General features: G+C 40.4%; 2 protein-coding genes across 2 annotated transcripts in view; both read left to right on the top strand.

Moving 5' to 3' along the window:
* The first annotated feature begins 553 nt into the window (after positions 1–553).
* PCBD2 (pterin-4 alpha-carbinolamine dehydratase 2) lies at positions 554–43401 on the top strand. Its single transcript, XM_052643565.1, has 4 exons — positions 554–710; positions 3499–3630; positions 41680–41760; positions 43152–43401. Exons 1-4 carry the CDS (start codon positions 627–629, stop codon positions 43245–43247), a joined length of 393 nt encoding a protein of 130 aa, XP_052499525.1. The 5' UTR covers positions 554–626; the 3' UTR covers positions 43248–43401.
* Positions 43402–48565: 5164 nt separating this feature from the next.
* CATSPER3 (cation channel sperm associated 3) overlaps positions 48566–72089 on the top strand; it is a 29668-nt gene continuing 6144 nt past the window's right edge. Inside the window, exons 1-2 of the mRNA XM_052643564.1 lie at positions 48566–48666; positions 50624–50777. Of these exons, the coding sequence (XP_052499524.1) occupies positions 48566–48666; positions 50624–50777 (255 nt within the window). The remainder of the gene's footprint in view (positions 48667–50623; positions 50778–72089) is intronic.

A 72089-nucleotide genomic window follows, 5' to 3' on the forward strand; every position in this document is an offset into this window, starting at 1 on the left:
AGAGCTTAGACTCAACCGGTGGCTCCCCTACTTAGAAGGCCCTGTTTGCATCGCTGTAGTTCACTGTCCCACAACCGCTAGTAGAGCGCAGTGGTCTCCAGTCACCCCCGACCCCCCTGCAGCTCATTTCTTCCTGTCGCCGTCCGCGACATCCTCCAGCCCACAGGGGCTGTTTGCCCCAACGAGGTCAGACAGTGGGCGAGGCAGCGACAACCCGAGGGTCGGACACCGAAAAGCGAACTGCAGGTCCATCCTCAGAGCCGCGCCAGCCCCCCTACCCGCCCCGCACCAGGCGGGAAACCTGGCACCCGAGCGGCGATGACGATGACGCCGAAGGCCCTTCAAGCCTGGGCTGACAGCGCCGGGGGCCTGCGGGGGCCTGCGGGGGCCTGCGGGGGCCTGCGGGGGCCTGCGGGGGCCTGCGGGGGCCTGCGGGGGCCTGCGGGGGCGCCCGCCATCGAAGCTCCTGGAGACCTTCCGGGGCCGGTGCGCGTCTGGGCCTGCGCGGCGGGGCAGGGCGTTGCGGGACGGTCTGGGCTGCAGCTGGGAGCTTCCCGCACGGCCCCTGACTCCGGGGCGGCGGGCGGCGGGCAGGCAGCGCTCCGGGCAGCCCTGGGCGCGAGGCTATGGCGGCGGCGCTGGGGACGCGGGGGGCGACGCGGCGCTGGTTCGCGGCGCTGAGAGGCAGGAGCCAGAGCCTCGCAGCCATGGTGAGTGCCGAGGGCCCGCGGTGCGGCAGGAGGGCGAGGCCCAGCCATGCCGGCCGAGGGGTGAAGGGACCGCGGCAGGCCCCGAAGTGGGCCCGGCCTTCGGGTAGCCACGTTTGGGCACCCGGCACCTGCCGACGCGCTGGTCTGAGACAGGGGTGGCCGTAGCATCTTCCAGTTTTTTCTTGGTTTAGAATTTCGTCGTAGTCTCCGAAATTGCCAACCGGAAAACAAACCACCACGACTGAGGTGTTAAAAAAAAAAAAAAGTATGCAAAGCAGTTGTGAAAATTCTTCACTCGTGATGTGACTAAAGCTGCTTGTCGGCTCGTTTAGATTGTCCGGTCGGTGAGAGCAGGCACCGTCTCTCCCTCTCTGTAAACGGGGCCCTGAGTGTTGAATTAACTCCTTTTCTTGGTGTTAATTTTTTGGAGTATTTGCTAATTAATTATCTTTTGAGTTGCACACTGATTTTTTTTTTTTTTTTAATACCTAGAGGCGCCGGGTGCGTTTCCCCGTTTTATAAATTAACATATTGGGGGTAAATTGACTTGAAAGTTTTAACATGCAGCACCACCTAGTGGGAATATGTTGTATTAAACTCACCGTTTCGTTTTCTTAAATTGCTCGCTGGAGCCCATTTGGCAGTTTGAATTTTTTTTCAATAGAAAAAAAATGTGACTCGATGATGGAGAAGAGAAGCATTCTGCTTCATGGCCTTTAAGGTGAGAACACAAGTTGAGTGCTTACTGTCACTTAGGCGTGTCCTAAGGCATACTTCTATCTGGGGCGCTGGTGATCGAGTACAGTTGTGGCATTGGGGAGGAGTGAATAAACAGGTGCGTTTGGAGTGGCTGCCACGTGCCAGGCTCTATGCTGGGTTCCTCCACACTTAAGATCTCTTTAAGCCTTGTAAAAATCTTGGCAGGTGTATGTTGTAACATCCGCACTCTAAAACATTGCAACTCAGAGAGGCTAAGATTTACTCAGCATCCACAGCTGAAAGTAACAAAGCTAGGCTTGGATTGAAGATTGCTCTCCAAATCCTGTGCTTTCCCTGTCTCTCTGCATAGCTCCCACAGAAAGAAAATTAAGTCCACCACAAAGGGTTCTGTGGAGTGTGTGTCCTTAAGGGGACTGTTTATGTTATACGGGTGAAGTGACTCCATTTTACAGTTCTGAACTTGGTTCCTGTTCCTAGGTAGGCACCAGTAGTGAGCACAGTTCATGGACCTCACTGGAGATGTGGAGGTTTAGGGAGGAGGAAAACAGCTCAGAGTGCCCTCCGCAGACTCCCAGTGACTGCTGCATAACCCACAGCATAGTTAATAGTTTTCTTTGCAGCTATTCAATGATAATTCTGTTTCCTTGGGAAAATAGCCTTAGTTGAATTAAAATATTTAAATGTTTAAAAATTTTAGGTAATTTCCTGTAATAGGTCTTCTGTGAACTTTTTCATAGCTGTCATGAAAAAAGCTAATGAAAGTATGTGGTTTTTGATAACAAGCCTTTAAACGTTTTTATTTAATTAAGAGGCATTCTCATTATCTCCTGTTAATTGTAGGGAAGGGTAGCTGACTAAGCAAGGAAGAGAAACTAGAAGGTTGGCTCCTTAGCATCCTTTTTCCCTTTTGGCAAATTTTCTATAAGTTTACTTACTTTGCCTTCTTCATTACACTGATAAAGGGTTTTAGGATTTCTGAAGTGGGAACGAGTTGAAGTTTCACGGCAGCGTATCCAGCTCAGCCTCTGGTTGCCCTTTGATAAGGAACCCTTAAGTTAGTTCATTCTTTCTGGGGCCAGTCCCTCCCTCACCTGAGCAGGTAGTAGCCCAGCGTACGGGTAAGACAGGAGGTACTGGTGGGCAGTTATGCCAGAATGAGAACATACCTCTTCTGACTTCTCCTAGGGTGCTCTTTTCTTCTGTCTGTCATGTTGCTTGGAGTTCTTTCAGTTAAAAAATGAGCAGCACGGCAGGTGTGGGCCTGTCAGCTAACAGAACTCTGGGTTTGGGAGTGTCCTCAGCAGGATGAATAGGAACAGGGTGGACAGCTGTGCACAAGTGCTTCCAAGTGGGCAGTGCTGTGGCCAGATGGTTGAGGGAGTTTGTCTTACTGACGCTTCTGAGAAAACTCACTCCACTAAAGCAAGGGCTTTTTAACCTATAGCCCAGAGGGTGTATGAGCGCCCAGAAGTTATTTTACAAAATCCCCTGTAAATGTGCATTTGTTTTTTCCTCTCTGAGGATTGATCGGTCTTAATTAGAATTGAAAGGGGATGATGAACTCAGATAGTTGAGACCCATGTGAGTAAGGACTGAAGGCTGCTGAGGTGATATGGGGCCATCCAAAGAGAGCGGCCCAGGAGTTGAGAGTCCTGAGTTCTAATCCTGGTTCTGCTGCTGGACTTGCAGTGTTTCCTTGGGTGAGTGTGTTACCTCAGTTTCCTGAGTCCTGGAATGTTGGCCATTGGTTATGATCTTTGGTAAGATGTCCAAATGGTCAATCTCAACTTTATCTGTAAGAAACCAGGAAAGCTGAATTGTAAAGTTAGAGGCGTTTGTAAGGGGTGATAAGCCCACATACCGTGGAGGCAACTTATTTTGTACAGAGCTAGTCTTGTTTTTATCTCTTTTGAGAACTTTGTATTTTGAGAACAAAAGAATCGGAAATGGTTAGAAATCGTTGTCCTTAACACTTTTTTCTGTATCTCTACATAAGTAAAGAGCTGAACATGTATTTGAATTTAACCAAACCTCTATATTTCAGGTATTAAATATGTTCTTTTCATAGTCAGCAGGTACCCACCAGTTGACTGCAGAGGAGAGGAGCCAGATGATACTTGACCTTAAAGCAGCAGGATGGTTGGAATTAAGTGAGAGAGATGCCATCTACAAAGAGTTCTCTTTCAAAAATTTTAATCAGGTAATTAGTACACATTTTTGCTTGTGCCATGTTTTTTTTTTGGTCACCTTAGGCTGTAACTTTATTTAGTACTGGTGTCTGGTGCCCTGTGGATCCAGGATCTAAATCTTTTCTTCCTAAATAATTCATTGATAAGTACTCTTTCCTTGTTGACAGTTACTGCCACCCAACTGGGTGATTCTCAGCTTTAGGGGAAGGGGATGATTTGTGTGATTTGGAAAAGTCAAATTCTGAAACTACTGTTGCTCTGATTTGGTGTTGGTTAGGATATTTAATTCCTTTTCAAATTTTAAATAACATTAATGGGGTGTCAGCTTTTTATATTTATCACAAGGGGGCATGAGGAAAATGGTTGAAAAACATACCCCTGCTTGACTGATTTCCCCGAGTTTTCTTGTTTGGTTGTCAGGTTTTCTTTCTCCTGATAGTTGCATTTCTGTCTCTAAATCATTCCCCAGGCTGCACCCTCTTCTCTGATTGGTTCATTTTCTCCAAGTCCAATAGCCAGCCCTTGTAACTTTTCTTGAAAGCCGGCCCCCACCTTGAAGATTGAGCCTTAACAGGGGAACTGTTCCATAGGGCTCCACCCTGTTTAGAGAGTCATCTCCCATGACTTACCCTTCAGTTCTTACTCCACTGCATTTATATAAGGTCCATGCTTTAGACTGTTCCATGTTTGTTCAGTTAGTTTGATAATCCTCTGGACAGATTTATTGTTTTTATTTATATTAGGTGTCAGCATCTAGAAGGCAGAGACCATGTTGGCTCAAATAACTGTCTATTGTACCTAACACAGTTCTGGGTACAAACAAGCATTGGATAAATGCAGACATTGATTACAGTGTTTGCTAGTTTCTGGAAGGGTGTGTGAGGACCAGATTTCCACCAAAGAAACTTTCGACATGTTTTCCTAGTAAATGCCGTTGGCTCCACCGTGCTGCATGCCCATTCTGCTCTCCATCCATCTGGCTGCCAGCCTGCTGCTGTGTCTCCCACTCCTGAGGAAGCCTGGACCAAGCTGGCTCCTTGTCCCTGCTGCCCCACGTGCTCGACGGCTCTTGTCAGGGGCTTAGCACTCTGTGGCTGGTGGCAGGGAATCCCATTGGTACAGTAAGCTTGTAGCATTTTCCAAGCTTATTAAAATTCTTACATGTGTACAGCCTGACTTCTTTAAGCCTGGGCTAATTTATTGGGCTTGAACATGTGGCTTAAAGTACTTGAGTAGTGTTGCCTAAGGCTCTGCCCATGAGTCAGTCATCCAGCCCCACTCTTAACCTTGTGCTCAGGGTACCTTTGGAAGCTGTGCAGGGCATCCTTGATTAACAGTAATATTATTCACCAGGACATTTAATTAACTTGACTCTCTTTTTTACCCTACCTTCACTCACCTTTCAGGAGAAAGAGGCAGGTGTTAAGAAGATCAGCTGATATCAGGGCACATACTCAGAGAACCAGCCCTGAGATTATGTCCTGGGGTCAGTTTTCCAGCCAGGCTTCTGTGACTTCAGCAGTAAGGCCTGTAATGGCAACCGATGTCATGACAAGTGCCAGCAGCCCACTACCCAGAGCCCACCGGGAACATGGCCATAGCTGAACGAGTTGGGCTGTTGCTTGTTGCGGTGAGGGAGAGCACTTACCCTCTACGGGGTGCTGTGGGGCATCTCAGGAGGATGGTGTAGGGAAAAATTTATCACAGAGTTTGGGCTGGTGCTTGTGATTTTGGAGTCTTTAAGGATCAGGGCTCAGATCTGGGTTGGATGCTGTCAGAAAATGGGTTCTTCTATGACTCACTATTTTAATAAGTGTTATCTGTAGGGAGAATGGCCTATAGTGGGACCAAAGCTGAAACTGGTAAAGAAGCAGCAGCCTCTCATTAGCCTGGGGGGGCGGGTGGGTGTGTGGTATTTTGTGATTTGGACAGTGTTTATATTTTGTCTGTGTTGAGATACTGCGGCGTGGTGTCCGTGATTCTCTGTATTACACTCTGTTATTGTCACGATTACAGTCACTGTTACAGGAATGGTTTTATTTTTGTTCTCATCTTTCATGGTCACAGGGCAACCCTGTCTGGATGTTGATTTTCAACACCATGGCCTAGATGTGAGTGCCAGGAAGGCTTCTAGCAACTTAGAGGCTTAGGCGATCATAGTCCAGGCAGCTGCCAGGCTGATTTTGTCTTTTTCACAACTAATGTTTAGGGTGGTGACCCTCTGGCCCTGTTAGATCCTCACTTATCTTTCACTTATTTTTCAATACAGAAAAGGTACATTTTAAACTATAAAGCAATGCTATAAAACATTAGGGTTGTATAAATAAAAAAATTTCCCATTGCAACTATTTCCATCTTTTTTTCTATCCTCTTGTAGTCTTTCTCCACATGTGTAGTTTATTCATAATGTGACAATTGTACATGCATTTAAATTTCTAAAAAGTAGTTTAATTTTTATTGTAAAGGTAATACTCATTAACAGATATTTATTAAGCACCTCCCCTGTGCCAGACACTATTCTAAGTGCATGTAGCTCCCATTCTAGTGGAGAAGTTAGGCAATAAACAAATGAATAGATAGTGTAATTTTAGGTAGTGATAAGTCAAGAGGGAGAGTAAAGCAGGATATTGGGATGGAGAGGGGTGAAGAGGTGAGCTCACTGTTTATGATGGAGGGGCCTGGGGAGGGGACTCTGAGGCCTGAGTAATACAAGGGAGTTCAGCACGTGAGGAGCTGGAGAACGGCGCTGCGGGTAAAGAGACAGCAGGGACCAGATTCCTAGAGCACCAGGGATCTTGGCATGATCGTGGAAGAGCCAGGAGGCCAGCGTTCTGGAGGGGACAGAAGGGAGAAGGGGTTAAAGAGAGGGAGGGGCCAAGCACAGGGACTTTGTGATCTTCACAAGGAGTTTGAGTTTAACCCTGTGAAAGACAGCTCCTGGAGAATTGCAGGCAGAGAAGTGCCATGGTTTGGGCTATGTTCTAAAGAGCTCACCCTGGCTGTTCCACTGTGAGCAGATGGTGGAAGGGTAAGACTGGCAGCAGGCAGAGTGTGGAGGTTGCTGTGTAATAGGCTAGGCAAGAGAAGATGCGGGACCATGGCAGTGGCAGTGGAAGGTGGAGAGAAATGAAGGATTTCTCATTTATTTTGAAGGTAGGACAATCCAGACTATCAGATTGGATGTGGGGAGAAGGAGAGGGTCAAGGATGATCCCAAGGCTCTGTCTCTAGCTGTAGGGTAAAGGGTGGTGTCATTTTCTTGGCTGAGGAAAGTGGGGCAGAGATCAGGATAGGGAATTAAGAATCCCTGTGTTGGACATGTCAGGTTTGAGATACTAGTCACCTAAGTGGCGATGTCAATCAGCAGCTGGAGATATGAGATCAGAGTTCAGGCTGGAGATAACAGGGAGCCTCCAGAAAGGGTAATTATGAACGCACCATCGTGGCTGGGATGGGCTGGCACGAGCAGGTGGAGGTGCAGGTGCGCGTGTCCATTGTGATAGGAAGGAATGCTGAGTGTACGTGTACAGGTGCAGGTAGGTTGCTACGTTTGTCCTGGGAAGAAGAGGTGGTTTTCTCTTTTGATGGCTTCTGTTTTTTTAAAGTGAAGTCATCAACTGAGAATGAGTCAGGGTGGGAGGGAGGGGTGAGATCTGGGGAAATAGGAAAATAGGCAAGAAACAGTCCTCTTAGAGACTAAGACAGTGAAGGAACTAGTGAAATGTGGTTGGTTGCTGAGCAGTCTCAGTGTCACTGGAGATTTATGGGCAAACATTTAAGGTGAAGATCCTGTGTGTTTTTTCACAGGCTTGGAGAAGGTGCTGGGTTGGGCTTAATGAAGGCTGAAGTTTTTTTTTTTTAAATTAATTTCTTTTATTGAAGTACAGTTGATTTACAATGTTGTATTAATTCTTACTGTTCTGTGATTCAGTTTTATTTGTCTATATACACATTATTTTTCATATTCTTTTCTATTATGGTTTATCATGGTATAATTTCTTGTGCTGTATAGTAGGACCTTGTTGTTTATCCAGCCTCTATATAATAGTTTGTGCCTACTAATTTCAAACTCCTAGTCCATCCCTACCCATCAGCAAATCTGTTCTTTGTGTCTGTGAGTCTGTTTCTGTTTTGTGGGTAGATTTGTGTCGTATTTTAGATCCCACATATAAGGACAGCATGTGATATTTCTCTCTCTCTTCCTGATGTACTTCCCTTAGTATGATCTCTAGGTCCATCCATGTTGCTGCACATGGTGTTATTCCATCCTTTCTATGGCTGAGCAGTATTCCGTTTTTATACACACTGCGTCTTCCTATTCCTGCATCTGTTGATGGGCATTTAGGTCATGCCCGTGTCTTGGCTATTGTGAATAGTGCTGCCGTGAAAGTAGGGTGCGTGTATCTTTTTGTCCAGATATATGCTCTTAAGCAGGGCGATTGTCGGATCGTATGGCAACTCTGTTTTTAGTTTTTTTAAGGGACCTCCAAACTGTTTTTCACAGTGGCTTTGCCAGTTTACATCCCCCTGCAGGGCTCCCGTTTCTGCACACCCTCTGCGTTTCTTTGTGGCTGTTCTCGCGGCAGCCATGCTGGCTGCTGTGAGGCGGCACTTCATCGTAGTTTGCGTTCGCATTTCTCCAGTGATCAGTGATGCTGTGCATCTTTTCCTGTGCCTCTTGGCCACCTGTATGTCTTTTTTGGAGAAATGTCTATTTGGATCTTCTGCCCATGTTTTGAATGGGTTGTTTGTTTTTTGTCGTTGGGTTGCATGAACTTCTAACAAGCACTGAACTTTTGCTAGAAGAGTGCGGTGGCGGAACAGGGGGCAAGGAAACTAAGGACATGTGCAGATAAGGGGTCAAAATATTGGACCTTGGAGTCTAAGCTGGTGAGGAGGGAAGTGCAGCTGTGATGTGAGAGATGGAGAGTGAAGAGATCGGAGTGTCAACTAATGCATCCTCTTTGCAGGGCAGTTAAGTGATGTTTATCAGCTTTTAAAATACACTTACCCGTTGTCTGAGTCTACACATTTATCTTCTAGGTACAGCTCCCCGTGTATGCCAGATGGATATGACGAGATGTCCACTCTAGCCCCGTGGGCTTGTAATTTCTTTATTGTGAGCAGGCATTTCCACACGCATGTGTGCCCCTTGCTAAGCCCATGTCTCCCTCACTGCAGCCCTGCCCTTGGCAGAGTTATGGGAGGCCCGCTGTGCCCCATGTGACAGCACCTCCCAGGCCTTGACTTTATACCCTGGAGGGACTTGTGGGGCAGAGCTGACGACCTGCGTCTCCCTTAAAAGGCTTCACTCCACACTGGGTATTAGCATATATATATATTTGGTCTTTGCTGAATATATAGGTAAAAAATGTTCTGTTTTGTTCGCTAAGTAGGGTGTGAACATTTTTCAGTTCTTTACATAGTCTTGTCATTTTACTTATAATAAATCTTTCAGAAGTGAGATTACCTTTGTTGGGTGTTACAGTTTTTAAATGCTTTGTTTATGTGGTGGGTATACATGAAATGGTATCCTAAGTTTGCTTTAGAATTCATTTATTTTATTCCTGTAGAATTTGAACCACACATTTTAGAAAGATTTTCATTTACCCTGGATGAAAAACCTACTTCTCAATGCTTTGGGTTATACTAGGTTTTACTATAAAGAAGATTTTTTTTTTTCCTTTCAGACATTTTATTCCAAGATATGGTTAGTTCCAAATAGTTCACGTGCATTTGGTAGCTCAGATCAGTGCAGATACTTAGTGATTATACGTGTGAAAATTCCCGAGGGATCCTCATGGCATAGGTGGAGGAAGTGGCTGTGGGTTTCAGTTGCCGTCAGCCCACTATCTTTCCTCAGTGGTGATGCAAAGGCAATGGTGAGACTCCATGAGTTTTCTGAGCACAGCAGTGCCAAGGCTGAGGCAGGAAGTTTCGACATTCGGAGTGCTTAGACTCAGGGTGGGGTCAGCATTTGTAAAGGAGTTTTGCTTTTCTTTCTCTTCGTGTAGACATAAGGAGGGAGAGGTCTCTAAGTGGCATGTAAAGGTATTCTGAGGTGTTTGGCAACTGCAGGGTGACTGCATTGAAAGAACAAAATGTCAGTTAGAAATGTGGGTGTGAGCCTTCCATAAAGATACATTTTATTAGGCACTGTCATGTGGGGACAAGTGGGAAGCTTACAAAATCAGAGGAGGAAATTTAATGCTTTGGAAGCAGGTGCTGAAGGTGAAGCTTTGGAACCCAGGCACCGGCTACCCAAGATGCCAGCAGGTGGAGCCCTCCAGGGCAGGAGCCAGGTGGTTCCGGCAGCATCAGAGGCCTCCCCCGCCATGGGGGAAGGCTATCCGATTTCTCACTCTTGGATACTGGACCGCTGTTGTCCAGCGCAGAAGCAAACTTGTATCAGGAATAGATAAAGAGTGGGGGTGGGGCAGCTGACCCAGTTTGGTGCCTTTTGAGGGAATGAAGAGTTCTGGGTGCAGGAGATACAGAGTTTCCACTTGGTGATGGAGCGCACTTTTGGTTCATGAGCTTTGTGAGAAAGACCTGTAGTTCTCTGCATTCCTGGAGGAGCTCCCATACCTTGTCTAGGCTTTATTAGGTGGGCCTGCCTGCAGGGCGTTCGATTTTGTTAGAGGGACTCTTAGGAACTGGCTGATGCGCAGCCAGGTTTAACCTACAAGAATGGCTCTTTTGTTAGTTAGTACATGGTTCAGTCTAATAGCTGGTCCAAGTAGAGTGTCTCTCGCAGGGCAGGGTCCAAGCTCTACTCCTGCTGTATCTTGTCCGTCACATTTTGGTTAATGTAACTGTTGCCATTAGAAGATTTCAGGCACTGGGGTGGTGAGAGGCCTTCAGAATGGCCGCGGCTGTGGCAGCTGCGCCAGTGGGGGGAGGTTTCTGTGTGTCTAGCTGCAGTAGCACCATATGTGAGTTTGGGGTTTGTAAAATGGTTTCTGTTCCTGTGCTGGGAGCTCCTGCTGTAAAACAGTTGAAAGTTACTGTCGCTGACTTACTTTGTAAAGATGTTTTATTGAGGAATTTGATAATAGGCTTATGGTTAACATTTTGAAACAGTTAGTGAAGTCAAAGGCTTGTTGATACCAGAAGACAGACAACTGTTAATGAAAATCTTAACGGTCCTCAAAGGACGTGGGTGGAGGTCTCAGGCGCTGTCCTTGTGAAATAATTAGTTCAGGTTTTATTGTTCATTGTTGTGTACTACATCTTGGTGCGCATCAAAGCTATGAGTCAGTAATGCTGTAATATAAACGTCACATCTGAGCACTCTGGAAAGTGGTTGTTCACTGCCTGGAGAAGGCAGAGAAACACTTCAGTGAGAATGTTCCTGAGGCTTCAGCACCATGGAGGTTAGAAGGTATCATTTTGCTTTTAAAGTTTAGACTAGTATCTGTGTGTCCAGGAGCCAGGTAAAGTGAAAACTTGTCCGAGTATCACACCAGTAGCTTGCTCATAACATGTGCCCACAGATGGGCTTTGTTAGCCAGCTAGAACCCTGAGAAAGTGTTCATAGTTATCACTGGAGTAGAGAGTAGAGATGCACACATTTATGTAACCTTTTTTGGTAAGCATTTTTGTAAACTTACCTAAAATTTAAGAAGCTCATAAGAATATCTGTATGGTGCATTCATGTTGGTTTTCACTTTGAAGTTGTTCCTGGAGCCCTGGGGAGTCCTGGGAAGGACATGCTGATGTTGTTGGGTGGTGGCTGGGATGTTGGTTTGATGTCCATCAAGATAGGGAAATTAGAGCCTAAAATGTCATTCAGAGTCTTGCTTCTGCTGTTTATGCCATAGAATAGGTTCAGGCCTGATGTATATTTGTGAAAACACATGTGATAGATAGACGAGGGGAAATGTAAAACAGGTGTAAAAAATGCAAATATGACACCACACTGCAATGTGAAAATGCTGTGGTCATTACACCGTCCTTTAATAAAAATGGACTTTTAACTGCATCGTTTTTTCTTAGTCGTATAGTAAATCTTCTGTTTACACAACTTTGCCTGAGTATTTTGTAGAAGTCAAACAGCCAAGAAATATAATTTCCTCAAAAGTCTTTGTCTTGCCCTTTTACAGATGGCGTAAAATCAGGTGTGTAAAAAATAAAAAGCAGTCTGAGCTGACGTGAAAGGCATTTCAGATTTATGCTTTGCAGATGATATTGGTATGATTAATGCATTCATTGCTTTTTTATTGCTTTTCACAGATAATGTACATGATGCATGGAGAATGTTGTGGGTTTAAATCTTTGCCAGGTTTAGACTGTGAATATCAACAGATGTTATCATATAAGTACTATAATTATTATAAAATAAAAAATTTGTCATGAAATGCATTGACATAAATTTCATTTATGTAAATTGCTTTCATTAGTATAAAACCTTAGTGTAGCTGTTAGGGTTTGAGAAGCACTTTAGATGAGATTAACTTGGTATAATGTGGTCACAAATGGGCTGCTTTAAATTTAACTGACAAGAAAATAACACTCGAAAGTTAGGAAAATTACCGAGGCATTTGATTTTAGCCTGCGTTGCTGGTACCGCTTAAATAGGCTGTATATGAATTAATAACAATGGACTGCTGGCTCGATAATTACGGAAAATAATTTAAAGGAGATCTTAAGTAATCACTTACAAATATTTTGGTCTTATTCTTTTCTGTTTTTCTTCGGTATGCCAGCCCATTGCTTCAGTGCAGCCATTATCGATAGTGTTCAGGTTTGCACAGCAAGAGTTTGGTCGGTAGAGTTTTGGTGCATTAGAGCCATGACACAGAAACTCGTCTCCAGCTGTTCTGAAATACGGACCTTGGGTGCCTGATGCAGTTCCGCACTCAGGTTTCTGTGGCCAGGTGCTGTCCAGCGCTACTCCGGCCTCAGGAGGCACGTGGCTCCCCTGAGCTCACCCTGGCTCTGAGCTCTCTGTGTTGTGCTCTTTTCTGTTTAACCTTTATAAAACAAAGTAATACACCCTCTCCCCTGTCTCGCAGGTAATTTATTGCTATCACACTGCCCTTCTGATCCAGGCTGGATTGAGCTATTCTGACTAACTCACTAGAATTAGTCTCCTGAATTTTACAGGACACTGACCCAGACTGAGATCGTGGCCTGGCCATGGTCACTTAGGGTTGCGTCACAGTTACTAGGGACTCATCTCTGGTTCCCTTAGCAATGTTTTTAGATCCTACTCTGGTACAGAAAGGTGTTTTGTTTTTATTTTTTTATTTCTTCTGTGTTTTCCTTGTTTTCCAAGGATTGCCTGTTGGATTACTTTTCTGCCTAAAATGGGTTTGACAGTACTTCCCTGAGAAAGGGACTGTTCACCAGCTAGAACAAACAAAGCTGTACTTGTGTGGGAGCAACCCAGATATCACTGTTGAGCAATCGGAGGTTATGGAAAATGATTTAAAGGAGACCTTTACATTTATTTGCATAGTTTAATTGTATTGTTAAAATCAGTTTTATCAAAATAGCAAATGCTGCTAATGAATCACTTTGCTCCTGTGCTCTCAGCTAGTAGGGCAGAATTGTGGCCTTCTGCTATATCATGCATCAAACTGGCTTGAAATGCCTTGTCTTTGCCTCTGCAACCCTGGCCACGGATGTACACCATGTGCCTGGAGCAGGCCCAGTCGGGGCTGGACGCCATGTGGTCTCCCCACTGAGAGCCAGAGGGCCTGTCTATGGCAGGATCAGTGAGTGTAGCGAGATCTCTGGGACTCGCTACAGCCAGACCACTGAAGGACTGGCACTGCCTAGGTCCAAGGCCGGGAAGGAGGAAGATGCAGAAGAAATAGCTGATTTCGTCCCTGCCCAGGAGAGTTGCCAGTTTTGTTGCGGAGGTGGAACATCTGACTTGTATAAGATGTGGATAGTTGATCTTTTAAATTGCCATGCTAGCCAGGCACTAAAATATGAAATACTAAGATGCTGAAAGAGGTGTAATCCAGGAAGCCCGCCTGGAGTGGGGGCAGGGGTTTGATAAATCTGAGAGGTTTTATAGAGGGCGGGAGTTATGGGGGAGGGGTCAGCAGGTGGCATAGGTCAGGGACGAGGAGCAAGAGGACACATCTTACTGTGACATGTGGGGCGGTGAGGGCCCTAAGATTGGTTCAGTGAGCTGGGCTGAAGGCTGGCGAGGAGGGTCCTTGTGGCACTCTCTCCTTCTTTGAGCATTGCCTCAGGTTTAATGTCTCTGTAAGCAAACTCTTATCTTTCTGTCTTTCCTACAAGGAAATTTCCTAAAAGAAACCTGTTTGTTTGTCTCAGCTGGACCACCATTCTCTCAAGCCCCCAGGCGTGAAACTGAAGAGTTGCGTTGGCAATCAGTCACCAGGGACGGACCTGACTGTGCTTCCTGTCTGGGTGCACCTCCCCTCCGCCTTACTCTCCTGGACAGGCCATGGCTTTTTGCTGACGGCTTTTTGTTTCTAGGCCCTCTGCGTTCATTGGCTTTCGTGCTGCTTCATTGTAACCAAGTTGGTCTCTGCTCAGAAAATGCCAGTTCCTTCCTGTTACATTTTCTAGGACATCGTCTTCTCAGAGGACTTCAAAGCTGCCTGCCGTCTCTAGCCTTACCTCTTGAGTCCGTTAGAGATTAGAACGGCGAGGTGCCTGAGTCGTCCTGTTCATCCCCTTCACTGAAGAAGTGGGGAAAGCAGGGATGGGGGAGTAGGGGCAGCAGTGGAGGAACATGGTAGCAGGAACACAGTGGAGGTAGAGCTCCCTCCCCGAGTGCTTCGGTTCATTTCTTTCCTGCAGTTTCAAGCTGTTCTTCCCCCTCTGACACTGCATCTCACCTACGCCTATCCTGTCCCCAGTTCATCACGTGCTACACGTTTTGTGAAAGGTTTTTTTTTTGTTTTAATCTTATGCATTCAACACTAATAAACAGTTACTGTGGCCTTACTGTAGGCCAGGCACTGTACTAGACACAGATGCTTGGTGAGCAAAGCAGGTGTTTCCCCCATTTCCATGGTGCTTACAGTATAGTAGGGGAGAGAGAGCATAATCAAAGAAAATAGTGCATGTAGAATTGCCCATTGTGATAAGTGCCATGAAGGAACATCCTAATAGTTAATGCTTAATGAACACTCAAACTCTGGGCCAGGCACTATGTGCTGAGGACTTCACATGTATTCATTTAATCCTCACAAATCCCTATCTTCGCAGAGAATATTTGACTCATTTTACAGATAAGGATATGAAAGTTTAGATTAAGGAATTTGCCCGAGGCCCCACAGTGGAGTTGGGGTTTGAGCTCAGCAATCCCTGCATCAGTTTGTTGGTGTGGATACCACCTCTCCTGCAGAAAAGAGAGAGAAAAATGTGGGAGAGAAAAATGGGAAACCCGAATTCAGCTGGAGGAGAGCTGTCAGAGAAGACCTCTTTAAGGAACCAATAAGCTGATGCATTTTCTTTTTATTCCTTTGTCCATTTGGTATTTTATTTGCACGTGTATATTGCATCCCTAGGAAAAGAATGTCAGAACTTTCTTTCCTTTGTTTTTGTTTTGCTTCTTATGATGCCAGCTGAGGTTGTCAGCGTAAGGAAACCAAATGGGCAGTCTGCCATATTTTTAGGTCTTTGAGCTTCACATCAAATCTGGGACTGATGACTCTACACTTGTTTAACCTGTCCATGAGGTTAACAACGATTTCCCCAGCTCTGTGATCATCAGTGATTTCAAATTCGCCAGTGTAACCATTCTTCCTTACTACTGTTAGAAACTGGTTGATGACTTTGGAGCACAGTCTAGTAAGAACCTGGTGTTTGCATCTCTTTGGCATCATCAACGTTCTTAGAGCGTCAGCCAAGCATTCATGTACATAGGACACCATGGCCACATAGAAAGGTGACAGGAAGAAGACAGGAAGGGTGCAGCGTAATGGAAAGTGGGCAGACTGTGTGGGACTTAGAGGATGAATTGGAGGCAGAAGGTGGCAAGAGTCACACCAGGGGAACAGTAAGGAGGCTGTTGCATTCGTCCAGGTGGGACATCGTCGCTAGGTGGACACAGCAGGAGATTGTGGACTGGGAGTGATGGAGGGAAGCAGAAAGGTTTGGAGGCTGGAGCTGCTTTCAGTTCTTTACATGAACAGGGACCAGTGATGCCACACATAACTCTTGCAGGGCATAAAAATATCAGGAGAAAACCCAAGTTTCCCTGAGTAGGGAGGAATGGTGATGGGTGGTGAGGAAGAAGAGCAGGGAATGTTAAGAACGACTTTCAGGTTCAGGACCTCAGGAAGTGAGTGGTCAGAAGTGACATTTACTGAGTTGGGTAGGTGTGGCAAAGGAACAGGATTTGGGTGCGGGGATCAAGGGTTCTGGTTTGGATATTGTTGAGTGTGAGTTGCTGTGAGACACCCCTCCATCACCTCCAACAAGGTAGCGTTATGTCTGTGTTGTAGGTAACTGGGGAGACATAGATGTGTGTGGAGCCAAGCGAATGTAATAGATGAGGTCGCCCAGGCAGAAGCTGCATTGTGAGGAGCTCAGTCCATTAAGGGGCTAGATAGAAGAGGAGGTGCGGGCAGACCACCGAGAAAGACTTTACAGTGAGACAGGAAGACAGTCAGGCCAGTGTTGTGCACAGAATCCAAAGGAAGATGGTGTTTTATTTTTTATTTATTTTATTTTATTTATTTTTTTTTTTGGAAGACGGTGTTTTAAAAGGGAGAGTGGAATCAGCTCTGCCGACACTCCAGGTAAGGTGAGTTCTAAAAAATGATCACAGATGAAGCAGCCTGGAGTCATCCGTGGCCATCGGAAGGATGATTCAGGTAGGGTGGGGGGTGCAGGCCAGCCTGGAGAGGAAGTGGAGCTCACGTGCTTTAGATAAGTCTTTGTAGTCACAAATGTTAGTCTCTTCTCTGTTCTTTCTGTTTGTAATTCAGCCCTTGCATGATCTTATTTGTTTGTGGTTTTCTTTCAGCCTTGTTTTATAGTCAACCTGTGAACATTAGCACTGGAAGGGATGAAGCAAATGAGGCCTAGGGGTGCAGCTGACAGAGAACCAGTGGCAGAATTAGGATGTAAGTGCAGCTTAGATCATGTAACAGAGGACTGCGACGACTTAGCTTTGTCTCTGTGCGTCTAACGTGTGAGTACCTTGAGGGCCAAGGCTTGGTTGGGCTTGTGAACCCCTCCCACAGTGCCCTCCCCGTATCGTCTAGGTATTTTGAATCCACGAAGCCCCTTGATTGGGCTCATACAGGTGACCCTGGTCAGTGCCCTTAGCCTCAGGGGAACATAGTGTTTTTTATCTTTTTGTCTCCTACAGGTTATTACCTAAAACTCTCACCAGGGACTTCTCCTTCTCATTCCTTACTCCTAGACACAGATGTTTCTGAACGGTGACCAACTTACTGGCCCCTAAGTTGCTGTGTATGATGGGATGCGCTTTAGGGCCATGGCGCCCTTCCCAGCAGAACAGCACTGATTTGTGCCTTTGTTCTGCAGGCAGTTTAAAAGTGTTGGAGAAAGAAACAGGCCACTTGTGGCATCTCTAGTAAATCACCTCCAATAAGGAATGGCTGGGGTTGGCACTTACTTGATATTTTGGCTCCACAGTTCAGCCATGCACACCCAGACTTTTATAAATCTTGGTGCCCTGAGGGACCATGGCAGGTTCTTCCAAGACTACAGATGTCACACTGCTGCAGGCCTTTTGCCTGTTATCAATTAGGCACTCATTTCTGTTTCCAGACAGTTCTTTTAATCTCAGATCTCTTTCCTTTTCTATAGCCACTGGTTCAGCCCTCTTGGCCGATTTTCTTTTCTTTCTTTTTTTTTAAAAATCATAACTTGGTGGTCTTCCAGATAGAAAAGTTTTAAAAATTTGATACATTTTTAATGTAAACATTTTTTGATATAAAAATGTTACTTTGAGGTCATTCTTAATATTGATAGGTAATTCTAAAAGCATTATTTACCTGAAATGCAGCCAAGTCAGTTTTCTTTCTGACAGTTTGGAGAGTCACAAAGTATTTTACGAACCAGTGAGTGTTTTCTAGGCATTAGTAGCTCATTGTTGGGTGACCTGGGAAATAACGTAGGTGGTGTCATTGAAGCTTCCCAGCAGTCTTGTGAGTTTGGGTATTAGGAAGCCCAGTTTAGGAGTGGTAGGAAGGAAGCTGCTCAGACTCACAGAGGAAGCAGCAATGAGCCATGCTTCCAAGGCCCGGCTTCCTGCTTACTCTAAGGCCACGGCTCTTTTCTAACCCAAGTCTGTGTTTTGAAGGATTGTGGAATAATTCAAGATACGGATGCTATTCTATTTAGGAACATCCTAGACCTTCGAATGAACAACTCAGCTGTTCAAAATGGAGTCTGTTTCTTCGTTGTATTTAAGAAATGGTGTTTATTTTGGAGGGCTTCAAAGAGGCGATATGTTCTTTGCATATTTTAAAGGAAAGGGTAAGCAGCTACTGATAGGAATTTGACCTGTAAATTGCCACATGGTTCTGCATGCCCTGTCCTGAAAGCATTAGTTGATTGACCAGTTATTTGTCCTAAGTCAGTTGTAGATTGGGGGTCATCTTCTACCTGGAGGAGAAAGTCACGTTCAGATAGAAGGTCTGCAGAGAGCCTCTAAAAACTTAACTTTGCAAATTAGAACTCTGCATGGATAAGATACACTTCTGCATTGAGGGATGCCAGCTTTCTGACCATTCAGCTATGGATACAGATGTGTAGAAGAGAGGGCCACTGTAATTCTAGATGTCTTCACCTATGATTCTGTTATGTAAGCTTGAAAATGAGTCTCTTCCATCTTATTTGTTTAAAACTGTAAGCTTTAAATAGAAAGGTTTAACATTTATGGATTACTCATACCCCACAGAGATTAACCAGGCCACTCTCTCTTACGGGAATGATAGCACCCTGTTAGGTTTGTGTGGTCTGTTTAGCTTGTTAATAAATACATTTTTTTTTTCCTGATTGCATAGTATGTTTTGTAGCTTTGAAAACACAGTCAAGTATCAAGAAGAAAAATGTATCTTTTGCCCACTTATGAAGCAATATATGTGAATGCGTATTTTGTGAGTACATATGTATGTACATGGTGGTGGTTTAGTCACTAAGTTGTGGCTAAACCAGGCTCCTCTGTCCATGGGATTCTCCAGGAGTGGGTTGCCATTTCCTTCTCCAGGGGATCTTTCCTACCCAGGAATTGAACCTGGGTCTCCTGTATCGCAGACAGATTCTTTACCAACTGAGCTACGAGGGAATTTCCTATGTATGTACATATGGTTATATATATGTATTTTGAGTCATATTGAGGACGCTCTTCTCAGTCACTTTTTTTCTACTTCATACATGATGAACATTTTTTCCTGTCAGTAAAATATTTTGCTTCATGATTTTTAATGGTGGGATATATAGAGTATTCCATTGAACAGGAAGGCCCTGTTTAATTTAACCGGTGCCTTTCTATCATAACTAACCTCATAGCACAGATGAGGCTTGGTGAGCCTACCTTTTCTAAATGCTCCGTATATTAATAAATGCTGTCCATTTATCACAAGAGCATCAGGGTGTCATACCAGGTTCTTCTTGCTGATGATACCCAGGATCTTCATGCCCACTGAAATCAGGCATAGATCCATTTATTTGTTTAATGGAAGTCATCATCTAGATTGCATTGATCTGTTGAAGCTAAAAAATCAAGCCCTTCAAGTTACTTGAGAAGGTCAGAAGGAAAATGTTTTGTTATAGGGCTTTATAGCTAACATTCTCACAGCTTAGGGCAATGGGGTAGGGAGTATTTTCATAGAAATGTTTCTCTTTTAGAGATTTTTTTTTCAGATAAAGAAGGCTTGTTTAATTCGGGAAGAGTTATTTCATAGGAAATTAAATCTTTGTAAATCCTCTATCACATTTCCACACTTGCCAGTTCTCTGGCAAATGATGGCTTTTGAGTGGTTCAGAAAGGGTTTCTTAAAAGGGAACAATTGCATATTTTATACATATTCTTTCTATTTTTTGAATTGGGTAGGTAAGAGAAATTTATGTTTTCTCTTTGTATTTGTCTGTAGTGATATTGCTGGTTCTCGGACTTGAAATAGTGATTACTTGTAATGATTTTTTAAAAATTTCACCTGATGAGAATGTTTTCTTGGACATTATGAATGGCTCCAAAGAACTTTAAAAACCCAACCAGTGATGTTGGCCAGGCGCTTAGAGATCAGTAGTGGTTGCATCTTGGTTCGGTATGCCTAGTGGTGTCTAATCAAGTTGTGTGCTTGGGAACCACGAAAGGATTCTCTCTTCACGTCTTCGTGCATCATTTTTCCCAACATTGATCAAAGGATGGAACACTAGTACTGTATACGTAGCCAGGGCATTCATGACTGTCTTACATTCTTAATCTTTTGGCTATTTGGTTGAAATATATCTATGCCTCTTAAATATTGAAAGCATAATATCTTTTAACCTACAACTGCAGAGTTAAAATGAATTTTATGTGAAATATTTAGTTGTGGACCACATCTTCAGCTTTTTATATGCCACAGTGGTCTTGTTTTTTTTCCTTCCATTGTCTGATAGTGAGGTCATTTTCAGTCCTCTGAGAAATTCTATTCCCAGCCAGATGCGGCTCATATATTAAAAGTAGCACCTGTGGCTAATATCACAGCAGCTTACCATAAATTTACATGGTAACTAGGATTATATCTGTCAAGACTGTTAAAAAACATCTAGATTTAATTTGATTTCCAGTATTGTAGAAGCTATCCAACATTTTGCTTCATAACTATATTTTAAAAGTTAAAAATCACTCCATTGTTAAGTTTTATAGCACTCCTAGTGCCCATTAAGTTGATTTGTTCAATGGAGGTCAGAGTAAAGCAACTCGGCTACATTAAGATCGGAAACCAACCCATTTGTGACAAATTTAGTCCTTTCGTGTGAATCTTCTCAGCGTCTCTGCACTGATTGGATTCAGGTGTAGCTTATGTCAGTAGCATTTAACCTCAAAAGAATGAGCAATGTGATTGGGTTGTTGTAAATTATGGAGCATTTTGCCTTTGCTTGTTTAAGTGTAACTGTTGACTCTGCTGCCCGTGCAGACTCTGCTCCACTGCATCTGCCTCTAAACGAGTAGTTTGGGCTTGAAGACATCTTGGAAAATTGCGGCACATGTCCTCGCTTCTTTCCCTTCTTTATGTGACCCTTCCTAAACTGTTTTATTCCCCATTATCCTTTGAGTCATCTCCCACATGTTATGATTTGCACACCTGCAGTTATAAAATTATTTTGGGGTGTCATTATATCATGTTGTTCACCAACTTTCCAGCATTTATAAATACAATAATGATTCACTGTAAATCAAAATAATTTACAGGTTACAGAGAATCTGCTCCTACAAAGAAGAATTGACTGATGAATTTCTTTAGTATCCTCCCATTTGAACATGGGTCCTTAAAAAGAAACTGGTAACAACATATTTCTTTGTATTTGTGAAAACTGAGCTCACAGAGCAGAACTGAATTAAAGTGTAAGTTCAACTTTCTGGACATTTGTTTTTAAGACATGTAAACAAACATAAGCCAATTAAGAAATAAGCAACATCTCTTTCGGAATCAGTAGTTGTAATTGCCTTAGTACTAATCTTGCTCCTGAGTGAGAGAATCCTAAGCATGGACTGCAGGTGCGGTGAATGCACCTGGGCACACGGTCCCTGAGTGGGCGTGTCCGTTTTAAGTTGAAACTCAGAGCAGGGGCAGTTTCTGCTCTGTTGGTAACCTTTCTGGAGGGAAGTCCATGAGCTTCTTTGAGCCTGAGCCTCACCAAGGAAGTAGAATGGTGGCCAAGAATTATTATGCTGAAAAGGTTGTGGTGATGGAAGAAATGATTAGGAGTGAAGATAAAATTATATATATTTAGTGTGTTACCAGGTGTAGTCAATCACATAACAGTATAAGAAAATACCTTAATGAACAATTTGGAAATACTTTTTTATGTGTTAATTACACATCTCTCTTTAAAGTTTTGCACTTGGGATAAATTTAGCTCCTGTGGTAACTTAGGAGCTCTTCTTATGAATCTGGATTGCTGTTCTGTCTGTGGAGAGAAGGGGTAAAAGTGTAAGATGAATATGTTCAGCACCGCCCACTCACACAGCCTCTCTTGATTGCTTCCTCCCTACCTCCTTTACTTCCTGCCAGGTCTTTATGGTTGACTATCTGCCCTCTTCCACCGAACTGTAAGGTCCTTGAAGGGCTAGAGTCTAGGAAGGTGGTTGGTAAGTGTGCACAGTCCATACTTTCAGAAACACAGTATTAGGGAGATTCTGAATCTTCTAAATATGTCGAAGGTTTTGTTTTCAGATCCAGTATGGAAAGCAGAAACATAAGAATTTGGTAACTTGTTTTGCTGACCATGTTCTCAGCCTTCCATTGCAGTTAGTAGCCCAGGTATGATTTTGTTTCTGAAGGTGTCTGTGGACATTCTCAAGGGGATAGGAATCGTGAGATTGCTGGCGATGAGGCTACCCTTGCCATGTAGCCATCTTCAAGATTTCTGTATTTAGTCTGCAAAGGGTCCAGGAGCTGCATCTGTCCAAAGGCCAGAGATGTAGCTTTAGAAGGGTGATTTTGAGAATAGAAATAAAACTTATTGTAGAAGACCTACTTTTTTCATTGAGAAGTGTTGTTTCTTCTCAACTCAGAAATGTATTAAATCCTAAAATAATCAAGGAAGTACACAGTGTCGACTTTTCTCACTCATTAATGCCATATTACCTTTAAGTGGTTTATATATGAGAGAAATGGCTAATTTAAAGCCAAATGAACCAATTTTATAGCATTAAATATATATAAAGTACTTTCATATGCATTGGTTTATAAGGCAGTATTTAGCTTGGTTCTTTCATAAGTAACAGCTCACTGGAAAATGAAAACTTTTATTAACTGCTTTTTTATTCAGAATTTTTTTAAGCCATGCGAAATAGTATCATGTAGTTGGTTTTTCAGATTATAATATGTGAGTAAATTATCCATTTCTTATAATGAAATCCTCATTTGGCAAATTTTGGCTTTTATAATATAGTTGCTATTGGTGAACAGATATATTCATTTTACATGAAAAAAGTTTTCAATTCATCAAACATTAAAAAAATGCATGTAACTTTTCCTTCACTAAATTATTAAAAATAAGTTTCATTTCACCAACAAGGACTTTGTTATAATGAGACCATGCTATAAATCTAATTTTGTAATATTCTGAGTCTGTAATTAAGAGTGAGTTCTGCTGGTAAATGTTGGGAAGGGCAAAGAAGAAAGTTATAATACATTGCCTATTTACAAATTAACCATTACCTGCCAAAAGCACATCAGACCCACATAGCGGACATCCGCTAATCCAGTGGTTAGCCGTTCCGGGCTCTAATGCACACTGTTTTACACGTTAACGGTTTTGAAGTTCCAGGCCAAAGCTGACCTTTCACATGTGCTCCGTTCACAGTAGGAATCTCCACTCACTGCTTCCTGTCAGAATGGATTATGGTGACACAGCGCAGGGCTAACTTTGGCTGCAATTAAGTTTTTGATCAGAATTATTTCGTTCACAAACAATCACATTTGTTAAAATGTTACATCTGCCCTGAAAACCACTGGCAGCCTCTCAGTTTATCAGTGTGATGTGAGTGTAATTCTTCATTTGTTTTTCATAAAATGGCAAGCCATCTTATGTATTTTTTTTCCTTTTGCTGGTTTCTGCCTTTCATTTCATTGGGTTTGGAAGGAAACTGTGTCTTGAAATTAGTATGAATCTGCTCGTAGACTTTGGGAATTTGAACGGTTTTGGTGCGGAACAAAATTATCCAGTTGAGCCAAGACTCAAATATTATTTCCAAAGATTGTTAGTGGTGGTTCTCTCCCTCACATGAGGAAACGTTTTAGCTCTGTGAGTGTAGGGTTCGAGGTTTTGATTCTGGTCTGCAGTTCCTGGAGTGCTCATGCCTATGATGTCGCTGCCTTTTAGTGCTGATCGCCATGAATGTTTCGAGGTCCATCACTACTGCCGTAGCTGCTGGGTGCCAGAGTGAAGTCAGCGGTGGCTGTCAGCCTTGCCGCTCATGGTTCTTTGACTAGCTTTCAGAAGTCATTTTCTCACTAAGAAATGGCAGTAGAGAGATACAGAAGTAGGTTTTCCCCTGAACTGACCATTTTATGTCTAGTAGGGTGTGGGTATCAGTGGGATTTTTGAGTTTTATAGCTGATTTTCACTCTTTGTCAAGTGTTTGTCACCCTCTCGTGAACCTCCCACTTTGGAGAAGACTGTTTGCATGGTAGTTTTGTGTGTTGGGTGGGGTACTTTGGGAGCACAGTGTATTAGAATTTGACTTAGAATGGAAATTAACCTTTGACTCACTTCTGTGAGGGTAGAGGCAGAAAAGTGGTGCTGATCAGAGGTACTGTGGGGTGGAGGGGGAAGAAATAGGGTTAGGAGGCTGTGAACTCAAGGATATTTAAATGCTGTCTGAAATTCAAACATTTTGTTTGGAAGTTTTAATTACTTTAATATGTATATACATACACACACACACATATATTTAGAGTGCTTTTAAAGGAACCTATTACCAACTTTTAAAAATTGCAAACCCAAACTATTTCCCATTTGTTTTGATGTAAACAAAGTCATTTCTTACCAACTCATAAAGTTACAAGTGGCCAAAGAAAGGTGTTGCAACAAAAAGAAAAAAATATCTCTTTATTTAGCTTTAATTTTTAAAATTTTAAAAATAGAGCCTACCTATACTTCTTATAATAACTTGACCTTTATTTTCTCTCTTATCAGATTTGTGAGCAGATTTTTCTTAAATTCATTATTATGTTTTTAGTCTTTCTAAAAAGTCTTATTTGGATTATACCTGATCATATTTTCTGCTTAAAGGAAATATAGTGGAAGAAAATACTCAATAGTATTGAATTTTGAGAGAAAACACCAACCTTGAACCTTCTAAAAAAGGCGTATATGTGTCTTTTCATTGTCATTAATCAGTATGGCCCTGCCTTCTTAGACACTGGTACACAATAAGAAGCTGGTCAGATGATTTTCTTATATTCAGGTTTTGTTTTTTGTTTCTTCTTCTTTTTTGAGATTCTGAAATTTTTAGAACCTTGTATCCATAACCTGTAATGCCTAAATATGTGAGGGTCATCTTCTGGGTCACAGGAACCTTTATCATTTTTGAAAAGAGTTTTACCTGCATCTGAGGCAGTCAGGAGAGAGAGTGATGCAGAGTGCCCCAGTCTGCCAAAACACAGAGACTACTTAAATCCTGTGCAGCATCTACCATGTGTCAGCACAACCTCTAGGCCTAAAACTTTTGATGCATCTAAGGAAGGAAACAGAAACTCATAAGAAAAACAAACACACAAGAAGGTTCAAAATTCTCTGTGAAAGGCTGAGACAGGTTTTTGTAACTTGGTGTCTACTCTCACAATGTATGAAACTGAAAGATAAATTGAACACTTAACTACCTTAAAGTTTTACTGGAGCTTGTAAAAACACTTCTGCCTTCCCAAATAGGTCGTTTATGCCACACAGAGAACTCTAGGTTCTTTCCTGACTACCATGAAGAAACAAACTCTCACTTCCTAAACAATATGGTTGCTGGCCTAGGAAAACCCCAGTCTGTGCAATGAGAAGAATCTTTTCTATGTTTTGTTAATCATCAGGGAACATAGCACTTACCTCCTTATGCTGGTTGTCAAGTCACAAAGTGGGAGGAGCCCTGCCGTCACCGGTCCACCCTCTTCCTCCTGCAAGAGGAATCCAAGGCTGAGAGGGAGGAGGAGTGTACATTTTCCTTTCTGGGTCTTTCTGTGTCACAGGACTTTTCAGGCTCTTTTCCATAACATACTGTGTGAGTCCAGATAAGATTTGAAGTTAAAGCAGCACACCTTTTTTTCGTAAAGAAAATGAATTCAGGCTAAAAATTGTAAGGCATGCTTTTCTGCACCTTGGGGATTCAGGTCCTAGCAACTCTGACCCTGTTGGTCTCATGGAGGATGGCTGTTGGCATTGCTCATTTCTCTCAGAACCACCCCCAGTTTATTTCTGGTCTCATTCCCACCCCCCAAATTTACAGATCAGTGTATTTTTTTGTTTGTTTGTTTTACTGTAACTCTGGATTTGCAACTGGCCATAATTCTCAAGATTTCCATGAAGAATACAACTCAGACCACCAGGGTAGGCATGGCCCCCAGTTTTCACTGGGTGCTTGAAGAAGATTAGGCAAACCAAGAGGGTAATGGAGACTTTAACTTCATTATGAAACTCTACCAATATTAGGATGCAGATCATTTCAGAGCAGTACTCTGTTTTTTAAGCACTAAAAACAAAAACATAGAGAGCTCTTTTGTATCCTGACTCCTGGGCCTTCTCTCTACCCCTCAGTGAGTCCTCTCCTGGGCAGATTGGGAGTTATGTGAAAGTTGGGTAGTGGGAATTTTCCTGGTGGCCCAGTGGTTTGTGCTCTCACTGCCAAGGGGCTTTGGGAAACTAAGATCTCACAAGTCATATGGTGTGGCCAAAAAAAGAAGAAGGTTGGGTGCTGTGCCCACAGTCACATGTGTGGCTGGGAGAAATATTTGAGGGTAAGACCTCAGGTCCCAGAGAAGTCTGCTCTGGGGATTGATCCTTCCACAGGGCACACTGCCTGCATGTGGGAAGATTTGATGACAGTGCCCCTGACATTTCCAGTTCGGTGGGTGGAGTGTCTGTTCTACCATGTGCAGTTGTCACGGTTTTAACACTGCAGGTGGTGAATACCAGAACTAATCAGTAGCTTTAACAAATACTCAACTAAAGAAAAATCGGTTATACAAGCTAATGTTTTCACTGGACTTTGGGGGTAAAAGGGGTTCAAAAAAAAAGACTTCTCATTTGTTGCATAAACCTCCAATTATACAGTTCCTCAATTTTGCCTCCTCTGAAACTTCACAATGTGTATTGGTAAAGCATTCAAAGATTCTTTTCAATATCTTATAATAACCTATAATGGAAAAGAATCTGGAAAAGAATTATGTATGGACACACACACACACATATATATGCACAACTGAATCACTTTGTGTACAACTGAAACAAATTTACTTCAGTAAAAAAAGAATATGTTCAGAAGGCTTTGTTTAGAAAGATATATTTTTATACGTGTCTCTGATTGAACCATTTACATGAAATAGTTTTTATAAGCGAAAATTACCCATTCTATTTGGAATTATCCATTCTATACAGCTTCTAAAAATAAGACCATGGAGCCACATGGGAAATGAGTAGGATGCTTCAGTGTTATAAGATGGTTCAGGATCCACAATAAAAGAATCCTATCATGACAGTTGTGGGGAAAAGGGCATGAGGGAAAAAATGAAAACAAAATATAGTGATTTCTTCTTTTTCTAAACTTTCTATAATACTTTAGTTTTCTCTTACAGTTTTTAGAATAAAAATTACAGGAAACTTGGTTTTGCTATCGTTAGTTTTTAGGTGAAAGCAAGAAGTGGAATATAATCTGACGCTGGAGATTGGTCCTCAGCACACATGGAGCGCTCGGAGTTGGGCATCCTCGTGTCCGAGGCCCAGCCTCACTTTTTGTTAGGTGCCTGCCTCCTCCTGGGGCCTCAGTTCTCTTCTCTGTGAAATAGGAAGGGTCAGTCTGTTTGTGGAGTTGTGTAAATGTCTGGCCTGGAGTGGTGGTTTTTTTAAGTCCCCTTTGGGTTTTTCCCTTTCCTTCTTTATCCAGATTGAAACAGTGAGAATCAGTGGTATCTCAGCCCCTGAGATACACTGGGATTCCTAGACAGTGAGAAGTAATTATGTTCAGAGGGTGCTGCTTAATCAGAAAGGAGTATATTCAGATGTATTCAAGTAACTGATAAAGCAATTTATGGTTAATGCTGAAATCATCAGAAAGTAATCAGAGACAAACTGTTTCTCATGTCTATTAAGTGCTGCGGCTGTTGTTATTATTTTAAAATCTATTTTTTGGTTGTGTAATTGTTTATAGTGTTGTGTCTGTTTTTCCTGTACAGCACAGGGACTCAGCTATACATATATACACTTTCTTTTCCATAAAGATTCCCTTATAGTTTGTCACAGGATAGTGAATGCAGTTCCCTAGGCTATACAGGAGGGCCTTGTTGTTTATCCATTCTCCATGTAATAGTTTCCATCTATTTAGTTTGCATAATCCCAAACTCCCAATCCATCCCTCCCCCACCCTCTTCCTCCTTGGCAAGCACAGGTCTGTTCTCTATGACTGTGACTCTTTTTCTGTTCTGTAGATAAGTTCTTATTTTATTTTTTTCATGGAAAAACTTTATTTTAAATATGGCAGCACTTGTGTCATATTTTAGAGATCACATTTAAGTGATACTACATTTATTTTTCTCTTTCTTACTTCACTTGGTATGATAATCTCTAGGTCTGTCCATACTGCTGCAAAAGGTATTATTTAGTTCTTTTTATGGCTGAGTAGTATTCCATCGCATGCTGCTATTATAATTAGCTAGCAGTCTTTTTTGTTGAACTTCACTTTGTGTGTGAGGGCACTGTGCTGTGTGATTGGTACGTCATCTCCCTGTATCCAGATGGGGGAATCTCAGCCTAGGCAGGGCATGTAGCTTGCTCCAGGGCTGGGTCTAGAACACAGGTTTTGAATTCTCGGATTGATATTCTTTCCATCTCATTGTATGCTTCTGTTACAGTAGATGTGTTTTTAAAATGTTCATTTCCTCTGCAAAACAATTTTAAAATGTAAATAAGTTAACCACACTTTATCTGTTTCCCTGTTGATGGACATTTGTTTTTTCTGATGTTCATTACTACAGTGAGTTTTGTTAACAGGCATCCTTTTATTTCCCTGTGGACAGGTGTGAGAGTGTCCTTAAGGTATAGATCTAAAAATGAAATTGCTGGGACAACCTTCTGGTATACAGATTAATAAAAAATTAAGGTTCAGGATTGCGTGAAGGACAGGACTTGGAGACATTCGCACAGAAGCCCAATGACAAGGCTGTTTGTCATTAAGAACCCCACCCATACATGAAGCCAGTGAAATCTGTGGTGACCTAAGCCCTTAAGACTTCAGAGCAGTCGGAGCTGATTGTGAAGTGGCTCTGGAAATCTGGGGACGGTGTGCGTAAGGTGCCAAGATAGAGCACAAGTGGGGCCTCAGCCCACATGCTGAGTACTTTAGGGCGGAAGAGATCCACTTTTAACCGAAAGTCACTGTTGAGATTGCTGACTTGGAATGTCATCCATGATACTGCAGATTTGTAACTTGCTACCTTACATGTTTATAAATGTGCAAAGGTTAGGTTTAAACTCATTATTTTATAAATGTCTATTGCCTGAAAAACGATATTCCAAAAGGATATTTTCCCTTTAATTTCTCAAATCAAAAAGCTCCAGATTGTGATAGAAATGTAACTACTTGCTGTCTCCTTTCCTCTACAGATATGTGTAGGTGAGACTGAAAAGTGGTGCTAGTCAGGTCGGTTAGCTTCTGCACATTCGGTTACGGGTGGACTTGAACTGGGATGTAGTGTGGACTTGAACTGGGATGTAGTGGAGCTGGGGTTGGGATACAGATGCTGAGTATCTGCTAGTGCTGTCTTACCCAGCTGTGTTTAAGTAATCTCATTGCTTTCAGTGGAAGAATCCTATTTTACTCTGGTCTTCATGGGCAAAGATAATTATATATATTTGCCTGGGTAAGCAAATCGATCAACTTGTAATAAAGTGTATCAGACCATTTCTTTGGCAGGACCAACCAGAACAGTTTGTGAAACAGAGCTGTTTCCAATGGAGCATGGAAAGCTTTGAAAATTCTCAGTAATAGCAGAAAGCAGTATTTGAAACCACCCTTAAACAATTGTTTGTTTTCTTCTTTCCTAACCAAGTTTATAAAAATTTGGTCAGACAGGCGTTTTGTTTTGATTTAAAATATTTTCAGTGAATTGTTATCTGCTGAATGCACATGTGTTCCTGTACTTTTTCTTTCATGACTGAAATTTAAACCCTTCCCTGAAATCCCCCTGAAAACCTTCCTCTGCCCCAGTAAGGTTTGCGTATGGGAGGAGGGTGAAGGGATTGGGATCCTGGAGAAAGCTTGCCATTTGAAACCTGCCCGTGCAGCTGTGTACTAGAAGTGCCTGTGGTCCGTGCCGTAAGGGCTGTTCGTCCTTCTCCTCTACCGAGACTCCTCACCCCCGAAAGACGTTGGTTAATGCGGGCATCTCACCTTGGGTAATCAGATCGTGAGTGCCTGTGAAGCATTCGTAAAAAGTTGGCTCATAGTAAGCCACATAACTTGTTTTAAAGAATTACCTCTTCAGTGACATTATATATATTAAAAAAAAAAAGCCCAAAGATTGTGGTTTATAACACCACACCTGGTCCACATTGTACTGGATGAATCCATATTTGCTTCGCTGTAAATGATTTTGAGGGTGGAATTCTTGGATTGTTTTGTGTCTTGTAAGCCCTTGACATTGTACTGGTACCTGTGTGCACACAAACCTCCTGACATGGGAAAGGCCAGCTCAGCCTTCCACTGAAATGCAGGTTGGCTGCATTTATTCTGCATGTTCTTAGAATGAGGAAATGATATGACAATAAACAGAAATGCCCTTGCTGAAGAGAGAAGGGAAGCTGGTGTTTATCTGGTCAGGTGGTTTAGATTAGCCATGATGCGGCTCTGTATTATGTTACTTTAAATCATTGTGTCCCAACAGGACATAAATTATGAAGATTGTTACAGTATGTTTCATCCTATGTAAGATCAACAAATTGGAATAATTTTTTTATAGGAAAATCACAGTGCTTTTTGGCAAGGCTATTGAAGCCTTTAATTTGACTTGAGTATTTCTGAAATATTATTGCCTAATATATAAAGTATGATTTGCATAAGGTATGAAATAATAAACTTTTAAAAACAAAAGGGAAGAAATTCTCTTTAGCAGTTGCATCAAATCGCAAAGTGCTCTCACTCCGTCAGGATCCGTATGCTTTCTTTGTGCTTGTGTCTTGAAGCCACTTTGTGGTCCTTTCCTCTGATGCAATTGTGAGTGGGATTGTGAGTAGGATCTTGGTGCAGAGATGAAGCTTTGCTGTGTGCTGCCTGCCCACCAGCCTTCACCTGCACAGAGAAGGCAACTGCTCTGGGGTGGAACTGTATGGGAGCCCGCTTTAAGATGGAGAAAAACTTTCCCGTTTACATATGTCCAGGAAAACAAACCTTTTTTTTTTTTCCTTTCAGGACTTTGTGAATTAGTAAAAAAAAGAAAAAAAAGGCAAAAAACCAACCTAAACCCTAAAACTGTACTTGATCAACAGCTAAAGTTAAGGTAATTTATGTAAGAATATTACAAAAAGAATTGATTTAAGTAAGCATTTATTCTTTTAAATAATTCTTCTCTTCATTACTGGTTTTCTGAGTTAGTTGCCTTATTATGAATTTTAAACACAGAGACGATTTTTCATTTGTATTCAGGATGCATCTAAATTTATTTGGCTACACAGAACAAATTTTCTAGATTAAAAAAAAGGCATGAAATTACTTGGTGTGGGATTTAAGCAAATTGGAGCTTTTTCAGTGTCCCACAGTAGCACATTTTCTACATGTTCTTATCAGACCTCCTTACACTTAGAGTGAGCTTAAGAAGTAGTAGAGCCTCTGGTTTACAGAGGCGGGGAGAGGTGAGACAGATTCAGGATTTGCTCAAGGCCATAGAATGAGACAGGGCTGGGGTTAGAACTTTTTGGAATGACACCTGCCCCCTCCCATCCCCCCGCCGACGCCCGGCTCCCCAACAGACCTTGTGATCTTTTGATACCAAAAATAGGGTAAGTGCTAAGTTTTTTCTACTCTTGTGCCTTAGACCTTGATATTTTTCTTTTAATTCTTTAGTAATACTGTTTAGAACATAAAACCAAAAAAGTCCCTAGTTTTCATCAGTAAGGGTAGGAATAGAGCTCTCCTTAAGCCTCATCATAACAGATTGAGGATAAACTCGGAATATACTTGTGGTTTGCTTCAGCGCAGTGTCTGAAGACTGACAAGTTCATGGACCTTTCCAAGTTCATAACCTGTGTGTGCACTTTGAAACAAATAAATACAGACGACTTATGGAATGGTCTCTATCTGCACCGGGCTTCTTCAGGATTGGCATCGTTTTCTGAGATGTGGGTCTGGCAGACTGTTTTCTCCCAGTGATTCATTGCAGCCGTCTATCACTGGATGTCCTCTGTGGAATGATCAGGATGTCTGATGGGGCTTGAATAGTTGGGTGATATATTTTTCCTACAGAAAATATTGGCAAGTGTTGCTGAAACTGTACTTAAAAACTCTCACAAGGAGACTTGATTCTGTTTAAAAATAGTGAAAGAAAGGATAAGTATGAATTCACTGATGCTGTACAGACCTTTTTATACCATCGGATATTTTATGATGTGAAGTGGAGTGAGACTATTTTACAAAATGGATACTTCTTGTAGAAAATGTATTTACTGTACCATTAAGCCAAATTAGATACTACTTTGTTTCTTTAAAATACTTTTTGAGTGCCCCCACCCCCAGATGGTGGGGGATCGGGTGTTCTTTTTGCCCTGAGCCCTTATTTTCTTCCTCTACCCTTTTGGTTATTGTTACTGGATCTTGACTTTCAGATTAATTTAACACATCCAGTTTGGGCAGAAAGAAACCTTTTTGCCTTTTCTCTTTTTAAAATTAAGTGCATATATATAAAAAATAAGGCAAGGCAGTTTCCCATCAGATATAAACTGGAATTATATCGTGTAAGTACTAGTTGCATTTATTAAAAGGAAACAGTTGATTATAAAGAAGAAAACATAGGGAATAAACTGCTATTTTGCATATTATTCCATTTAAAAAAATGTATTTGGCCAGATACTCCCCATATATGGTTTGGATGCATGACATTGAAGCCTAGGGATATTTTTTCTATATAAATTTGAATTTTTATAAATTTTATGATGATCACAGTATAAAGGAGTGTAAGTTGTAATTCTTAAAGGGTTGCTAAAACAAAACAAAAAACTTTGGTAGTCCCTCCCATACTCGCCCTTTGTAAGACTCCTGAAAGCTAACAAATATGGATTATCAGCAGATTAGGGAATAAAACCTCCAAAAGAACTTTTCTGAGGCAACTGATTGGCAATAATGAATAGCAGCAGTGAACAGCAAGGCATCAGAAGTTATTTTGACGTTGGTGAACTTGGTGTAAATGACTTTTACCGTTGTTTCTGTCTGCTTTAGGGGGAAAGGATGGATAGAAAACTGGTGAAAAGTGCTGATTCCAGGAGAGCAAAACTAACGGATTGTGAGAAATTCTAGAGGGAACTAATCAGACTGAGCTGTTCGTCTGCCCAGTAGTAGCTACTGATGACATGGGGACATATAATTTAAATATACGTGCAGAGGAATTCGGAAATGAATGGTGTCTTTTCAGGGAAAAGGTATTCTCAGTGAGTGATCGTCTTGGTCAGAATGTCTTTCTGGCACAGAGAGCTGTGTGAAGCCTGACTACTGTAGTTAGAGAACGTTCATTGAAAATAGAACAGAAATGAAGGGCTCTTAGATAAAATTGTGTGTACAGGTGTTTATGTTGCTTATCTCCGCTGCCTTGAGAAGAGTGGATTCATGCTAGTGGACCTCTGTCAAACAGTCATCTCCCTAGCCTGGGAATTCAGGAGGTGTTTACTAATGTAATTATAAATCCTAATTCTGCAAAGAAAACTGTTTTGCACCTTATGTTTTCATTTAACAGTATGTATTGAAGGTAGTACTGTGTAATTAGCTAAAAGAGCTGCCTATTTTTTCCAAATGGCTGTTTAAGATATTATGATTATTGCAAAAAAAAAAGGTGACTGAGGAACTTATTTTTAAGGCTCTAAAAATATTATGGTTCTGTGAGTACAGCTTTCGAAGGTAATATTTAGAAGTATGTGCTATCTCACAGGTGGTGTACTTATTGCCAACAGCTGAAAGGGCACTAATTCAGCCTAGGGCACAGCAGAGCGGTCTGCTCATTCAGTAGCTCGTGGACGTTGTCTTAAGAGCCTGGGGAAGCCAGTTTAATTTTGGAGTTGGATATTCTTGGCCTGCGTTATTGGAAATGTTGGGCTCTGCAGTGGCTCATGTAAAAGACAGGTAGACTAGAGGCCCTGTGTTGGTGGGGGTTGTCTGCCCCAGACACACACATGCTGGACTGCCTAGGGCATGGTCCTCAGGTAAGGCCTTTCGTTTGGCTTCTCAGGGAGATGTGAGTCACCTGCTTGGCTAAGATGCTTACTGACAGATTGTCAGTTCCACTGGAAATCTTCTTTTGAGGGTACCCACATAGAGAAACAGTTTTAAATATGTTGCTGGTTTTCTCAGCCTTGCAAAGGTGAATTTCTTTGGTCTTTCTGTTGTTCTTGTACTGAGTTTTAAAAGAAATTCTTCCCTTCCAGAGTGTAGGCACTATAATATTGAAGTGTTGGTGGTGATGATAATTAATAGTAGCATTAACTGAGCACCTAGTAGAATGCCCGTCTTACTGTAAAGTGTGCTACATGAGTTATTGCCTTTTTACATATGGGGAAACTAAGGCTCATTTCACATGTTAAGTAATTTCTCTGAGGTCAAATAACTAGTGAACAAAAGAGCTAGACTTGAACCTAGGTCTCTGACCCTGAAGTCTCTGCAGTTGACCACTGTGTCAACATACCAGTGACAGTTTGGAGAAAAAAAACATGATCGAATACATCTTTGGTTGGATCTGCTCTGCACATTTCTTGTGTTGTTAATTGAGAATATTCTTCTGTTGCCTGCAGATTAAGATCTGATGTTCTCTTTGCAGCAACTAAAATAGTTGCCCATGTTTTTCAGAGAAAGTCATTATGAGACATGAAGTCATATTCTAGGGCAAAGAATGCCTTTCCAAGCAATGTTTATGTGATTGATCAGTCATCAACACCAAGAGAAGGTCCTGTCCTGTGACATGTGCGTGCTTGGCAATGATCTTGCTCTGCATTTTGCTTAATAATTTTCATTATTTTTAATTAAAGTTGAAGAAGTGCAGACTCTAGCTGAAATTAAGGTAGGTTGTGTTGCCGGAATCTGGTAATTACTTTAATTGATCACAAGATAGTTTCCTTGATCACCAATTAGACTAAATTGCCGATCATGTTTCAAGACGTGAAGAAATGCCCGAACTGATTTATGTAATAGTGTTTTCATTTCTAATCAGACATAAATATCATTTCCTTCCATAGCAATTGTATTTTATAAAAAAAAAAGGGGGGGTTATAGGCCTACAAACATGAAGGTGATTCATAAACAATAGAGTTCTAATTCATTGAATTAGTAAAGGAAGTATTTAGAGGCTTAATGGAGATTGTACTGGGGAAATTACTTTGGAGTTGCTGGTGCTCATTTTCTTAGTGGGAGATGTGTTCTTTTTTAGTGTAATTAAAATAGTCTATAATCAAAATATAAAAGGCAGCTGACTTAAAGAACATACCAAAGAGAATTGCTCTGAGTAATGACAGATTCATATTGTAAATATGTGCTAGAAGTTAAGTCTTAGAATTTTAATAAATCATACATATTATCTGGACTGAAGCTGTGTTCTAAATTCAGGGTGCTGGTAAACATTTCACAGATCAGTACAGGGTTCTGTTTCAGTTTTGTGCATCTGACAGTCTTTCATATTTTCATGAGTAAACTGAAACAAAAGGACCTTTAAGAAAAATTAAGGTTCTCAAAGAATACTTGATTTGGGGGTTCATGGAAAAATCTTTTAATTGCTGATGGTTTGGAGATTTCCAAATGACAAACTTCATTGGCCCGATTTACTGTGATTGTAATGCTTACATTCCTTAAAATGGCAGAGTGACTTAAAAAGTCATACTTCATCATGCATTCATGGACTTGTTCATAAAATGTTTGTAATTTGCAATAGAGGAAAGACTGAAACCATTATCAGCCATTATATGCTATTTGTTGGACATATGTTTGTTTGAAATGGCCGTGGCTCAACAGAATATGGCTCATAGACAAACTATGCTGTAAATTGGCACTAAAAACCCACCTAAACAGGTAGGCATATGTTAAGAAGTTAATGTGAGCCAAAATATTTTAATATGAACCAGGTTACATACATTGCAGGATCCCAGTTCCTTTCACAGTGAGACCTTCATTTGCATGGTTTCCTCATTTTTTCCCTAGCCAGCTTTAAAAATAGGTCATGTATATATTGGTTCAAAAATTAAAAGGTACCAAAGAGTATAGTAAGCCTCTTCCTCTTCCTATTTCTGATTCTTAACCATCCAATTCTCCCTCTCCCCAACTCCCATCACTCACTGTTACCAGATCCTTCTGTATATCATTCCAGAGATATTAATTCACGTGGTTTCTTTTCTTTGCTTTTTATACAACTTATAGACTCTTGTTATCCATTTTTTTCTTATTTAGTAATATATCTTGGAGGTATTTCTAGTCAGAGGATAAATAGTTTTCTCCTTCTTCTTAATGGCCGCATAGTATTCCAGTGAATAAATATACCACAAAATATAGTTTAATCAGTTCTTTATTGATGGACATTTGGCTCCTTCAAGCCTGTCACTGTTAAAGGCTGTGCTGCAGTGACTGTTCTTGTAATTTGTGTATGGGTATGTCTGCAGGAAAAATTCCTAGAAGTAGAATTGCTTGGCTGCAAGGCATAATCGTATTTTCCTAAGGGCATAGGCATTTTTAATTTTGATCTTGTCATGTTCTCTTCCATAGTGATTATTATATTAATTTATTTTCACCAAAAATATATGGAAGTCCCTTTTCTCCTGTACCTTCACTAGCAGAATATTATCAAAGTTTTTGATCTTTGCCAAACAAAAGATTTAACTTAGTTCCCCAAACCCTGACTTGTTGAGATAAAATTGACAGATAACTTAGTTTTAATTTGTATTTCCATATATGAGATTAGGCAATTTTTATGTTTAAAAACTATTTGATTTCTTTTCTGTTAGCTATTATGTCCTTACCCATTAAAAAAAAAATTGCATGTTTGGTCTTTTTCATATTCATCAGATCTCTTTACATGCTGAGGAAATGTGTACTGCAAATAAAGTTTGTTGTTTGTCTTTTAATTTGTTGATTTTTATTGTCATACAGAAAAACGTTTAATGTAGTAATCTTTTTTTAAGTAGTGGTTTAAAGTTTTCTCCATGTAGAATTTATACATTTCTTGTTAAGCTTTACTCCTAGATAATTTTTGGTGCCATTTTAGGTGGGAACTTTTCTTACAGTATATTTTCTAATTCATTGTTTTTATAAAAAGACTATTGACTTTTGTGGGGGTGGGGGCTTATTTATTTTCTACTTCAATGGGAATTCTTCCAGTGTTTGTTAAGAAAGATGTTGCCTTTTGAACTGAGAATATATTCTCTCATTTAAGGAGGAGCCCATATGTTTTTATTTCATTAAGAGTTTTCATGCATAAAAAATATTGAATGTATCAAATATCTTTTTAGAATTTATAGAAGTCATATATAATTTTTCTCTTTTGATTTATTAGTATGGTAAATTATATTGACAAGTCCCCAATATTGAACTGTCCTTGCATTCTTGGAAAAAATCCTGTTTGCTCATGGTGTTTTGTTCCAGTATACTCAAAGGTTTATTTATTAGGATTTCAATTAATATGAAATCTATAGTTTCATTATTATGTACTATCTATGTGAGAATTTGGAGACAATGTTATTATAGTTTAAGGAAGTAATTTGGAAATATCCTTCTTTTTCTTTGCTCTGGAATAGTTTAATCAGTATTAGAGTTAACTGTTCCATATAGGTTTGGTAGAATTCCTCTGTGAAATGATCGGGAAGTGTTACTTTCGTGTGTCACTCTTAGACACATTTCTCTTTTACACTTTTCTCCTAAAGTTTTTTAATTATTTAATTTTTTTCTCTTCTAAAGTCACTTTTGATCATTTTTATCTCTCAGAGAACTATCTTGTTTATTTTTTAAAGTTTATTTGTATCAACTTTGTTCAAAAATCATTTTGTATGTTTTAAAATTTTTCTCGTAATTGTAGTTACTTCCCCATTCTCATCCCTTTACCGTAGTTTTAGTACATATTGTTTTTTAGCTCTAGTGCTTATGTTTTACACCTTTAAATATACATGTATCTTTAACATTTGATATTTCAGCTTTTAACGATTTTTTAAACTTTCATTTACCTTCCCTATTTCTGTTTCTTTCGGCTCTTTTAAATATGTATTTGTTTATTTGGCTATGCGGGGTCTTAGCTGTGGCATGCGGGGTCTTAGTTGTGGTGCATGCTCTCTCTGGTTGTGGTGCATGGGCTCCAGCGTGTGTGGGCTTAGTTGCTCCATGACATGTGGGGTCTTAGTTCCCAGACCAGGGGTTGAATCAGTGTCCCCTACATTGCAAGGCAGATTCTTAACCACTGGACCACCAGGGAAGTCCTTTTACTCTTTTAATAGTTTATAACATTTATATTTTATTCTGTAAGTATAAACTCCCACAATTGTTTTAAATGTATTTCTAGAGCTGAGTGAATTTATTACTCATTGCCAATACTTTTGGTATAGTTTCTCCATTAAACTCTTAGTTACATATATTTCATCCTTTAATAAAAATTTCCTTAAGAAGGGTGAATGGAAATTATTCCCTGAGTTACTGCATTTAAAAAATATATGTCCTCTGCATTAATTTCAAGCAACGGTTTAGCTGGGTATAAAATTCTTCACACTTTGGTTTCCTAAAGTCGTTATAGGCATTGCTCCTCTGGCTTGTATGTTGAATGTTGATATGTGGGAGTTTAAAGTCAGTAAGATTCTTTTCATCATTATAGGTGAATTGATCTTTTTGACTAGATGCCAAAAGGATTTTTTAAATCTTCATAGTTCATTAACTTTACTAGAATGTGTGGAAATGGATGAATTCTTAGTCTATAGATTTAAATTTTTTTCTTTCTGGAAGTTTTTCTTGAATTAAATCTGCAGGGTTTTTTTCCTTTCTTTCTTCCCTTTTTTTTTTTTAAGTTGTTCTTTTATTGACAACAATTATCTGTAAGTTAAATATACTTCATTTTCTGTACTTACTGTTTTCTAGTTCTTATAGACTCTTGGTGATTTCTACTTCATTTGTCCATTTTCTCAGTCCTGTTCTCTAAACTTATTAGTTGCTGGTGTCTGTTCTGCCTTGGGCTGTTAGCAACTTTCTTTGATGGAATGGTTTTAGAAAGCCTGGGCATTTAGCTAGCTCAAGGCCTTTAGATTCCAAGTGGCATCCTGGTTACAAGTAGCTAGGGCTATAAAAATAAATCTCTGAAAGAAGGGACAGATGCTTTTCACGATTTGCCAAGTTTGCTGTTTAGTCATATTCCTTCTTAATTATATTCCAGATAATCAGAATTCCCCTTTGAAGTTTTGCTTTTTCCCTCTCCTTGCATACTCATCTAACTTCCTTGCAGAAGTTATTTTACTTTAATTTGAATGTGTACTGATATAGATGTTTTTAATTTATAGATTTAAAAATAAATATTTGGAGGATTATTTGGTTCTGTTATAAGGAAGAAAGATTATGGAATTATCTTTTTGCTCCCAGAGCAGATTGAATATTCTTTTCCTAAGGAAGAATTAGGAGCAAATCCTGTGTAAATAGTTTATTAGGCTTTGTGATGTTTTATTGAATATAAATATTAGGTGACAGTTGACGGGAAATATGTAAAAGCAAGGAAAATACAAATTTGGAGAATCTGGATGTGCTTTTTTTCTGTTAAGCATTGTATGTAGATAGGGTAGATGCTTTTTCTTTGATCAGTGTACCTCTAATGATATGGCTGTTCTCTTATAAGTCCTATTTTTGATGGGATAGATTTTGCTGCTATGCTGATAGCAAGCTGGGTGGTCAAAGATTTGAGGATCACTTCTGACCATGTTCAGATCAGACACTCATTCAGTCCATTTGGCTCTTGGGCAGTGTTAAAGTATTCTAAGCATCACTTTGGACCTTCCTGGATTCAAAGAAATTGAGGCCACAGGGCTTAAAAACTTGGACAGGGACCCACTGTGCCCACCTGATTTCTTGTGATTCACTTGTTTTCCCCAGTCAGTGTGCCTCAGAATGTTATCCTACAGTGTATTATTCATCTGATATATGTGTCTGTTTCTGCTCAAGGCCCATGGGAAAATGAGAGTGCCATTCTTCCTAGAGACAGCAACTAGAATCTTAGATTCTCAAGACCGTAGGAGGGCTTTTCACTTATTGTTATGTCTTGTAAGGTTTGTGGTATGCAGTTTGGCCAGAAGCTGTAGTAGTAGCATTGAGTCCATTAGTAATCTTTCACTCTGTGCCAGGTGCTGTGCTGAGTGCTTTATATCCCCATCTCTTTTTTAAAAACTAAAATAAGTACGTGAGCTTTTTATTATTATCCCCATTTTACTGAAGAAAATTGAGGCTCAGGGTTAAATCACATGACAGTTGAGTAATAGAATTGGGATTTGAATCCCTGGCTCCCTGGCTCAAAAATCCATGTCCCTAATGTCTGTATTACTGTGTCTCGGGGGTGGTGATATGATTGTAAATCTTCTAAAGCTAAGTGAGAATAAGGCGTTAGAAGCAAGCAGAGTAAAAATTCTCATAATAATTTAGTACAGGTTTACTCTGTTTTAATAGTTAAAACAAACTTTCTCATTCGACTTGCCCCTTCCCCCTCACATAATATGGAGAATCAGATTGAAATAAGAAGGGGTGGGAGAGTGAATATTGTTTGCCCACTGATAAGTCCATGCATGGTTAAGTGGATTTTTCTTGAACTTCCTTCCTTTTCTTAGTAGGGAAAACCTTCAGGCATTTAGTGTCAAAATGGAAATCTTCATCCTGAATGAAGTCTATTGTGAGATAAGAACCATTATGAATGACAGAACTGTTTGAAAATGACATCTTCCATATTTCTGTTAACTTGGAAATGTGCTCCTATGTCATTTAGTGATTCAAAAAACATAGCCCAACTAACATCAGATTGGTTTTTCTGGATAGGGGTAAAGAAGTTAAATATTTATATGGCTATAATGGGTACTGCCCTGTGAATTCCACTGTAACTTTATAATTAATGTGCCATTACCTTAAGAGTCTTAGCAAGTATTTCTGCCTTCTGGACACGAAAGAGACAAATTCTTCTATTGTTTGCAATTACCCTCATAAAAATTTGAAAGCAAGCAAAGCAAGCAAAAAAGAAAATGTTTTTCTTTCCTCTCAGGACAAGTTTGCCTTCTGCTTAACAAAATTAGGTTTGCACTTTCCCAGTGGTATGAAGTCAGGTCCCCACTCAGGCCTGTGGCTGACTCTGCAGCCGTCTGCCCCAAGCGGAGTGTTTTCTCTTTGAAATGGCAGTGCTAGGCAGTAGCAAGAAGATCCCAAGCCCTTCTTTTCTGTTCCACTCTGGGTGTCAGTGAAAATAGTCTCTCATCCCCTTCTGTCCTGCCTGGGAGGTGGGATGGTGGTTCACTTCTACCAGAGCTTTTGCTTAGGACACACACTCACATTTTCCCATAGTCTTTGTGGTCAATACCTTAGCAACCCAGTCACTAAAAACAAAAGGAGCAGTGCTGCAGGAAAAGAGACTGCTAAGATTTGGGGCCAGGTACACTGGCCCCATTTGAGAGCCAGGACATTTGAGAGCCAGGACACTGAGTTGAAGGGAAATTATTCCCTGTTTTATAGTCTCATCCCGAGGACAATTAAACAGTCCAGACAGGTCACTGGGTGAGACCAATTTCCCGGTTTGTTTATTTGAGCCTGAGTGGTTTTCACCATACAGCAGCAGGTCACAGTCCTGCTACACTGCTATCCCACCTCTGTGGAGAGCACTCCCTTATATTATTGATTCTCCAGGCTTTCCTAACCATGCCTTTATCGGGTCGCTCTGGGGTCCCTCTCAGGTCCAGGGCACGGGCAGTGTCAGTCATCACTTTTGACTTCGTCTTATGCAGGCCTTTGGCTTTATGTCCCGAGTTGCCCTACAAGCAGAGAAGATGAATCATCACCCGGAATGGTTCAATGTGTACAACAAGGTAACTGAATTGCCTTATTTTGGGATCACTTTAATTTTGGAGTTAAGAAACTTCTTTCTTCCTTGCTTGTCATCCTGTGCAGCTAAGTGTCATTGTGCTTAGGAAAATACTTTCTTCTTCTTTCTCTCAGAATCCCTGTGTATTATTGCAGCTTAGTAACAAATTCAGATCTACTCAAAATAACAATGATTAAGTTCCTTATTTTCATGCTTGTCTTCTGCTGAAACTATGAAAGTGAAAGTGAAGTTGCTCAGCCGTGTCCGACTCTTTGTGACCCCGTGGACTGTAGCCCACCAGGCTCCTCTGTCCATGGGATTCTCCAGGCAAGAATACTGGAGTGGGTTGCCATTTCCTTCTCCAGGGGATCTTCCTGACCCAGGGATCGAACTCAGGTTTCCTGCATTGCAGGCAGACACTTTAACCGCTGAGCCACCAGGGAAGCCCTGAAACTATGAAAAACAGGCCGAATTAGACTCCTGAATTAAGCTTGAATATCAGTCATGTAGATAACATTTTTTAAACCCTCTTAAGGTAAATTATTGAAAGAAATGGTAGCAAATCAGAAAGATATGGGGTTTTTTAATCTCATTGAAATCAATTTGTTCAAGTAAATTCTCTATTCTCAATGGGAACTGACCTTAACAGCAGGGGGCACAGTGAGAAGAATCAGGCTTGCCCCCAAAGTGTCCTTACCAAAAAAAAAAAACAAAAACCCACAAAGTGTCCTTACCTTCATGGTCATGCCATGTGGAATTTTCTTATCTACTTTCTGTGAGGTTCTATTGTCTCTTGAAAGTCCTCTTTGAAAAAATAAAATTTCATGTTTTTGTGATTTATTGCAATAATTCAGAGGATGCAGGTACCAGTGTAAGCTCTTATTTCCTAGTTGCCTCTCTTTACCCATAATTTTGCTTTTGCTTATTAATTGGTTTGTCAAGAGGCAACAGTCTGTTCCTCCACTGCCCTCCCCAAGTTTTCTAATTTGGAAATGGACTTTTTTAAACATGGTTGCTAAGGTATTACATTTGATAGCTTAGTTTTTCTCAGTGGCCTGAAAAGAGTGTAATTAAAGTAATGGGAGTTAAAATGGAACTTCAATCTCTCTCTCTCTCTCTTTTTTTTCTCCCAAGAGTCAAGATTTAAGATTCTGGCAGCTCATTTGCCCTTCTTAGGAGAGAACCTTTTTATCCCTGGGTGGCTGCTGAGTTCAGCCTGGAGTTTACTGGGTTTTGGAAATGCATTGCTTATTCATAATGTAGTATTTTCTAAATCATTTAATCTCCCCAATTCTCAAAGATAAATATTGAGTAATAGATTGATTTCTGAACCACCAAAGGAGAGTACCATGAATTGCAGCTCAGGGTTTTAAAAACTGTTTCTCTTTTTGTTAGGTCCAGATAACGCTCACATCACATGACTGTGGCGGAGTGACCAAAAGAGATGTGAAACTGGCCAAGTTCATTGAAAAAGCAGCTGCTTCTGTGTGACTCCTAAAATGCATGTAGAATCTTACGTACACATCTGGCTGCAAGGGACATTGAAGGCAATTTACATGAATAAATTAAGTTATAAATTTAGTTCACCTTTTGAACTATCACATTTTGTAAAATCAGTGCTTAAATAAAAATGATTTAAACTTGAGGCTGAGGTATTTTTCATTATATCTAATCACATATATAAGGTAAATCAACCCAGATAATTCTACTAATATTTAAAAAGACAAATAGCATTCTTAGAGATTAGAAATGGATATGCAGGAGCATTCTCATATGTGGAGGATTCTCATATGGGCGAGCATTTTATATCCCAGAAATTCAAGTGATTATGGTGACTTTACAAATGCATTGTATTGGAAAGCAGTTGTAAGGTAGCAAAAGAACGATGAACTCTGTAGGTAAAGGGTTTAACTGTATGCAAGGATTCGCATGACACTAAAGTTGATTTGGAGTTTACCTGTTGTTGGTACTTAAGTAGTTAATTAAGTTATAGAGATTACATAAATTAGTTGAGCTGTCTGTGTTTTATCCTTCCTTTTCAGAAAGGGAGAAAGAAGACAAGTGTCTTGTTCATAGCTTCCAGCAAGGTGAGGCAATAAAAGGATTCACTGTCATAGTGACCAGCTTGCCACGTCATTAGCTGACATACTAAGGGAAGAGGAACCAAGGGTCATTTTTTTCCCATCATTTGCGTGTTGTGACCCCTGACCTGAGAGTCTGTAGCCACTGAGCTTGAAGCTACTGGGGTATTATCCAGTTTCAAGCTCTATTTATTCCATGTGTCACTGATGGGAGTAAAATGGAATATAAAGTAAGCGATTGCTTAAAAATTGCAGTAACTATTCTTTGAAGGAACTCAGGAATGTAGTTATTGATGAGATTAAAATGTAGATTAGAAGAGTGTGTACATACCCATCCAAGGAACATGCCTTATAGTAGTAGGATTTAACAAGGATCATCTTTATACTCTGCCTCACATCAGAGGCCAGAAAAAATCACTTTATGTTACAAGCAAAGCTTCACCCCTGACCCCCGACAGCCCTCACCCCTAGTCTGAGAAGCCATTTGGGAACATGACAAAGAGGCTGAGCTCTCTGAAGTCAATTTTTGGCTGGTTCTGTTGGCCTAGGAGAGGTAGGTATGTTCATTTTGCTCTATAGGTATGGAGTGTACATGGGCGAGGGGTGTGGAAGTGGAAGAGCCACTCAGGCTCTGTGGCTGCTGGGAGATCCAGAGCCTGGATCTTGTACTTATTTGAAAATTTTAAGAGTAAAAGGCAAAGTCTTATGTTTTTATAAACTATTCCCTGCACTGTAGATTTGGGAGCTCTTGTACATTACCAAAGATTTCTAGATCAGTGCGTCAAATTTCTTTACATAAATTTTTATACATGAAAAACTTTAAATGTATTTTAAAATAAACAGTCCATTCAAACCTTATGTACTGATCACCCTGATTTAACAATTACCAAGATCTTGCCAGTTACTTCATATAGTCTCCCATTTCTTTTTTCTTTGCTTAAGTATTTAAAAGCAAATCCCAGATAGCATGTCATTTTATCTCTACATCCTCTAGTAAACATCCCTAGAAAATATGGTCATTTTAAAAATAAAAACCAAATTGCACTTACCACACCTGAAAAAATAAACCGTAATTTCTTGGTATCACCTAATAGCTGGGCAAAATCAAATTGTCTTGAAGGTCAGGAATGTCTTTGGACAGTAATTTTTTCCTGATCAAGATCTACATGATGTCTGCCTATCACATCTGGTTGTTGAGTCTCTTTAAGCTTTCAGTCTAGAGCTAGGAAGCCCCCTGCCCTTAGTTCCTTCTTTCTATGTCATTGACCTACTGTAAAACCTGGGTCCTGTAGAATATTCAACCTTCTGGATTTGTTTATTTGCTCCTTTGTGGTGTCACTTAACTTGTTTCACCATTCCTTGAATGGAAACCTTTCACCATATTTTGAATGTAAGTCTGAGAGGCTAAACTATTAACCCATGTAGTGCATATGGCACAGTGGAGAGACCTGCTGCTGTTGCTAAGTCGCTTCAGTCGTGTCCGACTCTGTGTGACCCCATAGACGGCAGCCCACCAGGCTCCCCCACCCCTGGGATTCTCCAGGCAAGAACACTGGAGTGGGTTGCCATTTCCTTCTCCAATGCATGAAAGTGAAAAGTGAAAGTGAAGTCACTCAGTCGTGTCTGACTCTTAGCAACCCCATGGACCACAGCCTACCAGGCTCCTCCATCCATGGGATTTTCCAGGCAAGAGTACTGGAGTGGGGTGCCATCGCCTTCTCCAATGGAGAGAGCAGGTATAGCTAATAACTGCTATGGTCAGGACCCGAGAATGTAGCTAGTAATTGGCATGACGTGAGGGTTTGACATCGGGTCCATGTTAAGGGATGTCACATCTGCTGGAACTCATGAACTTTAGAGAATCAAAGATCTCATATCACAAGTCTATGAAAATACTCCCTGGGGTAAATTTCAACAGAACAAATCCCCAGATTTTCTCAAAGCAACTGACATTTTAACTTAAAGGAGACATTGTCAAAGTTGGAGGCCCCCAAGTTTTCTATTCCAAATCTTTGTGATAACAGTGGTTTCTCTGATATGTCAAGCTTTGGTTTCCCTCGTTTTTTTTTTTAAATGATCACTGGAGTAAAGGGTGGGGGGGTTAAATAGACATGACCTATGACCCTTTGCGTGACTTCCATAGATAATAAATCAGGGCTAGGACGTTTGACAGTGTTCTTTTCTAAAATGAAGTTAGTGAAAGTTTTGAAAATTGTGATTACTGATATTGATAGGATTTAGGAAATCTTTAGATAAATAGGATAAGCATGATTCTTTATGTTTTTGCTTGAGCCAAAAAAGCAGTAGCATGTATGTTATATATGGACACATTCCTAACTTCCATCAGTGTACTGAAGTATTGGACTAATGTGGAGCAGTCTGTATAATTTCTAATCCAGTGTTCAAAAATATGCTAGTTGGACTCAATAACTTTCAGTTTTGTAAAGTTTCCTGCAAAACAGCAGGAACTGTAATAGGGTTTGGATATAATATGTGAGTTTTGTGCTTCAGTTCCAGTTACGTGGAATTAGGAATGACTTGGCTAGAAGACTTTGGGTCAGCAAGCTGCTGTGCCTTCTGGCCGTCCCTGGCTGTGTGCAGCTGAGGTGGTGCTGCGCAAGTCAGGCAGAGGGTGAGTTGCTGCTAACAGGGCAGAACAGATGGCCCTTTAGCTTCTCATCCCAGGATATTTATCTTGCCCACCTATCCATGAAGGTGATTTCAGTAGGCCTAGAGAAGCTGGTCACCTTTGGTTCCACTCATCAGCTGGAGTTCCAGTCCCAGACCAGTCTTCATCATCAGTGACTCTAGAAACCACATTGTTGGCTGTGCTGATGTCATATACCAAGATCAACTGGTCTCTTCTTGAATGCTTCCAGCCTGCCATCTTTCCTTACCCCTCCAACCATCATGGAAGAATTTTTTATATTCTTTTTTAAAAAATATTTATTGGGGGGGGGGGCAGTGTCATGTTGTTGGGTCACACGGGCTCTTTCATTGTGGCACATAGAATCTCTAGTAGTATCCGCTCAGTAGCTGCAGCCAGCAGGCCTAGCTCCCCCATGACATGTGGGATCTTAGTTCCCCGACCAAGGATCGAACTCACATTCCCTGTATTGCAAGATGGATTCTTAACCACTGGACCACCAGGCAAGTCCCAAGAATCTTTTACATTCTTAGTCTCTTCTTCATTTCTCCCTAAAGTGTGCTTTGGTGCTCAAAGAGGGGACACATAGGAGTATATTCTCGGGGTTCCTGGAAATAAAATTCCTCTATGCTCAGCTACTTGAGTGAGCATAAGACTCCCAGAGGACACTCATGCATTCACAAAGCATACATTACCGAGGGCCTCCCGTATGCCTGGACAGAATTAGACACACTGATGTATTGAGGCACGTGGAAACAGATGGAGAACTGATGGAGCAGCTCTCCCAGGAGACCACTGTGGGTGCAGGCAGAAGCCCGGAAGGTCTCGGGGGCATATGATCAAAGGAGGCAGTAGGAGGCATCAGAGAAACTTGACTCCTGAGGAAGAGAATGTAGAATAAGAAGGTGAGGCCAAAGTGTGAATCCTGAGAACATAAATCAGTGTTGCTTAAAGCTTTGCTGTTGATGATTTTAAGTGGAGAGACTGAGTAGATAAGATGTTATTTCCCAGTTCAGTATTCTGCTTGCCTGCAAGAGTATTTTTCTGTGAGAAATAGTTGAAAACACTTGTTCCAGAATACTTAGGATGTTGGAGGTGGTGAGGTGTTTACATCCTATTATGGTCCAAGAAATAAAGTTTCCAGGAATTTGACCAATTTGGCTAACTAACCATTTAATTCAACACAGGACTACCCAGAAGCCTATATATTGATTTGCCTTGGAAGTCAAAGTAGCTAGGAGTAGGAGAATAAGAATATATTCATCCCAAGAATTGAACAGAGGAATAGTGCCTGTTGCTCTTGAACCTAAAACATTTCTACCCCAAGACTCGTCCCTTACACTCTTTAGGTGGTTCATATGTGTACATTCTGGGTCCCCAGTTAGCCCGTGTGGGGCGTGGATAACCTCTGCACCTCCTGTCTCTTGTGATCTAGCCCCAAACCCATCAGAATCTTTCCTTGTCCTTCCTGGTGTCTCCAGTGCTGTGCCCTGGCTGTGCACTCTTGCTCTTAGAAGCCCAGAGGGTTTTGCTTTCCCCTCTTTTATGACCCTTGACCTATTCTAACACATTATTAAGGGCAGATGAGGGTACTTCCTGAAGAAGGAAGGCTCTTGTCTGGCCTGTTTCTGCTGTCTTCTAGTTTTATCCCAGAGCTTCACAATTGCAGGGTGCTCTTGACTCTATTCCCTGGAGAAGGGGACGGCAGCCTGCTCCAGTATTCTTGCCTGGAGAATCCCATGGACAGGAGAGCCTGGTGGGCTGCAGTCCATGAGGTCACGAAGAATCAGACACGACTGAGCGAGTTTCACTCACTCATTCACTCATGACTCTTCTGCTGAACAGAGGTGCTTGGTCTCCTTGGAAAGAGAGGATCTGTGGTTAAAACAGTGGGGAGTTCTCCCCTACAGGGGCCTGCTGGCTAGTAACATACTGGGCTGTGAAGAGTGACCTCATAAAGCAAGGATTCCCTCTGTGGACCCTTCTCTGTGGCCTTGTGGAATATAGATGTGAGGAGATTCCTAAGCAGAGATTTTCTGTTGGATGGTTAAAGCAAGGAATAAAGATTGAAAATTTGGAAAATGTCTCAGCACTTTTATCACCAGGACCACGCAAGAATCCTTTCTGACTCACTGTTCGAGAATGCGTCACATATGTTCTATGAGAAATTATGGAAATTTCAGTAAATATTCTTTATTTCTCTTGCTTAACAAGTATGCAGATGGCAGTGTTGGGGGCTCTTAGCCTCTTTTCATAGGCACTCTTCCACTTCCCAAACTGAGGGATTCATCCTGGATAATCTGATTTCTCTGACTGGTGAGGTTGTTGAAGTCTCGGCCAAACAATTTTCTGAGCTTTACTGTCACAGTTGGTTGGTTAATCAGATATTCAGTCACACTCTTATTTGACCTGTAGACCAAATGACTACTTTGTTCCATCTTTTCATTTTTTGTTCAATACTGTGTTAGATAATTTGAAGGCTTTTTTTTTTTTTTGGTAATAGACATGATCTCAAATCAGATAATGGAAATTATACATTTTATTTTTATAGGTTATAGAAGTATATACATTCTATTTTTTTTTTTTTTACTGTGTGAAACTGTTCATTTCTTACATGAAAAAAAATTGGAACAACACAATATAAACAGGAAAAAAGAATTACCTATAACTTTACCATCAATAGGCAGACACTGGCAACATTTTGGCATATTTCATGTTGAATTTTTTTTCTACCTGCTTTGCACAGTTGAGATAATTTTAAGTAGAGAATTTTTATATTGTGTTGTTTCTATGTTTTGCTATCCAGTGGGTCATAAACATTTTTTCTTAAATCATGAAAAATACGTAGACATGTTGTGGTATCTGTGCAATATTCCATTAGCTGGATGTGCCATAGTTTACTCAACCTGTCTTCTTTTGGTTAGACTTTTAAATTGTATCCAAGTTCTTATTACAGCAAATAATGGTGAGATAATCACATTAGGCTAAAGTCACTGTTTCCATTTCCAATTGTATTCTCTTGGGGTAGATTCCTTGGGTCTGAGGATATGAACACAACTAATGTTTTCAGAAAAATTGGTCAGTTTACATTCCCCTGGAAGTTTATGAGAATGTTCCATCATTTTGTGCTCTTGCCAGCATTAAATATTATCAAGTTTAAGTCTTCACTAATTTCATAAGCAAAATTAATGGTTTTACTTAATTTGCACCTCCTCGATTAGTAGTGCCACTGAACATTCTAGGGAGGGGGACTTCATTACCATTGTTTTTCGTTCATGAATTGATTATGTGTTTGCCCCTTTTTTCTTAGAGTGGTCAGTTTTTTAAATCATTGATTTGTAAGTGCTTGTATGGTTGATTATTTGATAAGCAGTTTTCCCTACTAGACTGACTGTATATAGTTTTACTTCACCTTATATCTCAAGGGCCTACTGTATTGCCTGGCATATAGTAATCATCCAGTAAAAACTTGTTGAGTGAATAAATGAGTGAGTTGAATAGTAGTTACTGAAAATTTTGAGCCACCATAGCTCAGTTGGTAAAGAATCCACCTGCAATGCAGAAGACCCCAGTTCGATTCCTGGGTCAGGAAAATCCCCTGGAGAAGGGATAGGCTATCCACTCCAGTATTTTTGGGCTTCCCTTGTGGCTCAGCTGGTAAAGAATCCACCTGCAATGCAGGAGACCTGGCTTCAATCCCTGGGTTGGTAAGATCCCCTGGAGAAGGGAAAGGCTACCCACTCCAGTATTCTGGCCTGGAGAATTCCATGGACGGTATAGTCCATGGGGTTGCAAAGAGTTGGACACAACTGAGCAACTTTCGCTTTCACTGAAAAGTTGTTGAATGAGTAAAGGAAGATTATGCTTTGTTTGAGAAGGAGTGGTAATCTTTTTTTTTCCATAAGTCTAGAGAGAATGAACTGAGTTAACTGAGTGGGGACAGACCCTCCCATTGATTGTCATACATATTGCAGTGGTCATCTAGTCAGTATTTCATTGCAAATCTGAAGTATAGATATAGTTTAGATTTATAGTCACAGAAGGGGGAAAGCAGACCCTAGTTCCTAAAAACGTGAGCATCATTTGGGGATCTAGCTCTGTTGCGAGATAATCACACCTTTTATTCAACTTTTTGACAGGAGGAAAGATACTCAGTTTCAGGCATTTGTGAAGAAAGTCATAATGAGTCATCTCTTTAAGATAATTATGATTAGCACCATCTCAATGAATGCCTTTTTTATGGTCTTGTGGACTGATTATAAAACAAGATACAACTTGTTCAGACTTTTTGAGGTAAGCAGACAAAATGGGTCTATTTCCTTCTGTTTTCTTTCTGAAACTATTCTAAGATTCTTAAGACATTTTGTTCAAAAAGTTTTCTATAGAAAAATTCTAAGGACTATTAAAATATACCTTAAAATCTGAGAAGATGGTGGCAGCAGTAGTAGCAGCATTTACATCAAAACTAGTTAACAAGAGGGACCTCCCTCACTGTCCAGTGTTTAAGACTGCACACTTCCTGTGCAAGGAATGTGGGTTTGATCCCTGGTCAAGGAACTAAGATCTCACATGGTACGCAATGTGACCAAAAAACCAAAACAAAAACAACAGCAACAACAAAAACTAGTTGCAAGAGATCCTTACCAAGAACCACACTCCATAGTATTAGCATCTGTAGCAGAGGAAACAGAGGGAAGTCAGTAAGTATTGAATAGAAGTTGATATCAGAGAGTGTGTTGCCTAATCTATTACTCGTGGGGTAACACAAGAGGTTCCTGCTTTTAAAACTGACCGTCCAAGGCTACTTTCAAGGTTAGAGTTCCATAGTTATGGGAAATATTGGAAGTGGAGTGAAAATTGAGTAGGTAAAAGACCCAGAGAAAGGAAGAGAGGTTCAGATAAAATTGGAAAAGGGAAATAGAACCAGGAAACCTCAAAAATCAAGCTATCATGTGTCAAATCAAGAATAGATATTTTAAGTTAGAATCACACTTTCTCCTAAAAGTTCAGGAAAATTAATTTCATATAAAAAAGTATAGTAGAAAAATATTGTGGTAAAATCCCATATAAAATTATAAGAACAAAAGAACAAAGTGGAGAATAATATCACTACAGATAATGAAAGCCCACAACAAAAACATGTTCACAAAACAGATAAAACCTGTACTATTTCAGAGCAAGGTAAATTTTTACAAAAGTGATATTAGGAAAGAAAAGAGTGAAGTGATAGAACTCAGAAAAGAATTAGAAATAAAATCATTTAAAAAATAAAGACCAAATTAGACTAAGAGCAATTAAATACAGCAGATAAGGACTTAGACATACAGGATTAAATGGGAGAAATAAAATTTTTATTTTATTTTTAAAATAAATCAGTAATTTTAAATTAAAAATCAGTAATAAATGAAGAGATTAAAAAGAATTCAAGAGAAAATGATGAACATTGAAGATTGGGGAAAAACGATCCCACTTAAGGATAATAGGAATCTCTGAATGTGAAATAGAAACAGAAGCAAAGTAATGAAACAGAATAAACACTCAAATGTAAAAATCAAAGAAAAGTTATCTGAAATAAAAGAATTGAAACTATATATTGAAAGAGTACTCATTGTATATTGATAATATAGACTTAACAAACACCAGAACACATTCTAGTGAAAGAATACGAAGGAATCCCTTTGGCTTCCCTGGTAGCTCAGCTAGTAAAGAATATGCCTGCAAATGCTGGAGACTCCAGTTCAATTCCTCGGTTGGGAAGATCCCCTGGAAGAGGGATAGGCTATCCACTCCAGTATTCTTGGGCTTCGCTGGTGGCTCAGCTGGTGAAGACTCTGTCTGCAACGCAAGAGACCTGGGTTGGATCCCTGGGTTGGGAAGATACCCTGGAGAAAGGAACAGCTACCCACTCCAGTATTCTGGCCTGGAGAATTCCATGGACTGTATAGTCCGTGGGGTCACAAAGAGTCGGACACGACTGAGCAGCTTTCACTTTCGCTTTGAAGGAAAGAGGTGTGGGGGAAATTGTTAGCATGTTAGCTAAGAGGCTTATAAAGAAAAGAAAATTATTATTAAACTCTGCTGTGGTAATGGTTTATGCTGAATGAAAATGGGGCTTCCCCAGTGGCTCAGTGGTAAAGAATCCGCCTGGCAATTCAGGAGACATGGATCCGACCCCTGGTCTGAGAAGATCCTGCATGCTGTGGGGTAACTAAGCCCGTGCACGTGTTCTAGAGCCCAGGAATCACAATTACTGAGCCCATGCTCCTCAACTGCTGAAGCCCTCCTGTGGCTCCACAACAAGAGAGGCCACCGCAATGAGACAACTGTGCTGTGATGAAGGGTAGTGCCTGCTCTCCACCACCAGAGAGAAGCCTGCACAGCAGTGAGCACCCCGCACAGCCGAAAAAAGAAAAGAAAACGGGGCAAAACAGTCAAGATGCTTTAGGGAAGAAAATGTGAGCCAAGAATCCTAGATCCAGCAGAACTGACTTTCAAGTTTAAAGGGCAGAGACAAACTGTCATCAACATGAAAAAATCTTGACTAATACTGCTCCCATGAGCCCTTTCTTAGGAACCTATTTAATAAGGTATAAGTTTCAGCCAACTAAAATTATTAAAGAAGTATCAACATTGGAAAGGCAATGAACAGTAAAATATGTTTTTATTTATAGAACTAATCATAATTATGGGTTAACAAGCAGAGAATATATTACAAATGAATATATACTCTGACAAGATATAGTATTGATTAAAATGGGGAAGAATGGGAGAGTCAATGCAAAATTTTAAACCATTTGTCAGAGATCAACTTTCTGGAGATGCTCTTAGTATTACTCTGAGACTGTTGTGTGTGTAACACAGGATAAAGCAGATGAGTAATTGTCGGACAGTTTAATTCTGTTATCCTCAGTATTCTTGAGAACCAGGTTACTCATGGAAGAAAGGAAATATGATTATAATATAGACAATGTAAAACCCTGTAGTTTTGCATTTAAATTGGAAGTATCAATATAAATTCCTAAGATATTTTATCATTATCCATTGAGAAACCTAGAACACTGACCAACTTAACAATTATGCATCCTTAGTGCCCATAATGTGGTGTTGAAATACTGTTTATCACCAGAAGGAGCTAGGGATTCTTTGAGACATGGTTGATTGCAGGTTTAGGCCTGAAACTATACCAAATGAGCTCAGAATATCTTGTACACATAGCAAGGAAGCTATCAAAGATTACTGTGAGTAAAGGTCACTCAGTTGTGTCTGACTCTGCAACCCCATAGACTGTACAGTTCATGGAATTCTCCAGGCCAGAATACTGGAGTGGGTAGCCTTTCCCTTCTCCAGGGAATCTTTCCAACCCAGGGATAGAACCCAGGTCTCCTGTGTTGCAGGCAGATTCTTTACCAGCTGAGCCACAAGGTAAGCCCAAGAATGCTGGAGTGGATAGCCTATCCCTTCTCCAAGAGATCTTTCTGACCCAGGAATCAAACTGGGGTCTCCTGCATTGCAGGTGGATTCTTTACCAACTGAGCTATCAGGGAAGCCCAAAGATTACTGGGGTCATGTCAAAAGGACTCAGGAGACAACTTGATGAGACTCCTGCTGGCTAAAGATGGGACTCCTTGAGCTTCAATAAGGATAATAATTACAGTGGATTTTTAAACTCACCAAATAATCTGTAAGTTTACAATGATACAAAAAAAGCTGATGGGTCACTTTTGGAAGGTGATACCTGGTGGCTCAGCAGTAAAGGATTGGCCTGCAGTACAGGAGACATAAGAGATGCAGGTTCGATCCATGGGTCAGGAAGATCCCTGAGGACATGGCAACCTACTCCAGTATTATTGCCTGGGAAATCCCATGGACAGAGGAGCCTTTCCACGGGGTCGCAAGGAGTTGGACATGACTGAAGTGACTAAGAACAGCAGCACAGGGAACTGATACTTTATGTCAGAAACTGTTAAATTAGGGGAAGGAATCAAGCTTTTCTGACCTTTCTTATATGAGTTGTATTATTGCATAACAACATAGTAGATAAGGGAAGCATCTCTTTATAGAAATGTCCCAGTTACTAAAAATAAATGATAGAATTAAAATATCAGTTTTTCAACCGTGAGTGAATTACAGGATTTAGGCATTTTGAGCATTAGTGATCGCTTCCCTCATAAAAAGAGAGACAGCCAGACATTTTTTTTGCCTCCTATAAAAGAACAGAACCTGTCATCTTACCAAAAAGATCAAACCTGGGACTTCTTTGGTGGCCCAGTGGCTAAGCCTCTGCACTCCCAGTGCAAGAGACATGGGATTGATCCCTGGTCAGGGAACTAAATCCCACCTGCTGTAACTAAAGACCCTGCATGCCACAACGAGGATCAAAGATCCCACATGCTGCAACTAAGACCTGGCACAGCCAGATAAATAAATAATAAAAATAAACGTTAAAAGATCAGATCTGAATCTGATCAAGTCGTTTCAGCTAGCATCCTATTTCTGGGAAATAGAGGACAGAAGAATATAAGTGTGCAGTCAGCACAATTCCAGATGATGAAATTCTACAAGTCAAGTTGCCTGGTTTCTTCAACAAATAAACTTTAAGGAAAGGAAGAAAAAAGTGAATAGGAGACTTAAAAGGCATATCAAATTTTGAGAAAGCTTTTAGTAAAAAAAAGTATTCTAGGAATGCACACGTGAGTTTCTATCTATGGAGACATGCAGGAAAGCGATCTCTATAAATACAGGGACAATGGTTGATTTGGGGGAAAGGGTGGGAGTTGTGGTTGGGATGGAGCATGTGGAGAGGCTTCTGGGACAGCTGGCAAGGTTCTAACTCTGGGCTTAGGTGGTAGTTACAGGCGTGTTAGCTTTGGAACAATCCATTAGGCTATGTATTTGTGTGGTTCTATATGTGTATTTTATTCTACAATAAAAAAAGATTGAAGAGGTACTTTTATCTTCATTTATGGTCAATGGCAAATTTCATTCTTGGTAATGAAAAGGTTTAACATCAACAGAATGTGGTGTCAGAGGTGGTGGAGGTGATGGAATATCCTAATCAGTGTCTTAAAGGTGCAGTGTCCACTTGGCACAACTTCTGTGAATGTGTTGGTATGGCAGTACATTCCACACCATCATCCCACAGAGTTTGGTCACGGATTGTAGAGCATCATGTCAAGTATAGGGCTTGGGTAAGGATCGGGGAAGAGATGAGTTGAGGGATCTGAATTCCTCTGATTGTTCTCCAGAAGCCACAATGATTATTAAACATGCTTCGGTAGTGATCTTTGTTTGTAAGCCTAAGGGAGTTCTGTGCTGTGGAAAGGAGGCAGACTTACACAGATTTGGGTTCAAGCCCTAGCTTTACTACTGTCTCACTAGATGTGAGAATTTGGGCAAGTTGGTTAACCTCTATGTGGTTCAGCTACATTTGTAAAATAGTATTAACACACACCTTCCAGGGTGGCTATTGAGATAACTGGAAATAATATGTATGAAAGCCCCTGGTTATCTATAAAACTGAGAAATTATTAACAGTCTTAGGGATCCCAGTGAAGATATGAGGAAAGCACGGAGAAGGCCCTGATCTGTTACCTCAAACTAATCTTGAGATTCTGTGCAAGCAGCAAATAAATGTTAAGGCAGGGTTGTAAACTTCTGAGGCATTAAATACATGCCCCAACATACAGAGCCCCTTGGCAAGGCTGGGAGACTTAGGGATTTCAGGAATTTAAGGAATACTCTGTTCATTTATTAGCAGACCATTAAGATAACTGAGCAGAGAATTTGGTGGCCACACATGACAAAGTCATGTAGAATTAGTGCAGGAAAGTCTCTTAAAAAAACAGCAACAACAACAAAGCCCTAGGAAGAGGGGGAATACCTGATTTCCACAGTTTCCAATATTATATGGTTAAAAATGTTCAATTTCCAACCAAAAAAAGAAAAAAAAATTGTGATACATGCAGAGAACAAGAAAGTATGGTCTCTACACAAGAAAAAAAGTAAACAATAGAAACTCACCCCAAGGACGCCCATCTGTTGGACTTACTAGACAAAGATTTTAATTGGCTGCTATGTTCAAAGAGCTAGGGAAAAAACCCACATCTAAAGAACTAAATGAAAGTATGAGCAATGTCTCACCAAAAAGAGAATATGAGTAAAGAGAAATTATTAAAAAGAGCCAAATAGAAATCCTGTAGTTGAAAAGTACAATAATTGAAATGAAAATTCCCTGGAGGAATTCAACAGCAAGTCTGAGGTAGTGAAAGAAAGAACTAAAGAGCAGAAAAACAGGTCAATTGAGATTTCCAGTATGAGGAACAGAAAGCAAAATGAATGAATAAAAATGAGCAGAAACCTATGATACACCATCAGACATACAAACATGCATGCAATTGCTGTCACAGAAGGAGAGGAGAGAAAGGTAGAATATGTGAAGACATAATGGCCCCAAACTCCCCGAATTTCATGAAAAACAATCTGAACATCAAAAACAATCAACAAACTCCAATGGGATAAACTCAGAGATCCACCTAGACACACTGTAAACAAATTATTGAAAGACAAGGACAAAGGGAGAATTTGAGACCATCCTGGAGGAGTGATTCATTGCATACAAAGTATCCTCAATAAAATGAGTAGTTGACTTTTCATCCACAACTACAGTTGCCAGAACGCAAAGGATGTCATATTCAGAGTGCTTTAAAGAAGACTATCAAACTAGAATTCAAAATCTAGCAAAAACTGTTCTTCAAAAATGTAGACACGTGATGCCAGCGAAAAGGCAGAGTAGGTAGCTTCAAAAATCCATCTGTTCACAGAAACAATTAAAAAGGAGACAAAACTGTCAGGACTCCAGAAAAGAGCCAAAAGTTTACAGAAACTGAGTGGACATTGAGTCAAGAAGAAGTGAAGTGAAGTGAAGTTGCTCAGTCGTGTCCGACTCTTTGTGACCCCATGGACTGTAGCCTGCCAGGCTCCTCTGTCCATGAGATTCTCCAGGCAAGAATACTGGAGTGGGTTGCCATTTCCTTCTCCAGGGGATCTTCCCAACCCAGGGATTGAACCTGGGTCTCCCACATTGCAGGCAGACGCTTTATCCTCTGAGCCACAAGGGAAGCTAAATAGAAAGAAAGTCAAGAAAGGGGAACTCTAAAAAGATAGTAGGAAAACTTTGCAGCATTTTTACTTGCCTTTGGCCCTATCCCTCTTCATCAAGGTGATGGTCCTGAAGATGGCAGCTGGTGTTCCCAGAGTGGGACCTTGGCCCCCCTGGGTCTAGAAAGAACAGAGAAGATTTTTGTTCATAAAGAATTGTGTTTGTCTATTTTGGCCTATCAGAGGGCTCTCTGAAGGACTGGTCCGAAGCTATTTTCTTTGTTTTGCTTAACCTGGAATTTTTTTAGGGCAGAAAGTGGCTATGCATTGGGCATTTCTCAAAACCATTGAAAAGCAAGTGACTGATCCACTGCTCCCTGGAGCTAAAATATAGCACTTGAAGCAAACAATAGGCATGTTGAAAGCCTGAGAGGAAAATCCAGGGAGAGAGATGCTTTGGAAAAAGAGAGCATTGTCTGCCATACATGTCCAGGGCAGGACACATGCTTAGGAAAGACCTGAGAAGATACCAGGCTTGCACTGTAACTGAGCTTTGGGCTCAGCACAAACTCAAAATTAACACTCAGTTTCAGTTGTAAGTGGGCCGGCTCAACATGGAAGGAGCTCCTTAACAAAGAGGCCATTTGCAAAGACGAGGAGAGTTTTTCTTCTCCCTCTTTCTCTTAGTCCTTTTCCTTCTTTCATTCCTTCCTTTCTCTTTCTTTCCTTCTCTCTTTTTTCTTCCCTTTTTCCCCTCTTTTTTTCCCTGAGTCATCTAAGAAAACCTCTGTTTAAAGACTAATTGACCAGAAACTAAAGAAGAAGAGACTTCAGAAGTCATGCATTACAAAGAATATGGTCTTTACAAAAGTCACTGAACAGACAGCTACTATCCATGGAAAGCAACAAACCCAACCATAAGGAGAGGAAAGAATTTGATTTCCAGAGTTACCACATTGTAAATTTTTAAACGTCCAGTTTTCAAAAAGATATCCTCTTACACAGGAGAAGTAAACAGAAGCTGTCCCTGAGGACACACCAGACAAAGATTTTAAGTCAACTTTGTAAAATATGCTCAGAGAGCTAAAGGAATTCACAGGCAAAAAGCTGAATGTAATTAGGAGGACAATGTTTCAGCAAATAGAATATGTCAATAAAGATAAATTATAAAAAGAAATGAAACACAAATTTTGGAACTGTAAAGTATAATAATTAAAAAATTCACCAGGAAGATCAAGGGTAGATTTGAGCAGCCAAAAGAAATAATCAGTGAACTTGAAGTCAAATCAGCTGGACTTAGCCAGCCTAAGGAACAGAAAGAGAAAAGAATGATGAAAAATGAACAGTCTTAAGAGACATGTGGGACACCATAAAGCATATTAGCATTCACACCGTAGGAGTTCCAGAAGGAGAGGAGAGAAAGAGGAAGAAGGAATAGTTTATGAAATAGTGGCCCCAAAGTTTACAAATTTGATAAAGAATATGTCAAGAATCTTAGTGAACTCTGAGGAGAAACAAAGAGATCCACACTGAGACACATTGTAATCAGCTATCAAAAGTCAAAGACAGAGAAATCTGAAAGCAGCAAGACAGAAGCACCTTGTTGCATACAAAGAGTCCTCAATAAGATTAGCAGCTGATCTCTCCTCGGAAACTGTGAGGAGAGAAGGCAGTGAAATGATATGTTTAAAGTACTGAAAGAAGAATATTGTCAACCAATAATTCTATATCCAGCAAAACTATCCTCCAAAAAAAATGAAGAAGAAATTAAGATTTTTCCAGGTAAACAAAACCTGAGAGAATTTGCTTCTGGTAGACCTGCTCTACAAGAGTTGCTAAAGATAGTCCTTTAGGTGAAAATGAAATTAGACAGTAACTTAACACATAATTGACCAGGGGATTTTTGCAGAAACATAAGGTCCATCTAGTCAAGGCTATGGTTTTTCCAGTGGTCATGTATGGATGTGAGAGTTGGACTGTGAAGAAGGCTGAGTGCTGAAGAATTGATGCTTTTGAACTGTGGTGCTGGAGAAGACTCTTGAGAGTCCCTTGGACTGCAAGGAGATCCAACCAGTCCATTCTGAAGATCAACCCTGGGATTTCTTTGGAAGGAATGATGCTGAAGCTGAAACTCCAGTACTTTGGCCACCTCATGAGAAGAGTTGACTCATTGGAAAAGACTGTGATGCTGGGAGGGATTGGGGGCAGGAGAAGAAGGTGACGACCGAGGATGAGATGGCTGGATGGCATCACTGACTCGATGGATGCGAGTCTGAGCGAACTCCAGGAGATGGTGATGGACAGGGAGGCCTGGCGTGCTGCGATTCATGGGGTCGCAAAGAGTCAGACACGACTGAGCTACTGAACTGAACTGAACTGAATGCCTACGGTGTTAATATGTCTCTGGTCAATAATGTGTTAAGCCCTATGATGAAATAAAGGGCAGTGATAAATGTAACTGCATAGGTAAATATGAAATCCAGTATTGTATTTTGGGTTTGAAAACAAACTCCTCTCTTTTTCTATATGGTTCAAAATAATTATAGACAGATAATGGGCATGCACTATATTTAGGTGTGTTTTGTCATGAAGTGGAGGAGGGATGGAATTTATAGGAACAAAATTGTTAATGTACTATTGAAGCTAAGGTTGTATTAATTAAAGATGGATTGTTGGGACTTCCCTGGCGGTCCAGTGGCTAAGACTCCACGCTCCCAGTGCAGAGGACCTGGGTTCTATTCCTGCTTAGAAAACTAGATCCTACATGCTGCAACTAAGAGCTGGCATGCAAGAAGTAAAAAATTCTGCATGCTGCAGCAAAGATAGAAGATTAAGACCTGGTGCAGCCAAATGAATGAATGAATAAATAAATGGATTGTTTTAAATTTAAGAGGTCAGTTGTAATCTCGAGGGTAACCACCAAAAAACTAACTTTAAAAATGCAGAGAAAGAAGTGAGAAAAGAACCAAAATGATACACTACAAAAAAATCAAACACCAGAGAGAGCAGTAGTGGAGGAACTGAAGGACAAAAAAGATGTGACTTATGTAAAACAAATAGCAAAATGGAGAAATATTTTCTTTCTTATCAGTACTTTAAATAAGTGAAGCTCTCCAATTAAGATAGAATTGATTCTAGAAAAAAAAATCCAAATATATGCTGTCACTTGAGATTCAAAGATACAAATAGATTGAAAATGAAAAATGAAAGAAGTTACTACATGCAAATAGAAACCAAAGGAGAGTTAGGTTGGATATACTCATATCACACAAAAAAAGACATTAAAGAAAGCTGTTACAAGAGACAAAGGGGGGTATTATATATTGACAATAGAGTCAGTTCGTCAAGAAGATATAATAGTTTTCTCAAGTACACATGAAGCATTTACCAGGATAGACCACATATTAGGCAACAAAACAAGTCTCAGTAAATTAAAAAATATTGAAATCATATACATTATCTTTCCTGACAGTTATGGAATGAAACTAAAAATCAACAAAAGCAGGAAAACTGAAAAATCTCCAAATATATGAAAATTAAGCCACAAACTATTAAATAATAGGTCAAAGAAGAAATTACAAAGGCATTTAGAAAATACTTTAAGACAAATGAACATGAAAATAAAGCATAATGAAACTTGTAGGTTGCAACAGAAGCAGTACTCAGAGCAATATTTATACCTGTAAATGTCTGCATTATAACAAAAGAAAGATCTCAGATTAATAACCTAATTTTACACCCTAAGGAACTGGAAAGAGAACAAACTAAACTCAAAGCTAGCTGAAGAAAAGAAGTGAAAAAGGTTAGAATGGACTTCCCTGGTGGCTCAGTGGTAAACAGTTCACCTGCCAGTGCAGGAGACATGGGTTTGATCCCTGATCTGGGAAGATCCCACATGCCACAGGACAACTAAGCCCACTGAGCCTGTGCTTGGGAGCTGCAGCTAGTGAGCCCATGCTCCGCAGCTTCTGAAGCCTGCATGCCTTAGAGCCTGTGCTTTGCAACAAGAGAAGCCAGTGCAGTGAGCAACTCACCCTGCAGCTAGAGAGTAGCCCCCACAACTGGAGAAAAGCCCGCACAGCAACAAAGACCCAGTGCAGCCACACACACACAAGAAAAGACTGGCAAGACTCAAGTCCAGGGAGGCTGCATGCATTCTTTAGTAATAATAAGATTAGAGTGTGAAACAAAATAGAGAATAGAGAGATAACAGAGAAAAGTCAATAACATAAAAGATTAAAGTTCAGTTCTCTGAAGAGATCCACAAAACTCATAAGCTTTTAGCTAGACTGACTAAAAATAAGAAGACTCAAATTAATAATGAGAGAAATGAAAAGCTGGGACGTTACTACTGACGTTATAGAAATAAAACGTTTAATATGAGAATACTGTGAAGACTTTGTACACCAATGAATTAGATAATCTAGATGAAATGGAAAAAATCCTAGAAACATATCACCTACCAAACTGATTTAAGAAGAAATAGAAAACAGATATACTGAAACAGACCTATAAATAAAGAGGTTGGATCACTAATCAAAAGCCTCGCAGCAAAGAAATGCCCAGAACTGGATGGCTTTGGTGGTTAATTTTACTCTGCATTTAAAAAACAACAAGCACCAATCCTTCTCAGACTCTTCCAAAAGTAGGAGAAGAGGGAATATTTCTGAATTCATTCCATGAGGCCAGCATTACCCTGAGATCAAAGCCAAAAACATCACAAGAAATAAAGAGACCAACATCCCTACAAATATAGATGCATTAATCCTCAAGATATATCTGAGCCCAGAAATGTACTTAAAAAGGTTATATGCCACGACTAAGTGGAATTTATCCCAGGAGTGCAACGGTGGTTCAGCTCGGGAAAAGCGATGCATGTAATACATCAGTAGAGTGAAGGAAACAAAATTACCTCAGTAGATAACTGAAGAAGCATTTGACGAAATTCAACACCCTTTCGTGGTTAAAAAAACAAACAAACTAGAAATGGAAAGGAAATTTCTTAATTTGATAATGGGTAATTATGAAGAAATCCCACAGCTAACATAATACTCAGTGGTAAAAGACTGAAAATCTTTCCTTTGAGATTAAGAACAAGACAAATGCCTGTTTTCACCGTTATTCAACATTGCACTGAAAGTTCTAGCCAGAGCAGTTAGGCAAGAAAAAGAACTGAAAGTTGTCCAAATTGGAAAGGAAGAACCAAAATTACCTAAATTTGACTTGATCTTATATATAGAAAATTCTAAAGAATACATCCATACACAAACTCAACTATTAGAGCTATTAAATGAATTCAGTAAAGTTGCAGGATACAAGATTAACAACCAAAATTTGTTGTATTTCTGTACACTAATAGGAACACTATGAAAAGGAAATTAAGAAAATTCCATTTACAATAGCATTCAAAATAATAAAATACCTAGGAGTAAATTTAGCCAAGGAGATGAGAGATGTATAAATTGAAAATTATAAAACATTGCTAAAAGAAATTAAAACCTAAATAAAAAATGTAACGGCATCCTATATTCATGGATTAAAAAACTTATTAAGAGGACTATCCAAAGTGAACTACAAATTCAGTTCAATTCCTATCAAAATTTCAATGGCCTTTTAAAAAAAGAGATTGAAAACCAGATTCTTAAATCCATATGACTGTGAATAGCCAAGAAAACATTGAAAATGAAGAACAAAAGTTGGAGAATTTGCATTTTCTGACTTCAGAAACTTTCTCTGTTGGCTTCTTCGCTAAGTTGTGTCTGACTCTTGCAACCCCATGGACTGTAGCCCACCACGCTCCTATATCCATGGGATTTTCCAAGCAGGAATACTGGAGTAGGTTGCCATTTCCCTCTCTAGGAGATCTTCCGGACCCAGTAATAGAACTGAGTCTCCTGCATTGCAGGAGGATTCTTCACTGAATGAGCTATGAGGGAAGCCCCTAAAAAACTTTCTACAGAGATATAATAATGAAAAGAGTGTGGTACTCACAGGACAGATACAGACCTATAGAATAGAGTTGACATTCTAGAAATAAATCCAAATACCTATGGCCAATTGACTCTTGACAAGGGTGCCACAATCTTTCAGGGGGAGGAAAATAATCTCTTCACCAAATGATGGGGGGGACAACTTGCTATCTACATGCAAAAGCTGTGAGCTGTCATTCACGGTGCTGGTCGTCGGGTTGGAAAGAAGCAGCACAATGGTGTAGGTTATGGAACTGTCCGCAGACTGCTCTGGGCGTCATTTACCAGATAAAGAATCCTTCTGAATACATTTTCTGGAAAGATAAGCTGCTGGTTCTATTGCTGAAACAGAAATGCCATTCCCATATTTTCTGTCATGTTGAAAGCAATGAAACATTTTTATCATGATTAGCATCAAATTTATGAAATAAAATGATATGGAAATAGAAAGCATCTATTTAAGAAGAAGCTATGAGCCATGCCGTGTAGGGCCACTCAAGACGGATGGGTCATGGTAGACAGTTCTGACAAGGTCCGCTGGAGAAGGGAATGGCAAACTACTGCAGTATTCTTGCCTTGAGAACCCCAAACAGTATGGAAAGGCAAAAAGATAGGACACTGAAAGATGAACTCCCCAGGTCGGTAGGTGCCCTATATGCTACTGGAGATCAGTGGAGAGATAACAGAAAGAAAAGAGACGGAGCCAAAGTGAAAACAATGCCCAGTTATGGATGTGCTGGTGATGGAAGTAAAGTCCGATGCTGTAAAGAACAATATTGCATAGGAACCTGGAATGTTAGGTCCATAAATCAAGGTAAATTGGAGGTGGTGAAACAGGAGGTGGCAAGAGTGAACATCGACATTTTAGGAATCAGCAAACTATAATGGACTGGAATGGGCGAATTTAACTCAGATGACCATTATATCTACTACCGTGAGCAAGAATCCCTTAGAAGAAATGGAGTCGCCATCATAGTCAACAAAAGAGTCCAAAATGCAGTACTTGGGTGCAGTCTCAAAAATGACAGAATGATCTCTGTTCATTTCTAAGGAAAACCATTCAATATCATGGTAATCCAAGTCTATGCCCCAACTGGTAATGCTGAAGAAGCTGAAGCTGAATGGTTCTGTGAAGACCTATAAGGCCTTCTAGAACTAACACCCAAAAAAAGATGTCCTTTTCATTATGGGGGACTGGAATGCAAAAGTAGGAAGTCAAGAGAGACCTGGAGTAACAGGCAAATTTGGCCTTGGAGCACAAAATGAAGCAGGGCAAAGGGTAACAGAATTTTGCCAAGAATACCCAAATCAGATTGATTATATACTTTGCAGCCAAAGATGGAGAAGCTCTGTATAGTCAGCAAAAACAAGGCTGGGAGCTGACTGTAGCTCAGATCATGAACTTCTTGTTGCCAAATTCAGACTTAAATTGAAGAAAGAAGGGAAAACCATTAGACCATTCAGGTATGACCTAAATCAAATCCCTTAAGATTATACAGTGGAAGTGACAAATAGATTCAAGGAATTAGATCTGATAGAGTGCCTGAAGGACTATGGACGGAGGTTTGGGACATTGTACAGGAGGCAGTGATCAAGACCATCCCCAAGAAAAAGAAATGCAAAAAGGCAAAATGGTTGTCTGAGGAGGCCTTACAAACAGGTGAGAAAAGAAGAGAATCAAAAGGGAAAGGAGAAAAGGAAAGATACCCATCTGAATGCAACTGTATAGGCCATGGGGTCACAAAGAGTCAGACACGACTGAGCAAACTTCACTTCAAAGAATAGCAAGGAGACATAGGAAAGCCTTCCTCAGTGATCAATGCAAAGAAATAGAGGAAAACAATAGAGTGGGAAAGATTTAAGATCTCTTCAAGAAAATTAGTGATACCAAGGGACCATTTCATGGAAAGATGGGCACAAAAAAGGATAGAAATGGATGGTATGGACCTAACAGAAGCAGAAGAGGTGGCAAGAATACACAGAAGAATTATAAGAAAAAAATTTTAATGATCCAGATAACTACAATGGTGTGATCACTCACCTAGAGCCAGACATCCTGGAATGTGAAGTCAAGTGGGCCTTAGGAAGCATCACTACAAACAAAGCTAGTGGAGGTGATAGAATTCCAGTTGAGCTATTTCAAATCCTAAAAGATGATGCTGTTAAAATGCTTCACTCAATATGAAAGCAAATTTGCAAAACTCAGCTGTGGCCACAGGACTGGAAAAGATCAGTTTTCATTCCAGTCCCAAAGAAAAGCAATGCCAAAGAGTGCTCAAACTACCGCACAATTGTACACTTCTTCAGTTCAGTTCAGTTCAATTGCTCAGTCGTGTCTGACTCTTTGCGACCCCATGAATCATGCCAGGCCTCCTTGTCCATCACCATCTCCTGGAGTCTACCCAAACTCATGTCCATCGAGTCGGTGATGCCATCCAGCCATCTCATCCTCTGTCGTCCCCTTCTCCTCCTGCCCACAATCCCTCCCAGCATCAGGGTCTTTTCCAATGAGTCAGCTCTTCACATGAGGTGGCCAAAGTACTGGAGTTTCAGCTTCAGCTTCAGTCCTTCCACCGAACACCCAGGACTGATCTCTTTTAGGATGGACTGGTTGGATCTCCTTGCAGTCCAAGGGACTCTCAAGAGTCTTCTCCAACACCACAGTTCAAAAGCATCAATTCTTTGGCGCTCAGCTTTTTTCATAGTCCAACTCTCACATCCATATATGACCACTGGAAAAACCATAGATCAGTGGAGAAATAACTCCAGAAAGAATGAAGGGATGGAGCCAAAGTAAAAACAATACCCAGATGTGGATGTGACTGGTGATAGAAGCAAGGTCCAATACTGTAAATAGCAATATTGCATAGGAACCTGGAATGTTAGGTCCATGAATCAAGGCAAACTGGAAGTGGTCAAACAGGAGATGGCAAGAGTGAACATTGACATTCTAGGAATCAGAGAACTAAAATGGACTGGAATGGGTGAATTTAACTCAGATGACCATTATATCTACTACTGTTTACTCCTCTTTCATGCTAGCAAAGTAATGGTCAAAATTTTCTAAGCCAGACTTCAGCAGTATATGAACTGTGAACTTCCAGATGTTCAAGCTGGATTTAGAAAAGGCAGAGGAAGCAGAGATCAAATTGCCAACATCCACTGGATCATGGAAAAAGCAAGAGAGTTCCAGAAAAACATCGATTTCTGCTTTATTGACTACATCAGAGCCTTTGACTGTGTGTATCACAACAAACTGTGGAAAATTCTTCAAGAAAAGGAAATACAAGACCACCTGACCTGCCTCCTGAGAAATCTGTATGCAGGTCAAGAAGCAACAGTTAGAACTGGACATGGAACAACAGACTGGTTCCAAATTGGGAAAGGAGTACATCAAAGCTGTATATTGTCACCCTGCTTATTTAACTTATATGCAGAATACATCATGGCAAATGCCAGGCTGGATGATGCATGAACTAGAATTAAGATTGCCTGGAAAAATATCAATAACCTCAGATACACAGATGACACCACCCTTATGGCAGAAAGTGAAGAAGAACTAAAGAGCCTCTTGATGAAAGTGAAAAAGGAGAGTAAACAAGTTGGCTTAAATCTCAACATTCAAAACTAAGATCATGACATCTGGTCCCATCACTTCATGGCAAATGGATGGGGAGACAATGGAAGCAGTGAGAGACTTTATGTTGGGGGCTCCAAAATCACTGCAGATGGTGGCTGCAGCCATGAGATTATGACACTTGTTCCTTGGAAGAAAAGCTATGACCAACCTAGACAGCATATTAAAAAGCAGAGACATTACTTTTCCAACAAAGGTCCATCTCATCAAAGTTATGGTTTTTCCAGTAGTTGGGTATGGATGTGAGAGTTGGACTATAAAGAAAGGTGAGTGCCAAAAAATTGATGCTTTTGAACTGTGGTGTTGGAGAAGACTCTTGAGACTCCCTTGGACTGCAAGGAGATCTAACCAGTCTGTCCTAAAGAAAATCAGGCCTGAATATTCATTGGAAGGACTGATGCTGAAGCTGAAGCTCCAATATTTTGGCCACTTGGTATGAAGAACTGACTCATTGGAAAAGACCCTGATGCTGGGAAAGATTGAGGGCAAGAGGAGAAGGGGATGACAGAGGATGAGATGGTTGGATGGCATCATTGACTTGATGGACATGTGTTTGAGCAAGCTCCGGGAGTTGGTGATGGACAGGGAAGCTTGGTGTGCTGCAGTCCATGGCGTTGCAAAGAGTCAGACATGACTGAGCGACTGAACTGTACTGTTCCTTGGAAGGAAAGCTATGACAAACCTAGACAATGTATTCAAAAGCAGAGATATCATTTTGCTGACAAAATTCCAGGTATGGTTTTTCCAGTAGTCATGTACAGATGTGAGAGTTGGAACATAATGAAGGCTGAGTGCCGAAGAATTGATGCTTTTGAACTGTGGTGCTGGAGAAGACTCTTGAGAGACCCTTGGACTGCAGAAAGATCAAACCAGTTAATCCCTAGTCAACCCTGAATATTCAGTGGAAGGACTGATGCTGAAGCTGAAGCTGAAGCTCTAATACTTTTGCCACCTGCTGGGAAGAGCTGACTCACTTGAAAAGACTCTGATGCTGGGAAATATTGCAGGCAAAAGGAGAAGGGGCAACAGAGGATGAGATGGTTGGATAGGATCACTGACTCAATGGACATGAGTTTGAGCAGACTCCGAAAAGTGAAGGACGGGGAAGCCTGGAGTGCTGCAGTCCATAGGGTAGCAGAGTCAGATACAACTTAGCGACTGAACAACATTGTAAATAATCTAAAAATGTTTTAAAGTATGTGGGGAGAATATGTATAGCTTATATGCAGATACCATGCCATATTTTATAAGGGACTTGAGCATCCTTGGATTTTTTTATCTGTGGGATAGTCCTGGAACCAGTCCCCTGGGAATACTAAGGGACGACTTAGTATAACCTTCATGCCAAAACTACACAATGACAAAATGAAAAAGGAAAATTATGCCCAATATCATGAACTTGGACATTATAATCCCAAACAGAATATTAGGAAACTGAAGTTTTAAAAATATATGAAGAAGGTAATATATAACATTGCCAAGTTGGGCTTTTCCAGGAATGCAAGTATTAGAAAAATCTAGGTATTTTATTAACTAGCTTAAAATACTAAAGGAGAAAAAAGTCCAATAAAATCACTTTAAGAGATGCATAAAACAGTTTATCTTGAGTACCTTTCATGATAAAAATTTATCACACTAGGGATAGAAAGGATTTGTTTTAAAGTAATTAAGAGTACCTATGAAAAACCTATATCAAAGTTCACACTCAATGGTGAAATTATAACAGCATTTTTTTAAAAGCTGTAGTCCAGTTATTCTTGACAAGATTTGTATCAGTGTCTTAGCCAATGTATAATACAAGGAAAAGGAATAAAAAAAATTAAGAATTAGAAAGAAAGTTTTAAAAGACTGTAATTATTCACAGGTGTTATGATTTCTGCATAGAAATCCCCAAAGAATCTGGAATAAATATAAAGTTAATACAATTAATAAGTTAATAAAAAATAAAGCCCAGAAAATTTGGTAGATATATGATTAAGAAATAAAATATATTTAATATATCAGCAACAAAAGACACAGCACTTCTTATAAGATACAGAAAGTGTTAGAGGCAAATCTAATAAAAGTATTGTGAGGTTTTTAAAGAGAAAGAAATATATAAAGGTTATTAAAGAAGATGTAGAGAAATGGAAGGATATATTAGATCATGCATAGAAAGACTCAGTTTCTTCAAGATGCAGTCTCCCCCGGTTAAACTATATAATATCAGTGCAGTTCCAATAAGAAATCTGGCAGGATTTTTTTATGGGTTGCCAAAAGCCAATGCTAAAATTGAGATGGAAGAATGAAAGAAAGGGAAACCAAGATGGTTTTTAAAGTGAAAAGGGGAGAAGTCTTTCTGTAAGGCTTTCTGTAAGGCCTTCTGTAAGGCCTGTTAGTAACTAAGCAGGATGAAATGCATGAATAGACAACACAGATAGACAAATAGGCCAGTGGAACAGGACAGAGCACTCAGAATCAGCCCGGGCTTGGATGAAAACCTGGCCCCTGACAGATGGCCCTGCAGATGAGTGGTGGAAGACAGCTTCTTCATTAAACAGTACCTATGCAGGAAAACACTCCAGTTGAATCTCTCCCTTCCAGCATACACAGCTAAAGACCTAACTTGAAAAGTGAAACTTCAAAATGTTTAGAAGAAAATATAGAAGATTTATATGATCTCAGGAGGGAAAGGAATTTTAAGGTATGAAATATATAAGCAATGAAGAAAAAGTTTGGTTAATTTGATTCCATTAAAACTTTAAACTTGTGTTCATCAGAAGATCATTAAAGAGGTGAAAAGATAAGTCAGTGTAGGAGAAGCTATTTGAAACACATGTAGCAGGTCCAGCAAAAAATCGGGACAAATTGGGAACAACGGGTGATCAGGCAGAGGGTGACTACTATGAGGGTCTGGGAGAAATCACTCCAAGGCCAGTTGGTAATCTATATCTCGATGTACAGGTAATACACATAGATGGTAAATAAGATAGTAGTAAATATCATTTGATCACCGATTGAGGCAGATCAGAATCACCAGGCACAGCAGAATCTTAGCAAACAGGAGAATTCCCTTTTGGGTGCTCCAGCAGCTGGGAGCCCGGGGGGTGCTCAGAACTGGTGTGGTGTGGGCAGGAGTCCCTGGGGACATGGAGGATCTATTCATAGGTTCAAGGACACTGTACTCCCAACCATCTTGCCTATGCACTGGCTGAGAGGAGGGCCCAGGGGCATAGGACCTCAAGTCTGCTTTTTAAGTGGCCCTGTATTTTTGCTCAAACTTTTTGTGCTTTTATAGGTAAAAAATTACAAAGAAGCTGAATATCACCCAATGGGTAACTAGATTTAAAAAATTATAATATTTTCATAAGTGGAATTGCTAAATAGTGGGTAGACTCTAAACTAGGTTTACATATGTCAACATGGATGAATCTTATAATTTTAAATAAAAAAAATTTCCCAAAGGATACTTTAGTATATATGCAATTTATGTAGTATATGAAAGATGCAGAACCATACCATACACTTTTAGGGATACATATGTGGTAAAAGTATAAAATATATGAGCAAGGCATACTCCAGATTTGAAATAGGCTTGCTTTTGTGGAAAGGGAAGGGGATTTGATCAATGTTCTGCCTGTAATGGTAATATTTTATTTCTTAAGCTAAATGGTAGTATATGGTTGTTCATTATATTATTCTTTTACATCTTTTTGTGTATCTAAATGTTTCATTGTAGTTAACAAACATAAAAGTGTATGTAAATGGTTGCCATGTGGAGACCACAAATATAAGTGTACAGGACAAATAACACCACCAGAGGCCCTTATGTAATCCAAATGGATAGTTGTGGCTTGAGCTATAATTTCCAGTGATAGCATCTGACATATTTAAAAGGTGGTGTATCTCAAAACCTTTTCTATTTCCCTCTAGAAACTCTTTCTAGCCTCCCCCCTTCAACCCACCCCAAACTCATCTCAGTTAAAGGCATCAGCATTTACCCAGTTGCTCTGTGTGAGGAATCTTCCGTGCCTTCTGTACATCCCTGAGTCCATCAGAAAGTCCTGTCATCACTGCTTACAGAATACATCTGGAATCTGTCCTCTTCTCTTCAGCCCCGCACTGTCCCCCAGTCCAGTGCAATCTAACCCAGTCTCTTGCCTGAGTGATGCTAGAATTAATTCTTCTACTGTCTATCATCTCCATCCTAACTTGCCTCCCAGTCGCTATTCCCGCCAGTTTCCCCACACTGTCATTTCCATGGAGATCTCTTAAAACTGTAAATCAGTTCACATCACTTCCTTGCTCAAGCTCCAAGGCTGAGGTTGAAGTTCACAGCCTTCCCCAGGCCTGCCAGGCCCTCCCTACACAGTTGGCCTCTCCACCTTCATCTGCTCTGCTTGCCCCTTTCTGTTCCAGCCACTCTGGCTCTGCCATTCCTTTCTCACTTTAGGACGCTTGTGGCACACCCCTGGGAAGTATTCTCCTAGATTTTGTTATGGCTGCATTCCTGGCTTTAGCAAGGCCTCCACTCTGCACCTTTTCTAAGTAGCTGTCATGACCGCCCCTCCCCACCTGACCAGTCCCTTTCTCCCTTGTGGCCATTTCACTTTCCTTCCTGTGTGATGGTGTATATGTATTTGTCTAAACCTTCATTTCTGTCTCTCCTACTAGACTGTCAGTTTCATAGGGGCTGGACATTTTCTGTCTCATTCATTGTTGTGTTTCTTTACGATAAGAAAAAACTTAGATGCCTCAAAAAGTGCGTTTTGGTAAAATAAAATCCCCTGGAATTGTTCATACATAAGAAGAATTTGAATAAGGTTGTTTCATAAGGTGTAACAGTTGAAAATAAGCAGAATATTCTTCAGAAGCAGATTAGTTAACTGATTTTAAGTAGGTGTGATAATAGAGTAAATATAA

The sequence above is a fragment of the Budorcas taxicolor genome, chromosome 7 (assembly GCF_023091745.1).
Source record: "Budorcas taxicolor isolate Tak-1 chromosome 7, Takin1.1, whole genome shotgun sequence".
Classification (NCBI taxonomy): domain Eukaryota; kingdom Metazoa; phylum Chordata; class Mammalia; order Artiodactyla; family Bovidae; genus Budorcas; species Budorcas taxicolor.

Bases quoted from the DNA above. Each gene is read 5' to 3' on its own strand.
- PCBD2 (XM_052643565.1), top strand. From the start codon at position 627: ATGGCGGCGGCGCTGGGGACGCGGGGGGCGACGCGGCGCTGGTTCGCG. The intron at 711-3,498 runs GTGAGTGCCGAG...TTCTTTTCATAG, and splicing joins GCCAGAGCCTCGCAGCCATG to TCAGCAGGTACCCACCAGTT. The intron at 3,631-41,679 runs GTAATTAGTACA...CGTCTTATGCAG, and splicing joins CTTTCAAAAATTTTAATCAG to GCCTTTGGCTTTATGTCCCG.